General features: G+C 34.9%; 5 protein-coding genes and 1 pseudogene across 5 annotated transcripts; 5 read left to right on the top strand and 1 right to left on the bottom strand.

The window, feature by feature from the left end:
- The first annotated feature begins 20,993 nt into the window (after positions 1-20,993).
- On the top strand, positions 20,994-21,920 carry LOC124234948 (olfactory receptor 2AP1-like). The gene has a single exon (XM_046652633.1). The coding sequence runs from the start codon at positions 20,994-20,996 to the stop codon at positions 21,918-21,920; it is 927 nt and encodes a 308-aa protein (XP_046508589.1).
- Positions 21,921-34,063: 12,143 nt separating this feature from the next.
- Positions 34,064-34,995, top strand: LOC124252203 (olfactory receptor 12-like). Its single transcript, XM_046685477.1, is given in 2 exon segments — positions 34,064-34,826; positions 34,829-34,995. Coding segments are annotated over 2 exon segments (930 nt in total).
- Positions 34,996-36,705: 1,710 nt separating this feature from the next.
- On the bottom strand, positions 36,706-37,641 carry LOC124229010 (olfactory receptor 6C74-like). Its single transcript, XM_046644135.1, has one exon. The coding sequence runs from the start codon at positions 37,639-37,641 to the stop codon at positions 36,706-36,708; it is 936 nt and encodes a 311-aa protein (XP_046500091.1).
- A 10,319-nt stretch (positions 37,642-47,960) lies between these two features.
- On the top strand, positions 47,961-48,484 carry LOC124252171 (olfactory receptor 6C3-like; annotated as a pseudogene).
- Positions 48,485-56,983: 8,499 nt separating this feature from the next.
- LOC124252141 (olfactory receptor 6C74-like) lies at positions 56,984-58,801 on the top strand. The gene is given in 3 exon segments (XM_046685351.1): positions 56,984-57,016; positions 57,855-57,951; positions 57,954-58,801. Coding segments are annotated over 3 exon segments (978 nt in total).
- Positions 58,802-70,185: 11,384 nt separating this feature from the next.
- On the top strand, positions 70,186-71,136 carry LOC124236186 (olfactory receptor 10A7). Its single transcript, XM_046655023.1, has one exon. The coding sequence runs from the start codon at positions 70,186-70,188 to the stop codon at positions 71,134-71,136; it is 951 nt and encodes a 316-aa protein (XP_046510979.1).
- Positions 71,137-72,089: the final 953 nt, after the last annotated feature.

The raw sequence follows: 72,089 nt of genomic DNA, 5'->3' as shown, positions 1-72,089 counted from the left end.
AAATATATATATTATATTTATATTTATATATTACATTTATATATTATAATATATATACTACATATTATATTCATATATATTCAAGTATATATATGTGTGTGTATATATATATACACTTTAATAATTAACTACATGAATGACTAATGTAGGGAGCCAGTGTTTCACTGTTGGAGTGAGAGGTTATACATAAGCAAGAGAACAAAGTAGAATGAGCCATGTGGTCAAAGGTTAAAGTTGAAGACCTCAGTATGAACTCATGATTAGCTTAATCTAGATACAGATGGGTATGTAGACAAATATTTATAGTTGTGTGTAGAGGCGTGGATTAATACAAACATATATGATTTCATAGCTGTCACCTGAGGGACCCAGAAGCAAGGATACCCCAGAAAAACTCCAATAAAAGGAGATTCTAGAAATGGCTGACAAGTATTCCTCAAAATTGTCAAGGTCATCAAAAACATAAATACTTCAGAAAGAGTCCCATTCTACAGGAACTGAGGGGTACAAGTCTAATGCTTGCCATTCCATCTGCGTTACAAAGTGAGAGGAGTAAAGAGGCGGAGGAGGACAAACCCCCTTTTATCCAGGGATAATCATGCAAATTCCACAGATTATCTCCACTTACATCCTTTGGGCAGAAGTTAGTCACACGTCCACCACGAGTTTCAAGGAAGGCTAGCTATATACATAGATAAATGTTCTATTAATATTGAAGAAATGGAGAATGCTTAGTTATTATGAAATACCAGTTTAACATCCACTGGACAATATCATAAATATTATTTGGAGAAAAAGCAGCTTTCAAAATGGAAACTGAAGGACATACAGGACATGAAGTGTTGAGTGTGTCTGAGAAATGAATAATGATGCATTTAGACTGAGGTGCAATTTTTTCTACGACAGGCTAAATTCTCCATCTTATATTGTCACTTTTTGTTACCAACTAAAATAATCTTTCCTTTTTTTTTTTCTGCTTCCAAATACTTATCTATGTATATGGGATTTCAAAACATGAGTCTTTGGGAGGGCAAAGACACGCTAGGGAAATCTATACTGAATTCTCTAGAGACATCGTTAAAAGTGGTTTTGTAAATTACATTTTTATTTTTTAATATTTAGCACCTGAGGAGAACACTTAGATAACACAGAAATTTGTGATCCTTTGGGAGTGATGTTCTTTGATCTCAAATCCTCCTGAGAATTCTTCATACTTTCCTTTAGGGTGCAGAAAGCATAAATACTCCAGAGGATCAAGTATTGATTAATTTCATACGATATTATAGGTAATACTTACAAAAGTATTCAAAATATAAAAAAAATTGTACTAACGGAGAAATTTAATACTGTAGGGGAGGAAGACATTTCCTCTTCCCAAATGTGGGTTCTTCTGGCCGGAGAACGAATTAAATTCACATGAGACAGAATAGCAAGAGAAAATTAAACAAAGCTTTATGAGGAACCATGGCCCGGGGCCTTTCTTCCTGAAGGAAGAAAGGGCACCGAAGAAGTGGGGTACACATGGTGGTTATATACCCCCAAACAGGGTGTTTCACATGTGATTGAAATGTCCCTCCCACAATAGTCACAAGATTGCCCTGTCAGCACAGCGCTTGATGGACACAGCAGGTAGTGGTCTGCTGTCTCAGAGGGCGTAGCCAGAGGCAAGTCGATTGTTGGAGCTGGGCGGTCACAGGTGAGCGCAGCAATCAGTTCCTAGCCTAAGGAAAGATGCTTAATCCTTAAAGAAATGCCAAAGTTGGGAGGGGGAGGGAAGTCAGTTACAGGAGGTTACCAGACAAGCACAATAAAATGCAGATTTAAGTCCTTGCCTTTGGTATTGATTAAGAGGTTTTGGAGAGAAGGTCATCTCCTTTCTTCTTCCTGGTACAGAGAGGGAGGCACCTTTTACAGATAGAGATTTACCTTACAAATGCAAACGTGTCCTAAGAAAGGGCAAGTTCCATTCCTCAGAGCCTCCTTGCCTGTCCCAGTTTATCAAAGGCAATCAACCTCAAATAATCCTGATGCCAAAGAGACATATCTTGGGGTGGCCAATTCCAGGTCCCCATAATACACTAGTCTAAAAATAAACACTAGTCTGCAAAATAAAAATAGCTGCTCAAACCATTTACACAGTTGCCCCTTGTAGATAAGGAAAAACGATCACAGATTGTGGGGGAGAGTGAGATCCATTCAGAGAACAATGGAAGATCATTGTGCTCTGTTCAGCAGGAGAGTAAAAGAGTGAAATACTGAAGCAGAGATGATTTTGTCTGAACAAATTTATGTATGTATCTTCTTAAAAACAGCTATTTGAGTTTTTAAATGTTTTTGGTAGACTGCTTTAGGACTCAAAAAGTGAAAAGAATTGGTATGTCCAAAAGTTAAGGATCGTATTTTCTGTTAGATCCACTTTACTCCACTTCTGTTCTATTTGTACCATTAAAGTATTAACTTTATTTTTTCTAACTTTTTAAATTTTGATATAGGGAAAATGGTGAAAGAAAACAATGAAATATAATAAAAATTTAGTACTGAAAAATTTTTCCTTTTTAAAAGTTACGTGATATTCACAATATCTAACACAACCTAACATCATTGCCTTCATAGGCCTGACTTCATGGTTTGGTAATGTGAGTTTTGTTAATGTTTTTATAGTATGTGATGGAGACAGTTGGTGTGTGTAATTGTTGATGTTGGACAAAGAAATAATTTGACATGGTATGTTTCTGATGCAGATGTTTTAGATATACACATTCCTACAACTGTTGCCTTTGAGTAATTTGTGTCAATGAAGAAAAATTATGAGAAGTCACTTCACAGTTATGTGAATGTCAAAAGAATGTCCATGAAAAATGTCATTTCTTTTCACCCATATATGTCTACATTATTAACATTATTTTGATAGCAATTCTCATTTCTCTATCTTAGAATCCTCCTGTAAACTCCTCTAGATATTACTGGAAACAACTTGTATTTGTCCTTATATATTTATTTTTGTTTATGTATGAGCGTTTCTAATAATAATGTATCTTTTAGAGGTTGGAAGGAATTATCTTGATATCATCAAGATAGAAAACACTGTCTTGCAGAGTTCCCATCTTCAAACCTTAATCATTTTATTTGCTTGATGATGAAGATAGGAGGAAGGAAATTTTCCTTAGAGGTATCATTAATCTTTTTTTAAAAGAAATGCACCATATCTGGCCTATACTTATTTGTACAAAATGCCTTTTAGGAGGACAACTTTGGAAAATACACTTTTTCAAATTTAATCCTGATCTCCAATTTTCTAGCTGTGCAAACCTGAACTATATGATTTTCTCAGTTCACATATGCCACTTGTTGAGTTACCTATAGTTAATATTTCTTTAATTATGTGTTAGCCAAACATTTGAATATGCTTATGGTAAGGAAGTATATGCCTCCTAAAATTTGTGTCAACACTGTTCTGCGATTCATTACGTGTTGAAATTTACCAAACACTCAATCCTCATCTCTTTTAGACCATACTGATTTCAAGATTGTTCGTGTTTTCGGTCTGCAATAGAAAAACAATAAAATTTCATTAGGAAACATTTTTTCCTCATAATTTTTACTTGTTACATATTTTAACTTAGTAATTTACATATTTTTATTTTTCAAATTTTTACTTACTAACTTACATATATGTATATTTTTTTTTGCTTGAGGAAGATTCTCCCTGAGCTAGCATCCATGGGTTGCTGCCTCAGCATGGGTGATGAATGGTGTAGGTCCGTGCCCAGGAGCTGAACCTGGACCGCCGAAGTGGAGCATGGAACTTACCCACTATGCCACTGGGCCTGCCCCTAATTTATGTATTTTTAGTCTTTTTAAAATATTTTCCTCAAATTCACTACCCTATATCTAAAAGACCTTTCTTAGGTCTAGGGATTTCCACACAACTTTGTCTTTGTCTTTCTCTTCTCTTTTCTTCTCCCACCTCACTCAATTACATGAACCCATATTTATATATTTCTCTTTGCTTCCACATCCTTTTATCTCACTTTTTTCTTTTCTTTACCTGGTCCATTTTCAGAACCACGATCTGCAGAAGAAAATTGCAGTTTCTTGCCATTCATGCTGATATTGCTTGACTGTTCCAGCTGATTTTGTTTTGGGGAACAAATTGGGAAGTGTGGGGGTGATAGAGATTGAGAGAATGGAAATACTAATAAGAATGGAAAACAAAATTATTCCCAATGCCTCATATTCACTTATCTGAAATTGGATCTCATTAGCCATGAAAGTAAATGACACAGGAATCAGACATTTGAGTTTGATTAGTTGAGTAAACTGCTCTAGTTATACGAGCCCTGTGTATTGATCATGGCTGGCTGTATATGTGAGTGTGTGCTAAATGCAAAACATGGCCTGAAGTGCTTGTTATGACAGGTATCATTGTGGTTCTAGTGTGAAACTTCTTTAAATGAACAGGAAATGGCGTGCTATTCCAACTTTTGCACAGTATCAGAGAGAAGAAGCGTTCTTCTATACTTTAAAATCTCCCTATCTCTCTCAAATTTATTAACAGAAAAAAATCAACAATTACTATCATTATGTAGGTTATTGTCTGGTAGGACTGCAAACTAAATGTTGAATCCTCTGTTTAGATAGTCTAGAAATGAAACTATTGTTCTTCCTGACAGAGCAGTCTTTAAAAGATAAATGAGCATTGAGTTATTCTATCTGAAACATCACTTTGCTAACTTGACCTACCTACACACTAGTTATCACTGTCACTGTTCCATTGGGATCATCACTTTTTTTCTTTCTTTTTTTTCTATTTAGACCTGGAAAAGTGGAGGACAGTAATGGGAAACCATACAAAAGTGACTGTGTTTATCCTAACAGGTTTGACTGATGATCCAAAATTCAAAGTTGTATTATCTATCTTCCTGCTACTCATCTAATTGCTAAGCATCACTGGCAATCTGATCATTATCGCACGCACCCTGATGGATGCTCACCTCAAGACCCCCATGTATTTTTTCCTTTGAAATTTTTACTTCTTTGAAATTTTCTATACTGCTACGTGTATCCCTAAATTTCTGACTAGTATGGCAACTGAAGACACAACCATTTCCTATAACAGCTGTGTAGTTAAGTGTTTTTTCCCTTCCTTCTTGGAGCATCTGAATTTTGCCTGCTGGCGGCTATATTTGATGACCGCTATGTTGCCATCTGTAGGCCCCTGCATTACACCACCATCACGAACACTAAAATCTGCATACAGCTCATCCTCAGTTGTTGGCTTGCTGGGTTTTTTGTCATCTTTCCACCAATCAGTTTAGGCTTAGACCTTGACTTCAATGCCTCCAACATCGTTAATCATTTCTACTGTACTACGGCTCCCCTCATGCAGATCTCCTGCTCAGACACACAGCTTCTGGAGATGATGGAATTTGTCTCAGCTGTGGTGACACTTGTGGTAACATTGGTAATAGTGATAATATCCTATACCTATATTCCCTTGAACATTCTAAGAATCTCTTCAACTAGTCATAGGAAAAAGGCTTTTTCAACTTTTTCAGAACCAGACATCTGTGGAGAGAAGAAGAGGGCAGATAACTTAAAGGAATCCAGTTACCTATCATAGGCCTCTATGAAAACTCAGAAAAAGGAGCTTTCCTGGGATCAGTGGTCTGACATGAGAGCTGAGAACTTAGATTCCTTTTGCTAAATCTTTCTAAACAACTGCCCAATTAAAATGGATGTAATATTCCTTCATGATTTTGAGTTCTGGATCTTATGCTGTTTTCACAGAATTTTAGAGAAAACAATGGCTTAAGTTACATGATCCGATTTTTTGCATTTTTATCTTATTGATATTCTAATCATATACACAGGCTATAACATAAGTAATACAAGAAGGCATTCTAATTGTAAATGAGTGACATAAAACCTACACATATAGATTAAAATATAAGGGTACACTGCTCTGGTTTTTTTAATTCCATACACTTCCTTAAAAACACACTTAAAAGTTTGAAAGGGAGTATGTTTTCAGTCATTTATCTATTCATTTTGATACATAATTCTACTCACTTTGATTTGAAAAGAATAAGCCAATTATTAGGCAGCTAAAATCCATGGAAACCAAAAGAGTTAGAATCTCCTTTCCACAACCTCAGTGTAATTTTACAGGAAATTATGAATAGAAGAACATATCTAGAATCACAAAGCAAATTTTCTTTTCCTCGTTGGATTTCTAGACTTCTTATGATTCCACATTGATGGAATAGGCATTATTTCTATTCTGATTAGATACCATAGGGATTGCATCCACTGCACAGCTTAATTATATTTGTTCCAAGAGGAACTTTTTCAGAAACAACAGCAATCAATGTTCAACGTAAATTTGGCTTTCATTTTTTGAATACATTTTCCAGAGGTAATCTATTGCCATTAGTTCCATCCCTTAAGTTTCAATATGTAAAACTAAAAGTTTCTAATGGATTTCTATCACGCAATTGAGATATTTCTTGAACTTTGTGGGTGTTTGCCATAGTAATCTTCTTTAAGTTCTTCAAATGGCTCTAAATGCTCAGGTCTTTGTGATATCACCAGGCACAAAACAGTACAAAAATTAGGCACTTTAAACTCCACAGATAGCATTCATTTTATTCACTATCTATGATTAAATTGTTAGAAGAATACATAAATAGCCTGATCAGGGAAATTCCAAATTTCCAATGGAGTTAATTAAAATAATTAATAATTTTAAAAATGTGAAAAAGTGTTTCTTTGCAACGTCCTCAAGAAATGAAGAATTTGTTCCTTCTTAAAGATCCTCATTGCTTCAAGTACAACCAATTTTCTTTTTCTTTTATTTTTCCATTTCTAGCTTTGTTGAGGTATAATTGACAAAAATTTGCATATATTTAAAGTTTATGTTGTGTGATTTGATATACATTGGCAAGTGATTACCACAGTCAAGTTAATGAACATATCCATCACTTCACATAGTTGTCATTTTTTTGTATGTATGTGATGAGAATACTTAGGATCTACTCTCCTAGCGAATGTCAAACATGTGATAGAACTTTATTAACAATAGTCATTATGCTGTACATTAGATCCCTAGGACTTATTCATCTCGTAACTAGCTTGTATACCCTTTGATCAACATCTACCCATTTACCTCACTCCCAAACCATTCTACCCTCTGTGCCGTCTGTTTCTATAAGTTCAGCTTTTATTTTTAGACTCCACAAATAAGTGAGATGATATCATATTTCTCTTTCTTTCACTTTGCATAATGTCCTCTAGCGTCATCCACATCATTCCAATGGCAGGATTTCCTTCTTTTTTATGGCTGAATAATATTCCTCTTTGACGTTGGTCTTGGCAATGGGTTTTTTTGGATCTGACATCAAATATTCAAGCAACAAAAGCAAAAATAAACAAGTAGGACTACATCAAACAAGAAAGTTTCTGCACTGCAAAGGAAACAGTCAACAAATTGAAAAGGAAACATGCAGAATGAGAGAGAATATTTACAAACCATATATCTAAGAAGGGGTTATTATTCAAAATGTATAATGATTTCATGCAACTGAATAGCAAAAAGCAAATAATCCAATTCAAAAATGAGCAAAGAACCTGAATAGACATTTTTCAAAAGAAGACATCCAAATGACCAACAGGTACATGAAAAGGTGCTCAACATCACTAATCATTAGGGAAATGCAAACCAAAACCACTTTGAGGTATTGCCTTACACCCATTAGGATGGCTATTATGAAAAAGACATGAGATAAGGGTTGACAAGGATGTGGAGAAGAGGGCACTCTTGTACCCTGTTAGTGGGAATGTAAATTGGTACAGCTATTATGGGAAAGAGTATGCACATTCCTCGAAAATTGAAAATAGAGCTACCAAATAATCCAGCAATCCACTTCTGGGTATATATTTGAAGGAAACAATTGTATTTTAAGGAAACAGCTACACCTCCTCGTTCATTTCAGCATTATTCACAATAGTAAGATATGGAAACAAGTGTCCATCTTTGATGTATTTTTATACTAAAATATTAACAAAACAAAAGTTGATACTACGTTTCTCTAATTTAATCTCCACCTGCACTCTATGTTAGGTATCTCTCAGTCTAGTTTTGAAACCAGAGGATGGTGTCAAGAATTAATATGAGTATATTGTTGAATGTAACATATTTGTTAAGAGAAGAAAGTCAAGAGTTCTCACATGCCGCTTCACATCTGCTTTTGATCTGAATCGCTTGGTAAAGGGCCACAAAATTTGGTGAGACAATGAGCAGATGGGAATGAGTCTTACCAATAATAACAAAAAAATACTGTATGGACTTCAGATTCTATGACAGCTTCTCATATCCTTCTCTAATCCCATAGAACGTGAGTGGTCCTGAAAACAAAACTTAGGATGAAAAAGTGGCTCAACATGGTATTTTCCAAGACAAGGAAAGAGTATTTGAGGAAGGAGTGATTACGTGTGCCAAACATTTCTGAGAAGTTGAGAAAAAAATAGCTTTTAGTTATGTGTTGATTTATAGCCCTACACTGGCCATTGATGACTTCAGAAAAGAACAATTTTGAAAATGAGGTAAGAGCACAAACCAGACTGAAGCTGAGTAAAGAGAAGTTAAAAAAAGAAAGAAATCATTGGGATCAACACTTTGGAGACATTTGGCCATGAAGGGGAGGAGAAAGACTGATATTTAGAGAGAAAAAGAAAGGAGAGGACAAGCTTATTTATTATTGTTATTCACTATGCTTTTCAGATGGAGAACACTGAACTTGTGTAATAGCTAATGAGAAGGAGTCTTCTAGAAGAAAGCCCTTCCTCCCCCTATATTTTGAAAATAGAATAGTATAACCTTAATTTTAATTTTTGAATTAAAGTATAATTTAAAACCTATGAGCATTTCGTGGTAGAAAAATAAAAAAAAAACCTGTTTATCATATTAAGATCTATGCTTTATTACGTAACGATGTCTGATTTGAGACAAGGATTCACTGTAACGTCATTCTAAAACCTTGTTTGTGGGGCTTACATTCACCCATCACTTGCAACAGTGTTAAGATCATCTTTATAATAATAGCAATAGTAATAGTAATAATATATGGTTAATAATAAGAGCTAATATTTTTTAATGTTTATCAATGGCTAGATACACGTTTGACAATTTGTGTATTTTACCTCATTTAGTTTTTATGACAATTCTTTGAAAGAGTTATTATTGGTATCCCCATTATAGAGACCAGAAAACTTAAACACAGAGTTATTATATAATTTCGCAAGGTACTATAGACACGAAGATGTGGAGTTGGGATTTGAAGTCAGGCTGTCTCATTTAATACCAACATGTATAATATTTTCCTTCTTTTTAAGGCCCTCTGCTCTCTCTTCTATATAAATTTTGGTGAACTAGATGATAGAAGTTGTGTTAATAAACATTGAGAGTCTGGAGAAAAAAGGAAATGAAAGACCTATAAGAAAGAAAGAGTGTTCCCAATCATTCTGGTTATTCTCCTCACCTCAAAGAATTTACTTTAAAGAACATGAAGATACTTGTTTCTACATTCACTTTACAGTGTTGAGAATGCAGGGCAATCCTTGGGGATAAAAAGATAGTATAATTATAGATATAATACTGAAGCTCTTGATAAGTAATAGTGCAGTGATTTTTAAGACATCTTTAAAAGTCATATACATTCGTACTTATAGAAGAGTATTTATTATCAAAATAAATACTAAACAACCAACCAACCAAATAAGTAAACCAAGTTTTAAATGCATGCAACCAAAAGCAAATCAAGATTCTAATTATCTGTGTTAATAAGTAAATAATTGCACCACTACTTTGATTTTTCTCACTTAATTCTTTTTAGACACTTACTGTATTGGGTTCCAACCAACTGTGAAATTACCATCCACAAAGATATATACCAATCCTATGATACATATGATACTGTGTCATACGCCAATGGGTAGAACACAAGTTATTTGAAAGGCTAAAATAAAAAAATATTGAAAAACAAATGTTGAGGATGTGGAACACTGAAATTCTTATAAATTTACAACCAATTTTCAGAATAGTTTGTAGTTTTTTATAAGTTTAAGCATATTATGACCCTTTCACCCAGAAATTCCACTCTTAGATGTTTAGCCAAGAGGAATGAAAATAAACGTAAAATATACAACACATGTAGACATACAAGAATGTTTATAAATGCTATAGTCATCACAGCCTAAAGTAAAAGAAACACCAATGTCATCGACAGGGGAATAGAGAGAATTTTGTTATATTCATACAATACCACTAAAAGTAGAATGAATAACAGACTCACTCTACCTCATGGATGAACATTTAGCTGAATAAAAGAACACAGTCACAAAATACCATATACTTACTATATGATTGCATTTACCGGAATTCCTGGAGTACCAAAAACAAATCTATGGTGATAGAAATCAGAAAGCGATTGCTTTAGGGGAAGGGGAATTGACTGGAAGACTCATGAGGAACCTCTGTGGAATAATTTAATGTTTTTTTTTTTGTCTGGTTGTATAAAATTGTGAAACACCACTGAACTGGGCAGGCTCGGTGGCGTAATGGTTAAGTTTGCGCACTCCACTTTAGCGGCCTGGGGTTCATAGGTTCAGATCCCAGGCACGGACTTATGCACTGCTCATCAAGCCACACTGTGGCAGCATCCCAAATAAAATAGAGGAAGATTGGCACAGATGTTAGCTGAGGGCCAATCTCCCTCACAAACAACAACAAAAACCCAGGGAACTGAGAATCTGAGTTCTGTGTATTATATCGTTTTTAAATTATCTATATCTGTCACACATAGATACATATGTATCCATATCTCCATGGATAGAAATGATTAAAAAATAAAATATCTAGAATTATACATAAACTATTATTTGCAAATAGTATCCATTTTATTTCCTCTATTCTAATCTTTTCTATCTTTCAGTGCTTTTTAACTTACCTGAGCACATCATACAAGAGAATATTTCAATGTTGTAACATCAAGCCTTAGAATTGCCTTTGCTTTTATATTTAGGTACACTCTGTTAGATTAAGAAAGTTGCCTTTTGTAGTAATAAGCCTTTAAAACAGCCTCTAATAGTCTCCATCTCCTGGTATTCATGCCCTCTCATAGTCCCTTACTATGTTGGAGACATGTTGATGCGTGACCCCTAAGTTTACATTTTAAAGTATGTTGGTAACTATCCAAAGAGATGGATACGTTAATTAGCTTGAATGTGGTACTTACTTCACAATGTATCTGTATATCAAATCACCAAACTGTACACCTTAAATATATAAAATTCTTACTTGTCAAATATATCTCAATAAATAAAGCTCTTGTTAAAAAATACAAAAAATAAATTTAAAAAAAAAGGATATGGGTTCTTTCCTATTGCTCTTTTGAAGCACTGCTCTTGGAAAGGCCAGCTGACATGTCCTGAGGATCTCAGGCAGCTCTGTGGAGAACTCTACATGTCAAGGAACTAAGGCTTCTTGCCAATGGTCAGAACCAATTCAACAGCAATTTGAGTGAGCTATCTGGAAGCAGATCCTCCAGCCCCAGCCTAGTGTTCAGGTGGCTGCAGCCCTGGATTTATTGAGCTTTCTTTTTCCAGCTTTATTGAGGTATAATTGACATATTGTGTAAGTGTAAGATAGACAACATGATGATTTGATACATGTATATATTATAATATGATTACTACAATAGGGTTAGTTAACACTCCATCACCTCACATGATTACTGTTTTTATGTCCATGTGGTGAGAACATTTAAGATCTACTCTCTTAGAAACTTCGAGTATGTAATACTTGTATAACAAGTACAACAATACAAATAATACAAATATAACAATACAATATCTATTGTTAACTATAGTCACTATGCTATACATTAGAGCCCCAAAATTTATTTATCAAATAACTGAAAGTTTATACTCTTTAACCAACATCTCCATATTTCCCCCAATCCCTGGCTCTGGCAACCACCATTCTACTCCCTGTTCCTGTGAGTTCAGCTTTTTTAGATTCCACATATAAGTGTGACCATATCTTGACTGCAGCCTCATTAAAGACTCTGAGCCAACTGCCCCCAGATAAACGTTTCTGAGTGTGGTTTCTGAATTCCAGAACCACAGAAATTGCGAGGTAATCAATGTTTATCATTGTTCTAAGTATTGAGGTAATTTTGTTACATAAAAATAGATAATTACGACACCTTCAATAGATTGTTGAGAGTTTTTATAAAGAATGGCTGTAAAATGTAATCAAGAATTTTTTATGCAGCCAATGAAGACGTAATGTGATTTCCCATGTTTAATCTCTTAAAACGGCAAGCTGTCTTGACTGATTTTCTAATGTGAAGTTGGATCATTATTTATTAACATTTTTATACATTGCTGAATTAGTTTTCTAAACATCTAATTTTGGATCTTGATGTCGATGTTCCAGAATGAAAGTGATGTGTAATTTTCCTTTCTATTACAGAATTTATGGGTTTAAGTCTCAATAGTGATCCGGCTCAATAAAATAAGTGAGGAATACTAATATCTCTTCATTATTTAGACACAAAAAAACTGTTTGTGAAAGACTTGATTTTTTTCTTTTTTTGGGTCTTAGTTTGCTTGGTAGAACTTTCTAGTTATGACAAATGGGTGTATATTTTTTTGTGGAATTCTTTTTGACTACTGATTCATTTTTACAAATTGTTGTGTCACTAATCCAGTTTTTGATTTCTTCTTAAGTTAGCTTTGGTTAATTGTATTTTGTTCCTAACTTTTCAAAATTTTATTTATCTACACTGTTATATTTATTTGACCCATCCTTTTTTATCTGGAACATTTGAAGGGAAATACCTTTTACTTATTATTTATTTTGGTTATTTTCTCCTCACTTTATTTTTTTAGTATATCTTTCCAGAGCATTGTCAAACTTTAGTTATTTTCAAAGAATCACGATTGGCTCCACTGATGCTCTCTTCTGTATGTATGTTTTGTTTCATTAGTTTCCAAGGTTTTCTTTGTAATGTATTGCCTACCATTTTCTTTTTCCTTTTCAGGAAGATTAGCCCTGAGCTAACATCTGCTGCCAATCCTCCTCTTTTTGCTCAGAAAGACTGGCCCTGAGCTAACATCTGTGCCCATCTTCCTCTATTTCATATGTGGGATGCCACCACAGCATGGCTTGATAAGCAGTGTGTAGGTCATGCCTAGGATCTGAACCTGTGAACTCTGGGCTACTGAAACAGAAAGCACAAACTTAACCACTGTATCACTGGGCTGGCCCCTGAGGGGGATATTTGGATGTATATTCTGTGACACTATAAACCTCTGGTTCTCCAAAATTTTAGTGAATTTGAATGTGCCCATTCAAAGTAGAAAGTGTGCAACACTAATTGTCAAAAAAACCTGACAATTTTCTTGGATAGCTTTATTCATATTTCACAGTGGAGACCATGGATGGTGCGCTATAGAGATTGATCACTCAAAGACCAGCCGCTCAACCTAGTACTGCTAGTCACTCAGGATACAACCACGTATGAAATGCAAGCACTTGCCTCCACATTGCTATTTATTATGTTTCTCTTTTCTCTCATTTTGGTCTCCTACACTCACATTCTCACAACTATTTTGAGGATGCTCTCTGCTACTGGTCGCCAGAAGGCATGTTCCACTTGTTCATCAAACTTCGTTGTGGTATCCCTTTTCTATGGAACAGCCAGCTTGACCTACCTACGGCCCAAATCCAACCAGTCCCCTGAGAACAAGAAGACAGTGTTATTGTCCTACATCATCGTCACTCCCATGTTAAACCCCATCATATACAGCCTAAGGAACAAGGAAGTGAAGGGGGCAGTCAAGAGGACAATCACTTGAAGAGTCTTGCAGAAGTTAGATTTATTTTGAGTCCTATTGTGTAGAGTTTTCCTAAACAAAGTAGGGAGTGGAACCCATGAACAAAAGCTTAAGAGGAATAGAAGATTTGCTCTTATTTTGTCAGTGTCACTAACTATGATGGATGGATCTCAGTGTCTCACTGAGTCCCAGCAACAAGCATATGGTATTCTCAAATCGGAATAATTGAGAGAATCCTTATGAGGGGACTATTTACAACTTGGGGAGCAGGGTTAGATAATAATCACACAGCTCATATGATGGAAATTTTATATCTCTTCATCTGAAAGGGCAAGGTGAAGAAGTATTAACTGGAACCTGGAGAATACTAAACTATGAGGAAAAGCCACCCACCAGGAAATCTGTTCTTTAGTAGAGGATGGCTGCCATCCCAGCCTTATTCTGCTTTGACTTTCTCACATTTCTTGCTGGTGCCTGTTCTGGATCAAAGCAATTTTGAGACAGAGGACAAGAATGTCTGTTGATGCAGTATTTAAAGGCCAGTCTTCTAGGGCACAGACCAGGATGGAAAAAGTTATGAAGGATAAATGAAAATATCCACCACAAACCACAATATATCCTGCAGCTAATGTGATGCAATGATCAGTCATGTAATGTGTTTTAAGTGACTGTTTAAAAGGTCTATTGAAAGGTGGAGATTCCTTGTTGCCAAGAATTCATGGTGCAAACTCTTTAAATGACTTGCTGGTTTAAATGAGGTTATTTAATAAAATTAGTATTAATATTTGGTGATGTGATTCTAGACTTCTTTGATTATTGGCTAAATAAGCTCTTAGTTTTTTTTTTTTTTTCTTTTGAGGAAGATTAGCCCTGAGTTAACATCTGCCACCAATCCTCCTATTTTTTGCTGTGGAAGGCTGCTGCTGAGCTAACGTCTGTGCCCATCTTCCTCTACTTTATATGTGGGACGCCCACCACAGCATGGCTTGACAAGCATGCGTAGGTCCACACCTGAGATCCGAACCAGCGAACCCCAGGCCACTGAAGTAGAATGTGTGAACTCAACCACTGCGCCGCTGGGCCAGCCCTAAATAAGCTATTAGTTTATATGAATCAGCTATTACTTCTTAGAATTTATACAGCAATTTTCAGGTAGATGAAAGGAAAAAATTTATGAAAAAGGATGATTCATTGTGGAATGAAGCATATTGACTTGGCAGTCAAATAAGCACTAATTTGAATTCAGACCCTGATACTCAGAAACAATTTATTTATTCTCCATGAACCATGATTCATACATAGGTTTGTGGCAAAGTTATGTGAGTTTTCACTGTATTATTACAATGTAATATATTCAGAATAAAGAGAACAGTGATTATTTACGAACCGCTTAGCCCCTGGACCTATTTTGTGAGTCTTAGGGGAAGGCAGGAACCATTTTCCATGGAGGAGATGTGAGGGCCAGATACATATTTTACCATACTGCCTTGCAGCTCATTTGTAGACATTTAAGCTCAACGAATCAGATTTTGAATTGTGATTTAGTGGCACAAAAATGGAGACAGTGGAGATTCACATGAAGTCACATGGAGACTGTTATAGCAGTGGCAGCTCAGTGTATTTGAAATACTTGAAGTAAATCATATATTTATTTGGAGTGTGCTTAAACTGTTTTAGCTTGTGAATCATCTTTTTCTGTATTTAAGTATCTTTGGGTTGCTTTGAAGAACGAGTTTAAGATATACAGCATAATGTCTTGACATACATATTTTATGAAATGATTACCACAATAAATTTAGTTAACATCCATCACCTTATATAGTTACAAAAAAAATCTTTCTCCTTGTGATGAGAACTTTTAGGATTTACTCTCTTAGCAATTTTGAATACACCATACAGCAACGTTAACTATAGTCATCAGGTTGTACATTTCATCCTCAGTATTTATTTATCTTAAAACCAGAAGTTTATACCTTTTGACCATCTTCATCCAATTCTCCAGCTGTACCCTCTGCCTCTGGCAACCATACATCTGATCTCTTTTTCTATGAGTGTTTTTTTTTTTTTAAGATTTCACATGTAAGTGAGATCATACAGTATTCTATTATTATTATTTGGAAATAGGGCATTTATAGATGTATAATGCCCTCAAGGCCCATCCATGTCACAAATGTCAAGATTTCCTATAGGTCTGTGTACCTCTGTGTCTCTAAAATCTCTCTCGCTCTCCTTATATATTTATAGATGTAATCAGTTTAAGATGACGTTGTACTAGGTTAGAGTGGGCCTTAAATCCAATGAGTAGTGTCATTATATAAGGAGCCATATGAGGATGGAGGCAGAAGCTGGAAAGATGCAGCTACAAGCCAGGAACACCAAGGATTGTTGACAACCATCAGAGGCTAAGAGAAAGAAACGGAATAGATCCACTTTCTTTCAGCCACATGATTCTCATGAGAACAAGGCAAGGCTAGCCTGCTGGAAGCAGAGAGATCTATTGAAGGAGAGCTCATTCATCCCAGCTGAGGCTGTTCTAGCTCAGGTACACAGCCAACTGATTCCCCAAAATGTGGGATAACCCAGTCCAGATCAGCAGAAATGTCCAGCTGAACTATAGACTCATGAGCAGTAACAAATGCTTGTTGTTTTATAGGGGAGATTTGTTATGCAGAAATGGCAAAGTTACAAAAGATGCGTAACTAATTCCAGGTAATGAAATGGGGAATCACATCTATCAGATCCATCCTTGACTCTAAGTGAAATTGTTCACACTACAAAACATGGTACAGAGAAGGTGTGAATGTCGACCTTGCATTGTACCAGAGCTAGTTTCTTGTACTTGCCTTTATTATTGCCCACTTAATTTATTGAAATCTCCCTCCCTTCATTTGTCTGTCTCCCTGAATGTTAACTTGATCCTCAAGCTTCCAGTATATTTTTCTATCTTTTACTTAGACTGTTTTACACATGGATCTGAATACTACATTGATTACAGCACGAACTATAGGTTCAGTTAGGAGAGAATTCTAACAACCCCATTAGCCCTCAGATCCACTACTCTCAATATAGTTCCTATAATTTACCCTTTAGAAAATAAAACGGGAATAGTTCATTCAAAGACTTTTGATCCTTTATAAAAGATTAAAAAGGGAGATGATAAAATAGAAGAGCTCAAGCCTGGAGAAAATTGATATAAAATAAGAATTAGGTAAAAAACCAAGATTCAGTTAATATATATTTATAGGATTCCAAATATGTGCTAGTCACTTTCATAAGTCCCAGAGATCCAGCATTAAATAAAGTCCTTCACTTAGCGGAACTTACAATTTATTGAGGATGATAGACCAAAAACACATAAGCGAATAAAGAAATAATAAAATTTAAGAATGGTGTGAACAATAAAAAAAATCGACTATGTAGAAAATATCAAGCAAGTGAAGGTGTTAGACAGTGGTTGAGTAGTGGCTATGTTGGATAGCACGGGCAGGGAAACTTCCACTGGAGCATGCCCAATTCTGAGATCTGAATGACAAGAGATCTGAATGACGTGATGTCTAGAGAAAGAATATCACAGAAAGATGAAATAACAGATGCAGAAGGCTTGAGCTGGCAATGGGCTTGCGTGACAAAGGAATAGCAAGATATTCGCTCACATAGAGCAAAGTGAATAAGAAAAACAGTGATGGATACATTTTAAGAGCATTGGAATGGTAAAGAAGGCCATGCAGGGGATCGCAAGCTGCTTCCATGCTCTAAAGCAGGGCTACCTTTGTTTTCTTCTTCCCTGCTAACTTGACCCATCTTTGTTAGGATAGAAAGCAAGGCATTCCTGAACATTTTAAAGCAGACAAATTCTCAAGGCCTAGGGACTGTTTCCCAGTGGGTCCTGAGTCTTTATATGCTCCAGTTCAGCCTCAAAAGGAGCCGATTTGGACCTAAGGCAGAAGTGATTCACCGGCTTGAGGTAGGAGAGGGTTGATGATGGCTACATTTAACTAGAAACATATAGTCTCCTTATTTTGTTTGTGTACATTTCATGTTTGCTTGTTGATGCAACTGCACACACTTTTTAAAATAAAATTTGGAATGATTTAAGTACATACAGGTAACAAACTCAAAACATAACATTTTAGTACATATGTATTTTTTTTCAGGCAGTAAATATTACACCATACTCACAGAATTAAACTTAAAGTGGTAAAATAAATCAAATGACAAATATTCTGTTTTTCCACTATGCCCATTCTTCTTCTCACAGATTTGATTTTCTTAACTTTCCTCTTAAATGTAATCTAAAACAATGCTCCATAAACTAATAGATATTTCTTAAAGCTTTGGGGTCCACCACAGAAGGAAACAGAAGCTAAACATGAAAGTGACATATAATTCATCATGAGGATGAGTTGTCTTTGAGAGTGTGAATTCATAACTAAAGTTATCCATAAAAGAATTGGGTAAGTTCTTCCACGCCCTTTTAACTGCACATAAACCTTATCTTTTTTTTTTTCAGTGACCTAGGGGTAAATCTTTTGAAGACAATATGTTTTTTTGCCAAATAAATTCTCTTGGGATCAGGTATTAATTATATCACCATATACATACACGTATGATTTTATACATATATATATAAAATATATATAGCACTGATAGAACTAATCTTTACTATAAAGGAGTATCATCTTTTTTATGATGAAAGAAATATGTTTAATATAAATTTTACTTCTTATATAAAAATTATCATTTTGTTCATCTTTTATTTAATACATGATGAGACAACTTACTATTATAAAAATTTTGCTTTACTCTCGTTTTTGAACACTCATTTATTCATTCAGTAAAGTGGTTCTATCAAGCGGGAATTGACTGCAAAGTTTTGTTTTGTGAAAAAAATTACTATTTAAACAATGGAAATTTCAAAATATTAACATTCTTTAGTGAATGCAATTGCTTGATTATTCACTTTTTAAGTTAGAATTTTGTCTTAATATCTAGGATCTCAAAATAGAAGATTACATTGATATCTTCAAATTATCTGACACACTAGTTATTTTTATGTAGAAACAGAAAATTTTACCAATTGTTCCCATCCCTAATATTTATTTCAACTGACTGTGGCAATATTACAATTTAATGAACTATTTTGTTATAGGGCAAGTAGTGCCCTGATATTCCTCTAAATGTGAAACATTCTTATGAAATTCATTATTTGTACATAGTTTTTAATTTCCCGTACTTGTAAATGTGTACTCATTATAAATTAGTCAAGATAACGTATTCAGACATAGACAGCCAAAATTTCAATTGACACTTAAATTTACATTATTTGTACATTAATCTAACTGTTCATTAACATAACAGAATTCCTCCCCCCCCCCCAAGTCCCCCCAGTACATAGTTGTACATTTTAGTTGTAGGTCCTTCTAGTTGTGGCATGTGGGATGCTGCCTCAGCACGGCCTGACAAGCGGTGCCATTCCGTACCCAGGTTCCAAACCGGTGAAGCCCCGGGCCACCAAAGTGGAGCGCGAGAACTTAACGACTTGGCCATGGGGCCAAGCCCCAGAATTTCTAATATAACACTGCATAGCTGCATAGCATCTTATAGCCTTTAAATATACAACTTTCTACAAAAGTGCTAATTGGATACAGTTATAATATTAGTAACCCTGAAATTTTCCAGATATAATTTTACTAGATAATGTCTTCCTAAGTTGGCAAAACTGCCCTTTTTCTGTATTAAATATTTCTGGAATTTTTAACTTAAGATATAAAATGTGTGACTATTGCTAACTTATCATGGATTATAATATGAAAATACACTAGCCTATGTAGTGAAACAATTGATCAAATGAATAGAATTTTATGATTTTTTGAATAGGAAAAGGCATTCTGTTAGTAATATTTCTTCCTGTCTGATTATGGAAAATATTAAAAGAACATTCTGAAGGAACTGTATGCATAAACTTAATTGAAGCTTTATTTGCATAAAAACTCTATAGCATTCAATAAAATGGGGCTATGAGTCTAAAGATAAGTCAAAAATATATTTTGCATTAAAATGTTACTAAACTGTACAATTTTCCAGGCTCTGTATAAAAAATATAAAGGAATAGGAGCCAATTCTTCTGGTCAATTCATTTGTGTTAAAGTTGGACAGATAAAGAGTGCATAACGTGATATAACTGGAAAATAACTTGACCTTACGACTCAGTGTTATGTTATGGTAAAATTTTATAAAGAAGAGGAGAAACAATTGTTGATTGGAATGGTTAGATAAAATTGTACAGAGAATTGAGCTTGAACTGACTTTTTAAGGCACTATACTGTGTTGATAGATTCTGCGTGCACCAAGAAAGCACAGTGAGATTATTCTGATTTACTATTTCACCAAGGACTAATCCATATATCTATATTAAATGGTGATGGCATTTACTGAGCCCTGACATGAACAAGGAACTGTAAGCGATATGAATTCCAAACACTATTAAGAATTAAAAGAAAAATCTATACAGGCTTTGAGCTTCAGTAGGCGCACAGAATTATTATTCAAAATGAGAAAGTTGAAATAAGCAAAAAATACAAAGCAACGAGAAGAAAACAAGCAAGCTCAGTGTTGTTCCTATAGTTCATACCATGCATTATATTGATTTTGTTGACTAATAAACTGAAAGTTAAAAGGCTAATTTAAAAAATCTCAAATAAAACATACTCTCTAAATTTGCTTTAGTTTTGTCTATGCACATGTGATAGCATACAATAACAGAGAGGAAAATCAGTGTAGAAGGAATGAGAACAAAAATATAAACAAGTGGGAAAATGGTGAGAAATATTGATACTATTTAGAAGAAATGATTGAAAATGTCCCTAAGAAGCAGGATCTTTGTTATTTCTGAAATAAATTAGGAACATGTGTTAATTTTTTATTAAAAGATAGGTCATTTTAAAAATAAGGGGTAGAGGAAGAGTCAGCGTTTTGAATTTTACTTTTAATTATTTCTGACCTTCATTTTATATTTCAATAAAAGTCTGGAGGCTTTTGTTTTATTCCAACATTTATCATTATTATTTTCTGCCTTAATTTGTCTGAAGTTAATGATGGGAAACCAAACCTCAGTGAAAGAGTTCATTCTTCTTGGTTTGACAAATGACACCGAGCTTCGAGCTGTGCTTTTCCTGTTTCTGCTGCTCACTTATGTCTTCAGTGTCATGGGGAACTTGACCATCATCATTCTGACCCTGCTGGATTATCACCTCCAGACTCCTATGTATTTCTTCCTCCGGAATTTTTCCATTCTGGAAATATCTTTTACCTCTGTCTTTGTTCCCAAAATGCTGGTCAACATAGGGACTGGAGACAAGACTATCTCTTTTGCTGGTTGTTTCACTCAGTACTTTTTTGCCATCCTTCTGGGAGCAACTGAATTTTACCTTTTAGCTGCCATGTCCTATGATCGCTATGTTGCCATTTGCAAACCCCTACATTACACAATTATAATGAGCAGAAGACTCTGCATTCAACTTGTCCTGTGTTCTTGGTTTTCTGGTTTTTTAGTTGTCATTGTGCCACATACAATGACTCTGCAGCTGCCTTTCTGTTCATCCGACATCATCAACCATTATTGCTGTGACTATACTATCTTACTAAAATTATCTTGTTCAGACACACATTTCATAGAAGTGATTGCCTTTGTCGCCTCTGCGGTTCCCCTCATCTTCACGTTGATGCTGGTAATTCTTTCCTACACGTACGTCATCAAGACGATTCTGAGAATCCCCTCTGTTCAACAAAGAAAAAAAGGCTTTTCTACATGTTTCTCTCACATGATCGTGGTCTCACTTTCTTACGGAAGCTGTATCTTTATGTTTGTAAATCCCTCTGTTAAGGATGCAGCAACTTTTAATAAGGAAGTGGCTGTTTTAAATACTTCAGTTGCCCCTCTGTTGAACACCCTAAGGAACAAGCAAGTCAAAATAGCCTTCAAAGATATGGTCAGGAAGATAATTTTTTCAAGAAAGTGAAACTATCTGAGGTTCATTATTACAATAAATAATAAATGTTTGGATGTCCGTAGATGTGCATTATTATAATTTAAAAATATTTTCTATATGACATCATTAATATCCTATCTGAGCATGGAGACAGTAAAACTACTTATTTAAGTAAGCTGATTTTCTCATCACTTTATTGTTCATAAAAATTTAGAGGGGTGTGTGTAGGTATGTGTATGTGTGTCCTCTAAGAGTTTCATACTTTTTTCTTCATTTGTACTTTACTTCTAAAGAAAAGATTGGAGAGAAATTCATAATTGGAAAAATGACTTCTAATAATTTGCTTTTTTTACAACTGAAATTTTCTTATCTTATCCATTGCCATATGGTCTTCAATGTCTACACTTGTAACTGAATAATTAAATACAAATCCCAAAGAAATTTACTTTAGTTTGTTAATAACAGCTTAAGTAATATATTAGTGAATTGATGCAAAGTTGGTTCTTTTCAAATTATAATATTCATACTTAAACTTAGTCTTTCCACAACGATCACTTAATGAGAACATGGGCATATTCGGTTTTTAAGGGAAGAAGCTCTGAAGAAGAGAAAATGGATATGTCTTTGTTTCATTATTGATGGGAAAGTGCTTCAGGATGATTTGTACACAGATTAAACTCTTTGAATGAATCCAGGAAAGAGGTAAAGGGATGATTCGAATTTAAGCTAATTAGAAATAGGTCCTTATAGTAAATTACATATGATTTAGTGTCGTGCCTAGTGACTGTTCTGGCTCTCATTTACAAGAATATGAAGTAAAGCTACATTAAGATTGTCCACGGTGTTAATGATATTGTAGCCTTAAGTTATATCCTTTCTAAACTTCATACTAAACTTTAAGAGTTTATAATTTGATATCCTTGGGCGGGCTTTCCATCACAAGTAAAAGCTGACATTTTCTGAACGTTTCTTGTCCATATGAATTTTTCAAAATGAATGACACAGATTTCTAGCATAGTTAATTTTAAAATTTAAAGAGACTATAGATATTTCTACTCCAATACTTTCAAGATACAGATGAAGAAAACTGAGTCCTAAAGATGTTAACCAGCTTCTATTAAAGCACATAGTTAATTAGTGCCACATTTCTACTCTTGATTCTTTATTCATCTGTCTAATGATGGCGAATCTACTAAGTAGCAGAGATCCTGAAAGGGTACCCGGGAAACCATGAAGGAGAAAGATGATTGAAAATGTACAACTTGTCAGTTTCTATACACCTAGTTATAATTATATCAAAAAACACCTCAATGCCTAAAACATAATTGATGTTAACAAGTAAATGTTTGTTACTTTGTTAGTTATTTAGATCCACAGATCTTTGATTCATTAGTTCACTCGTTTGAACTAAAATAGCTGACAATCTGGAGCAGAGAGAAAAAAAAGTTAAAGTCTACTAAAGATCAAGGTCAGGGAATCCTAGGACATCCAAAGGAATAATAAGAGGGAATAATAATTCAGTCCTTCATTCAACTAGAGCACGAGTTGAGTTCAGGCTGGGTTGCAGGTTTACTGTTTTTTTTTTTTTTATTGTTTCTTTCTTTCTTTGTTTTACAGTTTTGTCGAGTTAAAATTCGTGCACAATAAAGCCCAACCAAAAAAGTTTATAATTTGAGGAGATTTCCATAGGTATCCACCTGTGAAATCACTGCAAAATTCAGGATAATAAACTCCAAAAGTTTCCTTAGGCACTCTGGCAATACATTTTTGGACACTTTGTAATGTTTCAACTTGGCTAGGCTGAACTATTTTTCTAGGATTTCCCTTCCATCTGTGTTTCCTGTAAGGGTGAACCACAGGGGAGGATATTTGGGATATTTGGAGGGTGGAGTGAAGTGGAAGTCATTTTGTAACTCACACATGTTGTTGCTTATCTGCTGGTTATTTTGTTGGTCTGAGGGAGCTGCCAGGCTTGTAATTATTCCATTTTTGCCTGGATCTTTTTTCAGCTTCTTCAACTCCAGATCCAGGTGTGTATATTGAGCTCCTTGACACAGTGCCCTGGCTTCCGTAGGATACCAGGAAACCTGAGTGCAGAGGCAGCAAGAGCTAACAGGTTTCAGTCCTTCCTCATGTGGATCTCCCTGTGCTAGACAGACATTACACTCACAAAACTGGACTCAAAATGGATCGTGGACCTAAATGTACACTGTGAAACTCTAAACCTCCTAAAAGATAACATAGGAGAAAAGCTAGATGACTTTGGGTTTGGCAATGATCTTTCAGAAACGACACCGAAGGCAGAATCCATTAAAGAAATAATGGATAAACCAGACTTAATTTAAAGTAAAAACTTCTGCTTTGCAAAAGACAATGGCAAGAGAATGAGAAGACAAACCACAGATTGGGAGAAAAATATTTGCAAAAGACACATCTGATAAATGACTGTTACCCCAGATACATTAAAAAAAAAATCAAAAACCTCTTAGAATTCGGCAATATGACAACAAACAACCTAGTTAAAAGATGGGCTAAAGATCTTAGACACTTCATTGAAGATGATATGCAGATGAAAAATAAGCACATCAAAAGATGACCCACGGCATATATCATCAGGGAAATCGAAATTAAAATAACAATGAGAAACGAATACACGCATATTGGAATGACCGAAATTCAGAACACTGACAACTCCAAATTCTGCTGAGGATGTGGAGCAACAGGACCGTTCATTTCTTGCTGGTAGAATGCAAAATAGTACAGCCACCTTGGAAGACAGTTTGATGGTTTCTTACAGAATTAAACACTCTCTCCATAAGATCCAGCAGTCACCCATCTTGGTATTTACCCAAACGGGTTGAAAGTTTATGTCCACACAAAAACCTGCACACAGATGTTTATAGCAGCTTTATTCTTAATTGGCAACATTTGAAGTCAACCAAGATTTCCTTCAGTAAGTGAAGGGATAAATTGTGGTACATCCAGACGATAGTGTTTCTCAGCATTAAAAAGAATTGAGCTATCAGCTGTGAAAAGACATGGAGGAACTGTAAATGCATGTTACTAAGTGAAGGAAGCCAATGTGAAAAGGCTACCTATAGTATCATTCCAACTACATGCCATACTGGAAAAGACAGAACTATGGAGAGAGGAAACAATTGGCAGTTGCCAGGGGTTGTGGGGTGGAGGAAGAGATGAATAGGCAGAGCACAGAGAAGTTTTAGGGTAGTGAAATTAACCCATGTGACACCACCATTATGGATACATGTCATTGTATATTTCTCTGCACCCATAGAATATACAACACGAAGAGTGAACCCTAAAGTGAACTGTGGATTTTGGGTGACAATGTTTTCTCAATGTAGGTATATCAACTGTAACAAATACACCAGTCTTGTGGTGGATGTTGATAATGGGAGAAGTCATGTAAGTATGGAGGTAGGGGGTATAAGGGAAATCTTTGTACCTTCCTCTCAATTTTGTTATGAACTTTAAACTTCTCTAAAAAATTAAAGTCTTAATTTTACAAAAACACAAAGAAAAAACAAGATGCTACTACACACCTATTAGAAAGGCCTTAATCTAAAAAAAGACCGCACCAAATGCGGGCAAAGATGCTGAGCAACAGGAATTCTCATTCATTGCTGGTATGAATGCAAAATGGTGCAGCTACTTTGGAAGACAGTTTGCTGGTTTCCTATAATATTAAATGTGCTTTTACTACATGATCCAGCAATTGTGCTCCTTCATATTTAAACAAAGGAGTTGAAAACTTATATCTACACTAAAGCCTGAATATTGATATTTAGTGCAACTTTATTCATACTCATCAAAACCTGAAGTAACCAAGATTTCCTTCAGTAGTTGAATGCATAAATAAAGTGTAGTACATCCAGACAATGGAATAATATTCACGACTAAAAAGAAATGAGCTATCAAGTTGTGAATAGAAATGGAGGAACTGTAAATAAGTATTATTAAGTGAAAGAAACCAATCCGAAAAGACTACATACTGTATGATTCCAACTGTATGACATTCTTTCAGGTAATGTACCTTTGAATAATAGAATAACTTTTAAAAATTATTTCTATATATTTTTTCTTGTTTGCTTTTTCATTTTTAGTGTCTTTGCTGGACTATTATTGAATTCTGTTTGCTCTGAGAAGCCACTGGTGTCACTTCTCTGAGGCACAGCCTGAGGCTTGTGTACAGTTACTCTTGTGCATAGTTACTGTTCGATGGCAGGGGTTTAATCAGGGCTGCCTTTGGCTGTGTCTTCTCTGATCATTTGTGCCTCTGTAAGTTTCCAACCCAGCAGATAGCCTCCACTACTTCTTCTTGTTCTGTGGTTTTGAAAACATCTGGGAAACATATTGCTGTATAGCCCGATCCAATTAGATTTGGTCCCCTTTACAAGGATAGTCTTTAAGACCAGTCTTTGAGGTTTGTTCCAGCTGCAGGATGGCCCTTGTTAGCTATTTTCTTCCCCAGTTCTCTCCAGTAATCTAGTTGATCGACAGTTAGCTTTTTGCTCTCATGGAGCTACCAACATCCTCTTAATTGCTTATCACTAAATACTTGTTATGTTTGAGAGTTTACTTATGCTTAAACATTCCCATATTTTGTTCCAAATAAATTCTATTCACTTGGGTAAAGCTTTGGAGCCTTCTCTTACTATGGCCTGCCTTTCATTCTGGGTAAAACCTATGTTCAACTTTTCTGGAACTGGAGCAGGAACAGTGGCCCAGGTCTTTCAGAGTGACACCCCTGCTTTATGAGCAGGTTTCTAGGTGAGGTCAGTAGCCTATGGCCTTTGAAGCTCGTCTCTCTTTGCATAGAACCTCTGACCTCTGAACTGGGGCAACTGAAATTGGGGCCCCATTATTCTTATCCTATCATGCCTGGGGTAAAACGTCTACCTATGAGTGGGGCCGAGTAGAAGAAGAGATCTCTAGACATTTTAGCTGCAGTTCCTTTGAATAGAGCTTCTGTGACATGGAACTGGAGAGGATAAGAAATGTGTGCAGCCTGCCACTCTCAAGGTGATATGGTAGACTTTGACTGGAATCTGGGTGAAGAGGAATCCCTCTATTCTTGTCTATAGTTGCCTGAACAATTGGACCTTCTATCGTGGTGGACTGAGAGAGGGGAGAGATGGAGTGGCCTCTGACTCGAATACAAATATGTGAATTTTCATACTGACTTTATTCAGAATAGCTAAGAACTGAAAGCACCTCAACTCTCCATCAATTTAAGACTGCAGAAACAAAGTCTGGTATGTGTGTACAATGGTAAACAGAATACTACTCGATACTATGCAATAAGAATAATGAATTATTTATACATATGACAAAATGAATGCATCTCAAAATCATTTTACTCAATGTAAGAAGACTGACAGAAAAGAGTACATACTGTGTGTATGTGTGTGCGTATCCGCAAAAAAAAAAAATTACCTAACTGGTTATCTGAGAATGGAGTTGGAAGGAGGCATGGACTAAAAAGGGTCAGGACAAATCTTTTGGAGGTGATGGAAATATTCTGTATCTTGATGTGGTGATGGTTTCACTGATGTATAAAACTGACAAGATACACAGAATTGTACACTGTGAATGAATACAGTTCTTTTCAGATAAGTTATTCATCAATAAAATACTTGAGAAAAAATAAAGAGCCAAGCTGCTTTTTTAGATCCAAAGACTTGCATTTGTCCATAAGGACTGCAGTAGTGTCAGATACAAGCAAATAGTCTAATAATAGCCCACATACAAAGAACATTTTCTTCTCTGGTTGTGTTTATCCTTGGGAAGTTTCTTTGCACTTTATTTTCTTTATAGACAAAGAAAAACTTTGCAGTATTTATCACAGCAGACATATTGATAGGCATGGAGAAACAGATTGAAAAGTTTGTACACTACGAGAGAAGTTTTAGATAAATGAATACTTTAAATTAATTATGTAGTAAATTACATTTGTTATGATTTTAAAAGGACAAAAATTTATTCCAAATCAGTTTACCTGTATTTCTTGAAGCACACATATTTTGTGATATGAAAAATGTCTTCTAAATCACAAACTCAGTCAGATAATGTTTTGCTAATTTTATGCTTTTCTATGTTTAAATACTAAACAATTAGAAAATATAGTGGAGGAAATGATGGCATTCCATAAAATTACTTTAAAAATCCTTAGTAAAAATATTTATGAGCAATCAGGACCTAAATTTAAAAATTCTTTAAAAACTACTGTGTGACTAAAAGACTATATTTAAACCAGAGACATAATACTATATTTGATGAGCCTAATATTATAGGGATGTCATTTTTTCTCAAATATTTGCAACAGCTAATTGTAATCTTATTTTTAAAAATTCCTCTTTTAATGAAAAATTATTTATAGAATTTTTCTGGAATTTTTTTTTGGAGTATAGATAGCAAAATGATATGAGGCCAGAGCTTCTCCTTCTTATAGTACAATATTAGTAAAAGTTTGGTCAGTGTTGGAAGGGGAAGCAGTTTAAATATTTTAAACAGGAAAATAGTAATTAAGGTAATATGAGGCTGATCAAATTTGGAAAGGCTGGAGGAACTTTTGGATGACAGCTTTGTAATGATGCTTAGAGTAATATAAGAGTAATTCACAAAGAGGGCTACCATTGGAGGTATGATTTAAAAACATAGCACTGTAACTCTGATCCAGGGATCAAATACATAGACTCCGAAAGATGTCACTACTTCCTCAGCCATCAAATAACTTCTCTAGGAAGTTTAGGACTCAACAGTGCTGCAGAAAAAGCACACATCTTTCCACAATCTTCCTAAATGATAGAAAAAGAAGAGAAAAATAATTCCCTTCTGAATTCTGTTTGTATGGATCTAACTGGTAGAATACAGTCTGTGTCAAGAACCCTAGTAGTAGGAGACATTTTAACTTTCTAACATCTCCAAGTAGAAAGCACATGGAGTGGAGCTTGGGTGTCTAATCTATAAAATGTACCAGATTCCAATATTCTGTTTCTCATGTTTGAACTTCTGACAATAACATCAGTAACAACAACATGCTACTGCTTATAAATATGTAAGAAACACTTTCTTGCATTCACAACAGATGGGACATAAAGAAACTCTCAACAAATTCAAAGATTGAAATCATTCTATGTATGTTCTTTGATCAAGTCAACTCAATATGGAAATCAATGACAATTAGATAACTACAAAAATCTATGGGTATGGACATTAAAAATTGCCTTCCTAAAAATCCATGGATAAAAAAGAAAGCAAATTGAATTACAATAAATTATGATAAATCTAAGCTTCTGGGATGCAGAAAAAGAAGTACTTTGAGGGATATACCAAGCTTTATAGGTAAATATTATAAAGGAGGAAAACAGCAACATCTAGATTGATCTTCTATCTTAGTAACGTGAAATAGAGAACAGCAAGTCAAAACAAAAAAGATAAAAGAATGTAAACAATTTAGATAAAAATTAGTTAAATAAAAAAATATGGATAATATAGAATATTCACCTTGGTTCTTTGAAAGGTTAGTAAGGTGTATAGAACTCTAGCCAACTCAACAAGGATAAATCAGCAACATTAAATCATAAGCATCAGCAATGAAAATGGGAGATCACTACAGATTCTCCTGATACTAAAAACAACATAGTAAACAATATTTTTACCAAATATTGGTAATTTTTAAATAAAAATATTTAAAATGGAACAAGATGTATAAAAAAAGAAATGTGAATTTTAAAATATCTATTAAAGTCATTAAATTTTTATTAATAATCTTATAAAGAATGATCTTTGCCTAAATGGCATCACCAGTGTTTACTTTCACATGTTTAATAAAAGAATAACACCATTCTTCCATAAACTCTTTCAGGAACAGTCATAAAGGAAACACTTCCTAACTGCCTTTATGAATCCATCATGAATCTCAAACAGACATTAAAATAAAAAGTTATAGGGGCCAGCCAAGTTGCGTAGGGCTTGAGTTTGCATGCTTTGCTTAGGCGGCCCGAGATTCACTGGTCCAGATCCTAGGCGTGGACCTATGCATTGCTTACCGAGGAATGCTGTGGTAGGTGTCCCACATATAAAGTAGAGGAAGATGGGCATGGATGTGAGCTCAGGGCCAGTCTTCCTCAGTAAAAAGAGGAGGATTGGTGGCAGATATTAGTTCAGAGCTAATCTTCTTAAATAAATAAAGATAATTTTCTAACTTCAAAAATCTTTAACAAAATATTAACAAACAAAATAGTCCAAATGTAAAGAATTATAAAATCTCACTGAAGCGTGTGTTTATACTACAAATATAAAGACCATTTAACCTTTAAAAAATAATGAAGTTAAGATAGTTTCATATCTTCTCATGAAAGAATAACTACTACAAGATTTCCCTTCCATAGCAAAAATCTAAACTCTGGAGAAAATATTTGAACCAACTATTTTTGGATGCCGTACAATAAGCAGTGAAAGACTGCAATTTCCAACAAAAAGGAAACAAATCCAGAAGAAAAGATTTTAAGCTTGAATCCATAGCAATAGAAACAAAGATAAGCACAGAGTTAAAAGGAAAAAAAATGAACATTCAATGAGAAGTGAGAAAATGTTGGAAATGGAAATGGAAGGAGAGGGGCCAGAAAAATATTCGAAACTAATGGGCCAAAATCTTTTCAGGGTTGGCGCCAACTATAAACACGCATGCAAGAAAATTCACGAAATCCCAAGCAGGATAAACAGATATAGAAAAGCACATGAAGGAATAGCAGAATAAGATTTCTGAATATGAGTCAAAAAGCAAACATTAGCCACATAGCCAGAGGGAAAAGGAGACGCTACACATAAGCAAATACAAGTTAGAACATAGATTTTTGTCAGAAACAATTCAAACCAGAAGACAATGGAATATCTTCGAAGTGCCTACAGACAAGAGGGGAGACCAAACCAAAATGTTATATCCGGGAAAAATGGACTTTAGAATAAAGGCAAAATAAGGAACTTTTCAGGATCAGCCCCGTGGTGTAGTGGTTAGTTTCAGTATGTTCCACATCAGTGGTCCAGGTTCGTAGGTTTGGATCCCAGGCCCAGACCCACACCATTTATCAGTCATGCTGTGGCAGTGACTAACGTGCAAAATAGAGGAAGATTGGCACAGATGTTGGCTCAGGGAAAATCTTCCTCAACGACAACATCAAAAAATAATAAGAAGAAGAGATGGAACTTTTCAGATAAAGAAAAATTAAAAGAATGCATTATGCCAAATTTGTACTCTACGAAATGCCAAAGACAGTTTTTCTAGCTAAAGGGAAATATTATCAGAATAAATTAGGGTCTCTAGGAACATTTTGAAATGCACAGAACATGACTGTGGAAAGCCTTGAAAATTTTCATGTAAGACTCTCTTTCCCAAAATGTTAGTTGAGGAACCTTTGCACATTCTAGAGTAGTGGTCATCAAACTATAGCCTGTGGGCCAAATCCAGTTTCCCTCACTCATTGACCTATTGTCTATGGTGCTTTCACAAGACAATGGCAGCACAGAAGATGTAAAAAGAGAGGGAATTTCTTTCTCTTTCAGTATGCTTCTTGTGATGTTTCTCTTTTTGGTTCCAGCACCTGGTAGGCACCACGGTTCTTACCATGGATCTCATTCTTGAAGAAACTCCCAGACCACTGGCATCTTTTAACACCACCTCTTCTTGTGCCTTGAAATCATAGATGGAGTATGACTGCCTCCTTTTACGAATCTCTATGTTACTTCAAACCCCCTCCCTTTTTTTTTTTACTCTTTCGTTGACTATTTAGATTATTCTCTATATTTATTTTCTTCTTGTGCAAGCATGATGTATTTACAGCAGAGACAAGAAATGAATTTCTAAAATTAAGGGTTGCAATCTATTCAAAGGAAATATCACAAATGTCCCTCAGTTTAAATCATGAAAATAAAATAGGAATCAAGTACTTCTCATCCAAATGTTTTTCTATTACATTGTTTTAAAGTAGAAGTTTAGTTCTCATGTCCTCTAGATAGCCCTTCTAACTTTCGAATGGTCTTGTGAGTTTACTAATTGATAACTTTTCTCATTTTTCTTTTTGCATTATGACACAAAATACATTACTAGTGAGAGAACCCTTGGTCCTGGTTAATAGCTTGCAGAAGAAATTCCAACCGCTCTGATGTCCCTCTCCATGAGAAGGTTTCTCTCAGTACTTATTCCAGGTCTCTTTCTTGGTTTAATCAATGAAAAAATAAAGTAAATTTTTAAAAAAAAGAGAGAGAGAGGGAGATAAGCTACAATTTTTGCTAGTACCTGTTCTCAGCAATTTGAGTCATGATACAAGCATGGAGGAAACGCAATCCATGTTGCAGAAAAACTTCACGCTAAAAAACGTTGTTCATTTCTTTTCATACTTTTATTTCTTCATGGGTGTATTCTTTTTCAAATATAGTGAGAGTGTATCAAGATAAGAAGTAGTATTTATCCTTGAGATTCTCTCTCATACTTAGTTTATTCTCAACACTCTTCTTTTATATAGTTTTGGTTACATCTTTCTTTTTTCTTCCGATTTTTCTGTTGAAACTAGAAACTCATTTAAAGCAAGGTAGCATTTTTTCAGTTAATGGGCCCTGTCAGAGATTATTTTGATCATTCCTATGCCTTCAAAAATCAGTCAACATTTCTGTAAACTTTTAATCTTTTCCAGAAAGTAGATATTGTAACTGAACCAAATTGATTCGAATGTACTTTCATAGCCCCAATCTATCTTAAAATAATCTCAAAATTATTGAAACAATAGCAATGAGAATAACAAAAATTAAATAGATATTATGAGACATTTTATAATTTATATCATATAATTTTATTTTAATTATCAAATTTGTATAAAAATTTATATATACAGAAATATAAATTTTTATAATTTTAAAAGACATGTCCTTCCTAAGTGAATTTTTGAATTTATTGTCTGTCATTTTTCTTTTATGGTAGATTATTGAACAGTAAAACACCATGCTGCTCAATCTCATGACTCTAAGTCTCTTATATCTGCTTTTGTCTCAATTTTCCCATTAATAAAATTAGAATAAAAATTTCTTCCTTTCTCTAACTCTCCACTCTGCATTTTATTTAAGAACATTTTATAGTCATAATAGTAAAAGCCTAAATAAATACAATGCAAACTTATTTAAACACATTTCTTTTTCTTCCCATTTGTAGCTGTCTTTAAATTGTCCTATGCACCTTCTATCATATGGACATTGTTCATATGGACAGGTCTTTGCATTTGCAATTAGATTTGTCTGTTTCTGAAAAGACAGAAAAATCTCTACTCAAGATTTTAGAATTCTCTACTTGCATTTCAATCTGCAAAATCCAAAGAGAATGAAAGAGAAAGAAGAAAAGAAGGAAGAAAGGAAGGACAGAAGGATGGAAAGAATGAAGGATGGAAGAAAACAAAGAGGGAAACAATAAAAGTCTGATTTTATTGTGTTTAGGAAATACAAGCAAGTGTCACTTTGGATTTTAGCAGATGAACTGTGCCACTAAGAGTGTATGTTGCCACAGGGACCAAAATAATGAGAAATAAGGATATGAGGTTAATATGTAAAAGGATGAAACTTTTGTCAGGATCTGAAGTCTTTCTCCAAATGTAAGAAAGACAGATACAATCTTTGCATATTATTTTTCTATAGTAGATAAAGAAAATAAATAATCATTTAAAAATAAAATAAGACCATCAATTGAATTGATTTTTACTCCAAATAAAATCTTAGATGAATTATAATGTCTGTGAGAAATTATTCCCACTAAAGTCGGCAACTTTCAATGTCAGTAAACAGATAATAAATAAAGAAAATTAATAAAAAAGCTTTTGTTTGTTTCTAGGCATTTTCCTAGAATCTCCATTTCTCCAAAACGCTTAGAGAGCAAACGTCATTATTTGCAAATAAGTATCTAAAAAGGCTGACCAAGCAGATTGAACTCTTCATTAGGAAGACTGTTTAACCATTCTTTATGGTCATTGGTATTTTGTAAAATTTTAGGTAATATGATATGAAATAATTTTTTTCCATGCTGGTTTCTAGTGGTTTTTACTAAAACAAGTATTCTAATCATTCATTTCTTTCATTTTTACCACCTCTCCGGTTCCACCTGTAGTTCAGCTATGAAGAGAAGGCCTATTAGGAACTACTCAGAGGTCACTGAATTTATTCTGCTGGGGTTCAGGACCCCTCCAAAGATACAGATCCTCTTATTTCTAGTGTTCTTGCTACTCCACGTGGTCACTGTGGTGCGAAATATCAGCATGACAACTGTCATTACAATGGACTCCAGACTTCAAATCCCTATCTATTTCTTCCTTAGAAATTTGCATTTATATCTCTGCTACTCCACAGTCATTGCTCCCAAAAGTTTAGACAACTTCTTGGCTAATGAAAAGAACATTTCTTACAATGGCTGTGCTACTCAATTTTTCTTCTTTGCCCTGTTTGTCATAACTGAAGGCTTTCCACTGGCTGTCATGGCATTTGATCGATTTTCGGCCATTTGCTCCCCTCTCCTTTATCCTGTGCACGTGTCCCAGAAAGTCTGTGTTCTTTTGGTAACTGGATCCTATATCTGTGGATGCATTGACTCCATGATACAAACAAGGTTCACCTTCAGTTTGCGTTTCTGTGGAGAAAATAGATTGGACCACTTTTTCTGTGATGTCCCAGCCCTGATCAAGATCTCATGTGCTGACACCTTTGTGAATGAGATCGTACTGTTTATTCTCTCTGCTCTCATCATCATCACCACCACAAATGTCATTCTTGCTTCTTATGCTTCTATCCTCTCCACTGTCCTGAAGATCCCTTCCACCCATGGCAGGAGTCAGACCTTCTCCACCTGTGGCTCCCATATAGCTGTGGTGAGTTTATTCTACGGACTGTGTTCTTCATGTATGCCCAGCCTGGGGCCATCTCCTCACCAGAGCAAAGCAAGATTGTAGCTGTGCTCTACACACTTGTAATACCAATGCTAAATCCTCTAATATATAGTCTGAGAAACAGAGATGTGAAAGATGCTGTGAAAAGAATATTACACAGGAAATGAATCTCTCACTATTATTTGTAAAACCATTATACAATGAACAAATTTTGTTTTCTATGAGTCCTAGTTATGTTCTTGTAAAATTATTATATCAAGATACTTATGTAAATAGCAGCAAATATTTTTCGAAGTTTACAAAATAGTATTTCTAAGAGTATAGGTATGTGCATCTTTATTTTATTTGCTTAGAATATATGTAAGCATATATGTTTCCAAATAATGATGTAGTAATAATATTTTCATTTTTACTTTGCCTTGACTAGAAGTAAATATTAATTTATTATTAAATTAATAATATTTTGTGTATTATATAATAATTAAAATAATATTATATTTGTGTGAAGTATTCTTTAATTTTTATCCTACAAAGCAAATAAACTGATATCTGTTCGGAAAAGATAACAGCCCCATTGTGAAGGTGGCTCTTAAGATGGGATGGTAATGGTTACACAGAACACTTTTGAATAAAGGTCTTATTCTTTCTCAAAGATCCAAGTCTGTATTCTGAGAAGAATCATCTTTAGAGTTATTGCTCCTATGAAAAGGGGGCCACAATGCATTATTTGAGAAGCAATTTTTCAGATAAAAAATGTGTGTCAATAACATTCTACTAATTTTTATTTTCCCATTTTCTTCTTAATATAAAATAATATGTTTTGTAATAATAAAAGCTGATACTTAAAGAATGATACATATACCATTATTATCACCGTTTTCAAATAAGGAAATTGAGGTACCAGGAGACTAGGTAGCTTGATGTCTCTCAAACTTGGTGCTTCATTAAAATTAAAAAAAAAAAAAACTTCTAGAGGCCGGCCCCGTGGATACCTTAAATATATGTAATAACATACACAGATTCATAATTAACATTACTCATTTATTTTTCACTTTCAAGTTAGTCTTAAAAACATCTCAGAATAATATAGCTGCTTATTATTATGTTATAGATGTAGAGTCTAAGGAACACAGTTTGTTCCAAGTTGAATAATGAATAGCTGGGAAAAGTATCAAATGTGATCTCTCTAGGCTGTATTTTATTTTTAACCAAAGTTACCTAGATTTAGTACACACATTTGATTCAATGTTTATTTACTTATACATAATAAAATATAGCATAAATATAATATACCTTATGATTTTTTTATTACACTATGATGGTGTGATTTTTTTTGTCTCAAGACAAAGAATGACATGGATATTTTAATCTCAAGTTCCTACTTTCAAATATCTTTATTTAAAAGCAACAGGGAATGTGTATAAGGGCATGAAAAGCCAGGGAAAAACAAAATCCCAAAGAAGCCACATCATTTAATTGTTTTGAATTTATTAAGATTTTACAGAAAATCAACTATAAGAGAAAAATTTACTGCACATATATGGATATAATTAACAGTCTTCATGAATTGATACATAAAGTTGATTAAAATAACCTTTCAAATATTTGGAACACTTAAATGAAAGGAGAAGAGAAGAAAGGGTCAAATTTAAAAATTCCTTATAATGGAACAGAAAAATAAAGTTTTGAGATTTTGAAAGGGAAGGCATTATTGAGAAACAATAGCTAATGTAAACATCATGACACTTCAGAAAGAAGTTAAAGGACAAAGAGGATTATCTACTAGATAGTGCAATAGGAAAGTTGGGACCTAATCCAAGCACTTCCCTTGCAAAATTCCTTAATAGTTAATTTCACTTATAGATCTCATTATGATTCTACTTGGATAAAGACAGGCCTTTTTGTACCAAGTTCTTAAATGCTTGCTTCACCTGCTGGTTCCTTAGAGTATAAATAAAGGGGTTCAAAAGTGGGGCAACGGAGGTGTTGAGAATTGCAACTCCTTTCATCAAGGATATCCTCTGTTTGACCGAGGGTTTAATGTACATAAAGATACAGCTACCATATGAGACAGAGATGACAATCATGTGAGAAGAACAAGTGGAAAAAGCCTTTTTTCTCTGGTTGGAAGAAGGAATTTTTAAAATTGTGAGCGCAATATATGTGTATGATAGAATCACTAATACCAGAGTGACCAAGAGAGTCACCAAAGCTAAGATGAAGCTCATCGTTTCCAGCGAACGTGTGTCTGTGCAGGAGATTTTCAAGAGAGGAGCAATGTCACAGTAGAAATGATCAATGATATTGGAGTCACAGAAATCCAGGCTTAAGCCTAAGATGAGTCCTGGAAAAATGATGAAGAAACCAGCCATCCAAGAGCTAAGGACCAGCTGGATACAGATTTTGCTGCTCATGATGGTTGTATAACGCAGGGGCTTGCAGATGGCAACATAACGATCATAAGACATGACGGCCAGGAGGTAAAATTCAGATGCACCAAGAAGGAAGGCAAAAAATAACTGAGCTGCACAACAGTTATAGGAAATGGTTTTGTCACCAGTTGCCATGCTCACAAGCAATTTGGGGATACAAACTGTTGTATAAGAAATTTCTAAGAAGGAAAAATTTCGAAGAAAGAAATACATAGGGGTCTTCAGATGAGAATCCAGCAAAGTGAGGGTAATGATAATCAAGTTGCCTGAGATGCTTAGCAAGTAGGTGAGAAGCAGGAAAATAAATAGCACGATCTTCAATTTTGGGTCCTCTGTCAATCCTACTAAGATAAACACTGTCACTGTTGTACGGTTTTCCATTGTTGCCTCCTGATCTGCTTCCACTCTGGTAAAAATATTAAGAAAAAAGTTAAGAAGAGGTACTGAAGGTAAAATATGAAAATAACAATGTTAAATATTAGTAATTGCTATTGATTATATATACCGATGAGGCACTTTTTTCAAATGATTAAAGTAAGATAAACTCTAGCCAAAATTGTTACTTTGTACACACTGAGAAAAATATTTTCTAAAAATCTGATGAAATAAAAGAATATCTTATAAATCATCTTTATATTCTGGTTTAGTTATATTTGTGGCAATGAGGTGAAGAGATGAACATGTGTGCAAAAAATTAATTTCCTCTTTTCTCAATATGTAACAGCTAAAATGTCACATTAAATACACTCAGCCTGATTGATGACCATGTAAATATCATTGACTCAAGGAGCTGACTGTCAGTGCAATCGACAAGAAAGATGATTTATAAATGTTCTTGATGGTTGAAAACAGAAATCCAGCTTTAGGCTTAAGATAAATACTTGAATTCAATATAATCATGACCATAGCTCTTCAGTTGTCTGGCCTTTTGTCACATCTCCCATAGCTAATCACCACTCTTTGTCTCAGTCCTTCTGAGTTATTATTTCTATAAATAAGCATGATGTGTTTTGTCCCTATTGCAGTCTCTTCATATCTTCTGCCACTCTTCACTTTTACCACCTCTTATTCCAGTATTAAATCGACCTGATTGCATAGTAAACCGGACCTGAACAGAGTTAAACAGATTCAGTGTTTCTTCTGGTTATTGCTCTGAAAATGGGAAGGGAATAATAAAATTAAATGCAAAATAAAGTGAAGAAGGAGTCAGAAAAAGGGAAAAATAGAATAGGGAAGAAGAAAAGAAAAGACAAAAGTAGAAAACAGTTAAAACAGTAAGGGAAGACGCTGAAGACGAAAATCTACCATTAAGGCTGGACTCTTCTTCAGAGAGAATCACTTCTATTTAGCCCTTTGCTTCTTCACTGATGTATTGACAGGATTACAGCAACACTGTAATTTACTGCCACCTGGGAGAATACAGAGGAGAAACCCTAGTAAATTCTACTTGGATGATCAATCACTGGGCAAGTGTTCAGACACTTGCAGGTAATACTGATGGCTCTAAAATAGTAGAGTAAGTTAAAAGCCAGGCTAATTCAAATGAAGTTAATTGTGGAGATGAGAATTTTATAAACTCCCACAGAACTAATGTTGTGAAAACTCCTAGGTGTAAACATTTCATCCCTTGAGGGAAGATTTCTTCTCTGATGAATAACAAACATTTATTAAACAATTTTCATAAGTCCAGGGAGACTGCATTGTTATACACCAAGGAATCAAATAAGTATAAGATAACTCCCTGACTACTGCAGATTACCAACATATTGAGGAGACAGGATGCATGCCTGAATGTAACAATGTCCAGTGTGCCATAATCTCAAGGGTAATGAGACTCAGTTTTACTACGTGGCATGGGAAATGAGGAGAGGAGATTACTCTGGAGCTTGGGGCAGTGGGGGAAAATTTATATGAGAGGATGTTATAACTGAGGATATATCTTCAGCTAGACATTGGCGATAGATTAAGAACTAGAATAAGGCATTTTAGGAAGGAAAAACAGTGTGAACAAATGTATATAAGAATGAAAATTCATGAACTGATTAAAAATTCATCACAGAGAATATGGAAAGTGTTTTAAAAATAAAAAAAGAATAAAAGTTTTCTCCAGAGAATATTTAAGGCTCTGGAGATTCTGACTGTTAGTCCCAAAGTGTAATAACACCTTCCTAGTATTTAAAGACACTCTCCCAAAACCTAGGGGCAATTTCTGAGGAAATGAATTGTATTATAATAGCCAGAGTCACTTCTGTCAGTAATAGACCTCTGCTCGCCACAAATCAGAATTTTATCAAGTCAGACTTACCTTTCCTCCTCCTCCCCAACCCCCTGCATATACACTGGAACAGTGTTGCAATATGTATAGAGAGCTTATTACTTTTATTTGTATTTACATTAAAAACTGAAAGGAAATTTTCCTCCCAATTGTGGGAAGCATTCCCCCAATCTAGCTGCCATTGTATTGTGACAAGGTCTGGCAATGGAAGGAGAATCGTTCAGGGCACTTCTCCAGGGAACATAAATCTTTAAGCAGAATCCTTTGTCCTCCTTTCTAAAGCCTATTACTGATTAACGTCTTCCCTCTGTCCTGGAAGCCTTGTAAAAAAGGCAGAACTAGCAATAAACATATCTCAAAGAACAAACAGCAGCCCCCGAGGATGCGGGGGTCTATATTCCGTTCACTATGTACTCGCTGCCCTCCTAACTTCTTTGAAGACCCTGAAACTATGTAACCTCTTCCTAAACAATCGATATGTATGCTGCACATCTGGTATGTAGATAACCACCTTTAATGATTACCTTTAGTCACGCACTGCCCCTCACCTATTGTTCCCATGACGACAATAGTTAGACCACCTCGTGTGATTGTTTCCTATATAAGTGTACCCTGTCCCCGAAATAATCGGACTTGCTTGCAACTGCGTCGAGTCTCACGTCTAGCACTTACACTTTCGCCGACGCCGTCTCTCCTGTGGGAACCTGGACTCTGCCGAGGCTGGACCCCGGCACCCAATGTCATGAACAAATTTTTACTCAAAAATGGTGACATTTAGTGAATCAGTTTCAGATCTTCCACAATTAATATCAAATCACTGTAATTAAATTTAAATCTATTAACATAAATGAAGTTCTCAGAATTTTAGGGAGATTTACTTTCAGTCATATGTGGATTTATAAATCAGTCTGCAAAATACACTAAAACTTCCAGACTGTTACTCTTAAAGTTATAGACACAGAATTATTCAGGCAAAGGATTTTGTTTGTTGATGTTCACATTCTTTGTATTCCTCTTGCAGGATGAAGAAATCAGACTTTTTTTTTCCTTCCCAGGAGTCACACGGAGATGTATAATTATTTAAAACTTTTAATACTTGTAGACATGTTGTGTTTAGCTATTTCAATCTCAGATCAGCAATTTGGACTATCCAACTATCTCCTTTATTCCTCATATTCAAGAGTTTTTAAGTTAACACAATAATACTAAAATGAGACAACTATTTACTCCATTAAGTGATGACGATTTGCTTATTTCCAAGGAATCCCTTAAACAGTGTACGAATCTCTCCAAGGAATGCCAGTCCAAAGCACACATTGCCCTGAAGATCTTTGCTTTTATTACTTTATGAGAGATGCCAAAATGCACAGAGACTTTTCTCTGTTTCCTTCAACTATGTTCTCAGGAGATTCTATACAAACTATACTATGTTCAAGTCACCGTGTACTCCTTTTACCCTCATTTATTTATTAATTCGTTCATTCATTCCTTGAAACCTAGTTATTGTGTGCTTGAAATGTGTCGTCTATGTGTCAAGTTCTCTGTCCTGGACATAAAAGTGAAATCAAGACGCATGAATATGCACGTGAAATTGAGAATATAAAGGGCTAAGAAATAAGTTCAGAGCACATCTGGAGGACTTCTGTCTTCTGCTCCAATATGTAAAGATCTGGATCGTCACTCCTGTACGGACAATAAGAAAAAGCAGGAAAAGAAAATGAATGACCTTCTTGTACTCAGCAGAGAGATGATGTTGCAAGGCAAATCACCACACCAGAATCTGGAGAGACAGGTTCATCCAGAGAGACTCAGCCAAGATCTGCCCACCTGTAGCAAAAGCGGCTGAAACCATAAACTGGTGGCAACACTTCAGTGGTGACTTTGATGAATTGCTAGATGCTGAGTGTGGGGTAATGTGAGAGTGAGAAACTCTTGGAGGCTGAATTCTCAAAGGGGTCCCTACATTTTCATGGGTTTTGCTTCCAACATTCCACCAAGTTCTCAGAGTGAAGAGCCAAGAAAGATCCCCTTTTGTGGAAGAAGAAGGAGAAGAGTAATCATGAAGAATGACCAGAGCATTCTCCATACAAAGGCTAGTTTCCAAGGGATAAGACTTTACCAGAACATTATTGCACTTGATGGAAGGGCATTTCTCACAGTCCAGCCCCCAGTCCCCTTCTTGTCTCACCCGAAATTGGAAAAAATTTATACCACTGGAGAAATACTGTGAAGATCACAGCCCTGAGACATAGGCCCACCAGAGCTGGAGGTTTAATCATAAAATTACAGACTGCTTCCTCTACACCACAGATTGATACAGCATCAACAGAGCTCCAGTATAATAAGTGAATTACAGCTGAAAGAGCTGTAAGATGCAGACTCCCTCTGAAGAGGAGCGCTTAGGGGAACCTAACATCAATAAGAGAGCCACAAAAAGGACACAAGAGGAATTTGAAGCCACTGGCTCCAATAGCTACAGAAAACATCAAGCACAACTCATCTCTTAGGGAGATTAACATAAAACCTCACATTAAAGGCCTATTCATCTCAGGTCCTATTGCTTGATACATCATTTCCAGCTTTCAACCAAAAAGTACAAAGTATGCCAAAGGGCAAGAAAAGTCACAGGTTGAAGAGAGAAAGTAAGCATCAAAATCAGAATCAAATATGATATAGATGTTATAATATGTTAAAGGCTATAACAGAAAACATAGATAACATGAGGAACAGAAGGAAAATGTAACCAGAGAGAAGGAATCAAAAGGAAATGTGAAAATTAAAAAAAAAATAAAACTGTAGCTGAAATAAAGAATGCCTTGGATGGGCTCAATAGTAGACTGCACACCGCCATGGAAAGAATCGGCAAGCTTGAAGATGGATCAATACAACATTCTCAAACTAAAATGCAAAGGGAAAAAAGATGAAGAACACAAAATAGCATTCAAGACGTAGGGGATAATTTCAAAAGATACAACGCATGCTTAATTCGAAAACTAGAACTAGGAAAAAAAGAGGGAACAGAGCTGAAGAACTGTTTGAAGCAATAATGACTGAGAATGTTCCAAAGTTAGTCTCAGACACTAAGTCACAGATCAGGAGTCTAAGACAACACCAAACAGGATAAACACTTCCCCACTCCACCTAAAAATCCTACACCTAATCATACCATATACAAGTTGCAGAAAAATATAGCCAAAAAGAAAATTATTTTGGAAAAAGTCAGAAAAAAATTATCTCCAGATAAAAAGGGATAAAAATTATATCAAACTTCTTGTCAGAAACCATGCAAGTGGGAAAAGTCCAGTGAAATATTTAAAATAGTGAAAGAAAAAAATCCTACCAACTTAGCATTTTATACTCACCAATATATCCTTCAAATGTGAAGGAAAAATGAAAACATGCTGAGAGCAACTGCCATAGATGGAATGTCTGTGTTACCTCAAAATGCATATGTTGAAACATAATCCCTAATGGGATGATATTTGAAGGTGGGTCGTTTGGGAGCTGATTAGACCATAGCAGTGGAGCCCTCCTGAATGGCATTAGTGTCCTTTTAAAGAGGTCCCAGAGAGTTCCCTTGTCCCTTTCTGCCAAGTGAGTGTATAGTGAAAAGACTATGAAGTCTATGAAGGAGATTCTCACCAGACACTTAATTGGCCGACACCCAGATCTTAGATTTTCTGGCCTCTAAAACTGTGAGAAATAAATGCTTGTTGTTCAAGCAACAAAGTTTATGGTATTTTGTTACAGCAGTCCAAATAAAGATAGAAATTAAAACAGAGTATTCATGCCAACAGACTTGTCATGCAAAGAATGTTAAATTTCTTTAGGAAGAAGGCAAATGATCCAGGTGAGAAATTCAGATCTACATCAAGAAAAGAAGAGTTTTGAAGAAAGAATAAAATGGATAGGTATATTCAACTGGATTTTCCACTGAACTGACTGAGTTTTTCTAAGTAGCACCGACTCTCTATTAATTACCATTTATTAAAATTAATTACAACTCCAATGTTATTAGTGTGGTTCTGTCTTTAATAGATGGCAATATTATGAGCCCTAAATTAGATTATCTCAGAATGCCTGCCTGCTGTATTGCTCTCTCTCCCTCCTTCACTCCTTATTTTCTTCCACTTTACTTCCATCATTCCTTCTTCTGTGTTCCTTTCCGTCTTTCTTTTCCCTTCTTTATTATTTCTTCTTTTCTTGCAATAAAAGAGTAGAGGTGTAATGTCCAAAAGAGTCAGAAGCCAACTTGAAGAGTTTCCTTCTGGCTAAAACACTCCAAAGGGGTAGAGATGTCAATTTAAATCTCCCCTGAAATATTTGTGTAATCACTAGTGTGACCTACAACAAATAAAACATTTATAAATCCATATAATCATAAAGATACTAAGAAAAAGATACTATAGAACACTGAACACTGAGAAAAGAATAAAGAAGGCATTCATCTGGGCTCTCCTGTATAAACTATAACGATGAATAAGCAATTGGTAAATGACAGACTAAGAATATAACCATTTTGCAGCACATAATGAATGAATGGATCCAACCATAGATCAACAATGGAAAAAAATAAACTAAACATGTATCTCCTGTCAGAAATTTAAAATTCCATTTCTGGAGAAGTCTTGCCAAAAAAAAAAAAACGTTTCCAAACCTGTATTAAGACTCTAAATAGCGATTACGAGAAACCATGAGGATGAGGACGCAATGAAGGGTAGCAACACTGCACACTTGCCTCCATTAATAATGACAGTTTCTTGTGGTTTATTAATTGGGCTTTTAGAATAAAAGCATAACACCATTTCCCTATTACCACGAAACTGATCGATAAGAATAAGATATTATATACCTTATGGGGAGTTGCTTAGCGAGTAGATCTTAAATGTTCTCACCACAAAAAAGAAATTGTAACTATGTCAGTGACAGATGTATTAACTAATCCCACTGTAGCAATCACTTCACAATATATAAGTGTATAAAATCAACATGCTGTATTCTTTAAAGATACACAATATTATATGTCAATTATGTGTCAATAAAGCTGGAAAAAACATGAATGAAGTGGACAAGGGTCTCACTCCCTCTGATATAAAGCCATGTACGCCAAAAAACTCCTTTACTGAGTTAAATAAACCCAGTATAAGCACTGACATAGATTTGAGTTATGCCTACCTTTTTCTTCCATTTTTTTCCACACTCTCTTCTAATTTCTCTCTTCCAGTAAGTAATTCCCAAACAGACTAGGATTCCAGCTGTGGTTTAGTTCTACATTGGTGACTGTATCATTATTCGATTACATAAATTTATTATTTTATTTTTTATGTTAAATGTACGTTTTGTTATTGCATTTAAACATATAACACTTAGCTAATATTAAGTAGTAATATAACATATCATTAGTTTAGATAATTATACAACAAATATGTAGCTTATTATTTACTAATTACATTTAATATAATTTTTTCTTATCATAATACTTGGACACATAAAGAACAACAATAAAAAAGTGATTAACAATTCACTAACCAGAATCTGAAATAAACAAAAGACTAGTATTTTGTGATATTTTTCATTAGAACGTTGAAGATATCACTTTTTTTGTTAGTGCTATTGAGTCAGTTCTGAGTCCTAGCAATCGTGCAACAACAGAGTGGAACCCTGCCCAGTCTTGTGTCTTCTTCTCACCTTCCAGCACTATGTCAGACAATGCTCCTGTGCTATTCACTGGGCTTTCATGGCTTATTTTTCAGAAGTGAGTGGCCAAGTCCTTCTTCCTAGTCTGTCCTACTCTGGAAGGTCCCATGAAACATGTCCACCACGGGTAAACCCTACTGGTATTTGAAATATCAATGGCATAGCTTTCAGCATCCCAGTGACATGCAGCCTCCACAGTATGACAACTGACAGATGATAGATGGGTGCTGTGGTTGTCTGACTGGGACAAGAACCCAGGCTGCAGCAGGAAGACAACTGAATCTTGACTGCTAGACCACCAGGGCTGGTGAGGACATGATAAATAAATGTAAAAGCCAAGATGAAAAAATAAGATGGACAAATTTACCACTGCAGTTAAATATTGCTCTTGGTAATGAGGATAAAACTAGTTAACCTATGTAATAGCATTTTTAAAAATTATGAGTACCACATGTGCCTTACAACAGTTATAATTTAACAGAATAATCTTGCTTCTTGATGCTCCAGAACTAACAAGGCTTATTGATAAGCAACGAAAGAGTCTATGTAGAAAACTTTTATACTTCAAGAAGGTGATTAAATATAAATTAGATGGAGTCCTATTTTTGTCAGGAAGTAGATTTCACAACTATTTTTATTACTTCTTAAATATTAAGCAATTGTGATTAATGGAAGTAATTAGTTTTTAGAAGTCAACATTTTATGTCCTCTGTGGGATACAAAGATGCACATAACTGTTCTGAAGGGAGGTTCACCATGAGGAAGAGTTAGGCGGCTACTGAGAAATCCAAGGATGGCTTTCAGAAATCCCTCATGGTCTGTGATCAAGCAGAGATGTAATTCTCTCTTTAAATATTGCTTTCTTAAACTTCTAGATCAACATTATGGAAGAGGACTATGGTATATTTCCACATCTTCTCAAGGTTTCTGACATCCCATTTTTATTTCTTGAACTATTTCCCTGGAGTCATCATAAGATACAGAAAAAATAAAATCTAATTTGATTAGTGTGAATTTTCTGAGTGTCTGGCAGAGAATCAATAATTTTGCCCTCTACCCTTCACAATAAAAATTTGACTCTCTAGGGGCCGGCTTCATGGCCGAGTGGTTAAGTTCGTGCCCTCCGCCGCAGGCGGCCCAGTGTTTCATTGGTTCGAATACTGGGAGCCGACACGGCACCACTCATCAAGCCACGCTGAGGCGGCGTCCCACATGCCACAACTAGAAGGACCCACAACTAAGAATATACAACTATGTAGCGGGGGGCTTTGGGGAGAAAAAGGAAAAAATTAAAATCTTAAAAAAAAAATTTGACTCTCTAAATTATGGTGGAGCTAACTGTCATAATTTTAGCAAATGAAATCTACAAGTTAGTGTATCACGCACAGCTGGGAATTAGCTGAATAGTTTAGGATGAATGGGAGAGGTTTTCCGTACATTCTGAAATATCCTTATGGATCAGTAGTCTCATGTAAAAGATAAATGTGGAAATGTGGGGCAGAATTACAAGGCAATAAACATTTTTTTCATAAAGCTTAATAGCTCAGAAAGAAGAAAGTTCAAATGGAAAATGCAGTGGGCTACATTCTTGGTGACAGAGCTGCTAAGATCTGAGGCAAGTAATTACTTTTCCAATTTGTGCTTCAGTGCAAAATGAAAAACGTAAATACTGAATGTCCCTTTAAGCTCAGAAAAAAAATGTTTCTATATATACATTTCTAGCAAGTCATGGAAGATGTCAAACATGAATGGTTTTGATGGAATTATAAAACAAACCAATCAGTAAGTGAATATGTTCTCTATGCATTAAAAATTAACTAATTTATTCTATCTTACAGTAAATGTGTATATTACTATATAATATGTATATACTGTTATACTATTTTGAAAATTACATCAATAAATATTGATATTAAAACAATATTAATAATTATGTAATTAATAATTAAAAATAAAGCCTATTTCATTTGCTAAGAAAATCACTAGCTGATTCTTATAAAAAAGAAATAAATACACTGAGAAATATACTTTCCATAAAAAGTGTAATGGGTTATTACTTTAGTCTCCTGAGTTTCACTTTTACCTTTTTATGTAGTTAAGATCATGCATTTCTGTTTTTAGATGGTAGCATCCTCCAATAAATACATTACAGAAAAGAAAGAAAAATGAATATTATATATGATTGTTTCAACAAAAATATATTTATTTGCATAAATTGGAAAGAGCAAAGATTATTGATTTTAATTACCATTTCTCCATGATGTGACATTGGATGAAGATTTCCTAACTTCTCCTGCTAGATTTAAAATAAGAGAACTAATAAAAACACCAGGACACACAAACGTGTATTAAATCATAATGCAAACGAGATTGTCAAAAGGAAATAAAATTGGCATGGATTACATAAAATGTTTTAGAATTGTATTAATGATGATGATATTCATCTTGATGAAATACATCTTTCCTCTCCTTCCTTTAGCACTCTTCTTTTCTTTCAAAGAAGTAAAAATGAGAGAGAGAGAGAAATAAACCACACAATTTGTCCTCCTAGGCCTTTCTGATGATCCTGACCTTCAGATTCTGATTTTCCTCTCTTTATTGATCATATATGTATTAAGTGTCACTGAACATAATCACTATGGATAAGACTATTTCCTATAACAACTGTGCAGCCTGACAATTTTTATTTATTTTCATGGTGGTGACTGAATTTTACATCCTAACCGCCATGTCCTATGACCGCTACGTTGCCATCTGCAAGCCCCTTCACTACACAACCATCATGAACAGGAAACTCTGCAGCCTGCTTGTGCTCTGCACGTGGCTGGGATGGTTTCTGACCATTTTCCCACCTCTTATGCTTCTCCTCCAGCTGGATTACTGTGCTTCTCCCAATGTCATTGATCACTTTGCATGTGACTATGTTCCCCTTTTACAACTATCTTTCTCAGACACCTGGCTTTTAGAAGTAATTGGGTTTTACTTTGCTTTGGTGAATTTGCCATTCACTTTGGCATTAGTGATTTCATCTTATAGGTACATTATCAGAACTATTTTTTGAATCCCACCTGCCTGTCAGACAAAAAAGGTTTTCTCCACTTGTTCCTCTCATATGGTTGTCATTTCCATTTCTTATGGAAGCTGTTTATTCACGTATGCTAATCCCACTGCAAAGTAAAGGCAACATTGCCCAAAGGAATAGCTACTCTCAATACTTCTGTTACCCTCATGCTCAATCCCTTCATTTTCTGAGGATGTTTCTTCTCAGACTTGTGTTTGGAGATTCCTAATTAGAAAATTTTGTCCAATTTTTTTTAAATGAAGCTCGTAATCTCTTTCTCCCTCTGTTTCTGTCTGCTGCAACTCAGCACAGCAAAATCAGTACTAAGAGGGAGGTTTATAGTAATAAACATATAGTAATAAGTCATTTTAACACAATATATTCCAAAATTATCATTCCAAAATCTAATACATATATATATATATTTTTTTTTTTTGAGGAATATTAGCCCTGAGCTAACTACTGCCAATTCTCCTCTTTTTTCTAAGGAAGACTGGCCCTGAGCTAACATCCATGCCCATCTTCCTCTACTTTATAGGTGGGATGCCTACCACAGCATGGCTTTCTGCCAAGTGGTGCCATGTCTGCACCTGGGATCCAAACTGTCGAACCCGGGCAGCCAAAGCAGAACATGCAAACTTAACTGCTGTGCCACCAGGCCAGCCCCTAATACATATTATTAGTGTGATCATTTCCCCTTTTTTCTGTACTAAGTCTTTGAAATATGATGTGCATTTATATTAACACCACTGCTCAGTTAGGACTAGCCACATTTCGAGTTTTAGTGGCTACCATATTGGACAATGTAAACATAGTTAGACAAAGTAAACTGTTTCTGGTCTACTTCTTCATTTTAGCTTTTCAGGAACTTCAGAGGCGATTTATAATAAGTATAAGAAAATGTGGAAATTAAATAACACACTCATAAACTACCTATGGGTCAAAAAAGAAATCATAAAGGAAATTAAAAAACACTTTCAGAGAAATGAGAACAAACACACAAGATACCAAAACTTATGGAACACCGTGAAAGCTATGTTCAGGGGGAAACTTATAGCTTTAAACATCTGCCTTAAAAAACAAAGATACATCTCATATCAATAATCTAACTTCATACCTTAAAGATCTAGACAAAAAGAGAGCAAAATGCCCAAAATCAGAGGAAAGAAGTAAACAATAAATATTAGAGTGGAGATAAACAAAATAGAGAAAAAGAAATACAGAAAATCAACAAAACCAAAAGTTGGTTCTTTCAAAAGATCAACAAAAACTTGTAAACTTTTACTAGATTGAACAAGAAAGAAAGAGAGAAGGCTCAAACTGCTAAAATCAGTAATGAAAATTGGTTCGCTACTATTGACCTGACAGAAACAGAAAGTAGTATAAAAATATACTATGAGCAATTGTGCACCAAAAAATTAATGTAGCTAAAAAGTACAAATTTGTAGAAATCCACACATGACCACTTAGTTAAGGTGAAATATAACAAGACCAATAACTATTAAGGAAATTGAATCGTTAATCCAAAACCTCTGAACAAAGAAAATTCAGGACCAGATGAATTCTTCCAACGCTTTAAAGAAGGAGTAATGCTAATCCTTCTCAAACTCTTCTAAAAATTGAAGATTACAAAATTCTTACTTGATTGTATGAGGGCAGCAATACTCTGATACTAAAGCCAGATAAAAACATCACAAAAAAGGAATAATACAGATCTATACACCTCATGAGTAGAGATGCAAAAATTCTCAACAAAATACTAGGAAACTGAATGTAGTAGCATATAAAATATTATACATCACAACAAAGTAAGATTTATGCCAGAACGTAAGGATGATTCAAGTTTCAAAAATTAATGAATGCAATATACCACATTAACAAAATGAAGGGAAATTAAAGAAAACAACACAATTATTGCCACTGATGCAGGATGAGCTTTTGGCAAAATTCAAAACCCTTTCATGATGAAAATACAGCAAACTAGGAATGGAATAGGACTTCCTCAACCTGCTAAAAAGCATTTATGAAAAACTCACGGCTAGCATCATACTCACTGGGGAAAGAAAGTGTTTCCCCAAAGATCAGGAACACAACAAGGATGTCTACTTTCTCAACTGCTATTCGTCATTCTAGTGGAAGTTCTAGCCAGAACAATTAGGCAAAAATAAACAAATAAAAGACATTTGATTTGGAAAGGACTTTCAATTCTACGTAAAACAACGGAATAGAATTGAAAGTCCAGAAATAATCTGATACATCTATGGTCAATTAATTTTCGACTAGGGTACCAAGATCATTCAATGGGCAAAACAATATTCTCTTCAACAACTGGTACTGGGACAACTGGATAGCCACATGCTAAGAATGAAGTTAGAGCCCTAGCTCACACTGTCCACAAATTTACTCAAAGTATATGACTGACCTAGATGCAAAAGCCAAAACTGTAAGATTCATAGCAGAAAATACAGAGGTATAGCTTAATGACCTTTGATTTGGATTTAGCAATGCGTTCTTGTAAATGATACCAAAAGCATGAGCAACAAAAGAAAACAATTAATTTGGGCTTCACCAAAATTAAAAATTTTTGTGCATCAGGAGACATTATTATGAAAGCATAGGGAAAACCTACAAATGGTAAAAAATATTTTCAAATCACATATTTGATAAGATTCTAGGGTCCAGAGTATAGAAAGAACTATTACAAATCATCAGCAAGAGCAACACACAAAAAACCCACAAATAACACAATTAAAAAAATATGTCCAAAGGATTTGAACAGACATTTCTCCAAATGGCCAGCAGGTACATGCAACGATGCTCCACATTCTTAGTCATTATGAGGATGCAAACTAAAACCACAGTGAGTTAGGCTTCGAACGGCCTAGGATGGCTATAACAAAGAAAAAGTGCGTGTGGAGAAATTGAAACCTAGTATACTGTTGGTTGGAATGCAAAATTATTTTCCTGCTGTGGAAAAAGTTTGGCAGCTCCATTAAAAAGTTAAACATAAAATTACCTATGATTCAGTAACTCCATTCCTAGGTATTTACTCAAGTAACTGAAAACAGGCCATCAAATATTTATACACTATCCTGTTGTTCATAGCAGCATTATTCACAACAGCCAAAAGGTGGAAACAAGTCAAATGTCCATCAAAAGATAAATGGATAAACAAAATGTGATATATGTGTCTAACGGAATATTATCCAACCAGAAAAAATGAGGCATTAATAAATGCTTCAACGTGGATGAACCTTGGTATCATTATGCTAAGTGAAAGAAGCTAGACGTCAGAGGTCATATATTGTAAGATTCTACTTATATGAAATATCCAATATAGGTAAATCCACAGAAACAGAAAACCAATTGGTGTTTACCACAGGCTAAGGGGAGAAGAGATAGAAAATCACCACGAGATGGATGCAGTTTTCTTTTGGTGTGATCAAATGTTTTGGAACTTAATCTAAGGGGTGGCAGCAGAACATTGTGAATGTACCAAATGCCACTGAATTGTACCCTTAAAAATGGTTAATTAAGAGAAAAACTATGGATATATCATCAAAAAATAGAAAAAAATAAGTAAAAAGAATATTAAAGAATTATATCATGCAAATTTATTTTCTGCCTTTTATGATTTTAAAAGCTTAATTAAATTTGTGGTTTGTTATGGTTTTCCTCACTCAAAATAGCATTCATACTGATTCCTAATTCCATATTTATAAATTTTGTGTTCATAATTTTGTAAAATGTTTTCTAAAAAGAGGGCACTGTGATGTGAGGGAACTTAAATATGCTCAAAACATATTCATGCTTGATAGCAGGTATAGGATAAAACTAATCTCCCTGAAAATAAGGAACAGACATCCCAATACAATAGTGGAGCATCGGACCTAGAAAGCAACTAGTTCTGACACTGCTGGGAGGAAAAAGAGTTCCAGGACTGATAGTGCTGAGAAAGAAGAAAATGAAAGAGAGAATTTGCCTAATATATTTGAATCTCTTGAGGGTTAGCTGCACTTCTGGAGGCCAGCCTGGGGAGGGAAGACTGAAGAGTATGTAAATAGCGATGCAGCTATTTTCACGAGAAAATTAACCTCAATGGAAATAAAATCATTGTTAAGGAAAGAAACAGAATACAGGCAAAGATGAGGCTCAGATAGAAAAAAAAATTTACACTGTCAAAATAATGTAATTTAGAATAAAAATCTAACCAATAATTGTAATAAAATTATTTTAGAAACATAATTAAAAAAGGAAAAAGAAATGTGTGTAGGAGAGATGGGAGATATACGAAAATCAATGCTCATCTTCCATATCATAAAGCCAGTAACTGGTGTACAACTGAATATGTTATTTAAGAAATGAAAATATATATATAATCGGGGAAACAAACCCTACGAAGGGTGGAAGTCTCTGGAGAACAGGAGTTAGGATGGAAGAGGTTTGGAGCAGTAGGCTGCTAATTTTCATTAACAGAGTTCTAGAATTGATGACATTCTGAACTTTGTATATGTATACTTTTAATAGAAACTAGCACATTTACTGAAATAATATTTTGGGGAGGAGGAATAACACAATAATTAAGTCATGTTGTACACACAAAATTCCTTAGACAGTCATAATGATGGTAATTTGTATTCAGTTTCTCAGAGATAAGGAACGGAACTAAAGAGAAATTGAAGATAATTTTATTCAGTTCAAAGTGAACCCTGCTTTGTGATATAAAACTTGGATGTTTTCCTCATATTTGTTTCATTTATTAACTAAAACTTTATTATTATTATTATTTTAGAGTAGGTTTAAGTTCATAATAAAATTGAGAGGAAGGTACAGAGATGTCCCATAACTTTTGCACCCACACATGCAGAGTCTCCTCCATCATTGACATATCCCGTTACAGTGACACACTTATTAGAGTTGATGAACATACATTAAGACATCATAATCACCCGAAGTCCATAGTTTACATTACAGTTCACTGGTTGTACACTCTTTGGGTTTGAACAAATGCATGACATATATCCATCATTAGGGTATTATACAGAGTATTTTCACTGCTCTAAAAATCCTGTCTACACTTATTCATCCCTCCCCCTCCACCCACTCTGGCAATCATTGATCTTTTTACTGTCACCATAGTTTTACCTTTTCCAGAATGTCATATAGAGTCATACAGTATGTAGCCTTCCAGATTGGCTACTTTGACTTAGTAATACACATTTAAGATTCTTCCATATCTTTTCATAGCTTGGTAGCTCATTTCTCTTAAGATTTACCTTTCTCCTTTTAAAACATTTTATCTTAAAGTTATTTTCAAATGCTTCCAGAGTTGTAAAAGTTTGAATTATTAGTTTTCAGTGTAGATTATTTTACTTGAAAATTGAGAAGTATATCAGAGACTTTTATATAGATGACATCCTGAACTGAATATTAAAAATTTCGCTCATTAGTACTCTCTGTGTCCTCCAAATTTCCTCCATGCTCAATGCCCAGGCTTCCTCCTGTCATGCTCTCTGTCTTAGTTAGTGACAATGCCTTATTTCTTATTCCATCTTGTTTGGAATTTCAGAATAACTTTCAATGGCTCTCCTATCCAAAAAATTTAACTTTTTTGTTCTTTAACACGTATTTATTCAATTTCTAATTAGTGTCAGAGATATTCCAGATCCTACGTGTTGATCAATTCAATAATTGAAGTCTCAGATAGGGTTCTCCTCACATAGGGTCTACTCTCAAAATGACTTTTTGTGGAAATGATATTTAATCTGAAGTCTGGAATTTGGTGGAAGAGTGAGAGCAGACATAGGGATAGAGATGACAAAAACTTTGAGGAATGGACAGAAACTGTGTTACAATTGATAATGGAGTAAATAAAGAAAGAATGCAATGGAAGGATGTGAAGATAGTCTAGGTAGTGGAGAGCTATACCAAGGCTTCTTTGCCGGCCGTGCATTACCTGCAATTCAACTAGTTTTCATGATATAATTTTAGCAAAGATGTAGAGAATTTTGAACTAAATTTTAGAGAACATAACTTTATCTTCTCTATAGAAAATAGATTGGATGAGGGAAGGAAGCAAAGATTATTTGGAAGGCTACTACAAGCTACTGTTAAGACCAGATGGGTTGGACTAGAATGATAGCAGTTGTAGCAGACACTGGTCACCTAATCACAAAATATTTCCTGTTTGACACCCTCTAGACAACCTCTGGACAGCCTCTAGATATCCCCAACTTTTTTGCATTCTACTATATCTGTATAACTGTGTTCTTATCAATGGAAAATGAATGGAAGTTACAAAAGCCACTTCCATGCCTAACAATATAAATCTCCCATGCAACTCACTACTGTCTTTTTTCCTTCATCTGCTGGTTGACTCTAGATATATGCTGAAGATGGCAGAGCCTTAATCAGCTTGAATCTCTGAATGATGCATAAAGTAGACAGCTCACCCCACCCTCTTAACAAACAAATAAAACCCCTGCCATCCATGTTGCTTGCTTAACGTTAAATTTTAAGGAAATAACTTCCCATTGCCATTGTGTCACAACTGACAAAACTGATCTGATCCACTGGAAGAAAGGATAAAGACTAAGCCTTGAGAGGGATAATGATCAGAAGAGGTTAAGAGCAAAGACTCTGGCGTACTGGTAACATTCTCTTTCTTCATCTGAGTGCTACTTATGAGGAAATGTTGAGTTTGTGAAAAGGGATCAAGCTATATAATATGGTAATTGCATATTCTATATGTATTTTTTACTTCACTACAATATTTTGAACTATCAAATGTGTAGTGTTGCCATGATTTTAAAGTTTATCTGTTATAATAGATAATATTAGTTTCAGTACTTAGCAGTGGAAATGGAGAAAGGTAAAAGGAATCGAAATAAAATTTTATGGAGAATCCATCAAATATCCTGCAGATTGGATATAGACACTTAAGAAAGTAAATGCAAGCATGTTAGACTCTCATTTGTCTGTCTCAAGAAACTCAGGAATCTTCAGTCCAGATCTCCACGATTTAGATCCTTAAATGGTAATCTCACACCAGTTAATACTTTCTTTGTCAATGATGACATGTCTTTGCTTTCTACATCCTAAACCTGATTGAATCTCTAAATCTGCCGCTCAAGAGGATGGCCTTCAGAGGCTTAATTGAGGTAGGTATAATATAAACCACTGATTGAATCAAAGGTCAAAATTTTACTAATCCCCTTAAGATCTTCTCACAGTATAGATGAGTGAGTTTCATTTTTCTTGTTTGGGATGTATATTTGTCATGGATATGAAAGCTAAGTTAAAGTTCCTAAAACTCCTTGTGGCTCACAGCATATATCTACCTCAAAAAGAAGTTTTTGTATACTTAATATTTTGGATTATATACATTTTTCCTTGAATAATTGTTCATAAAATATTTTTAACATCCTTGTACAATAGTCTCCAGGGAAATTTTTTCTTTTTTAAAAAAATTGTTTAATTAATCCTCTTGATACTAATAGCACAGTGTACAAAAAGGGTTACTCTTCTTGTAATTTTCAAAACTAGAAAACAAACAATTTTGCTTCTCATGTGGGCCAGAAGCATCTCTAAGTAAAAAATGAGTCTAAACTCTTGTCTTTTTACCAATCAATTCTAAATTTTTTAAAAAGGGAATACATTTATTTTGTATGTAATGCAAAAAATGTGGTACAAATTTAATACAACATTAATTGGAAAAAATTGTCTTTGTAAAAAATGTAAGAAAAATTGAAACTAGATAATTTTCTTGTCGTGATAAAATTTTTGAGCTTACACGGCTTGAGTGTGAGGTGCCGGTGCTAATGTACTTAAGGATGAGAATGGAAGATGGAAGTAGACTGAAGCAATGCAAAAAGCATAACGTTTATGCTACATTCTGAAATTGCCTCTGTTCTGGTACTCATATCAAAATGAAATTGCTACTAAAGACATTAAGGTTTGGAAAAGCATTTTCATTTTTATTTTAACCATTTTAATTTTATTATATGAAACTGAACAAAAAAATGATTCATTTGTAAACCATTGAAATATGTTGCATGAAATTAGAACTATATCTTTTACAAAGCAAGCAATTAGCCAACCGTTTTGAATTCATGTATCAATTCATATATGAATTCACTCTTAACTTTATAAGCTGGCAACCTATATAATTCATCCTTTGTTGACTGAAGTTTTCTTATCTTTTGATCTTTAAGAATAGACTAATCTTGGGTTTCAAAAATCTCATTAATGAGTATGAAATTCTTAAATGTGCAGAATACAGACATTTTCAGAAATCTGGCAAAGGACAGAAAAGAAAAGAAAAAATGAAAGTAGTAAAAGAGGGAAGCAAAAGAAATCTTAGTTGTATCATAAATATTTAAATCATTGGGAATGTTTGTGCATTTTTTAACCCCTGAACTGGCATATAAGAAGTGTAATAAGTTTAAAATACAATTTAACATATAGCATAATATTCTTCTTAGGGAAAGTATTGTCATTCTTTATATATTTTTGGTGACAGACTTTTGGGCTGATAAACATGAGAATGTAGGTGTTGTCTGAAAGAAGATGGATAAACAAGAGAAAAAAAGAAAAAGTTAATATAATTTTGAATTGTGTGCTGAAACAGAAGGAGAGGTTTGTCTTTAATAAGAGAGAAGAGGCGAGGGTACCAAGGCAACGGGGCAAGCATGAAGACCAATGACACTAATGTGAGCTACCAGGTATGTCTAGCTAACATTTTATTTTTAAATACCATTTTTTCTAGACTCCCTCTTCAGTCACTGCAATTAATAAGTAAATTCACGCTACATAACCAATGCAGATATTATTCATGAGGATACACTTTTTATCTGCTTGGGTAAATATCAGAGAAGAGGAAACAATCAGAGTGAGTGAGCAGAAAGAAAATTCAAGTCTTCGGCAAAGAGGGGAAAACAGAAACAAATGTGGTCATGAGGATTTAAATCTTAAAGAGTTTTCAGAAGTTTGGTGAAAGCATTAAATTCTCACTGTAAGTGGGTTAGAGATGTTTAGGTGTAGTTTATGTTATTTTAAAAGGCAGAGTCCTCAGCTACAATCTCATTTACTGAATAACATAGTCTGAAATAAGGAGGAATACGTAGAAAAAGAGAGATGTTTACCAAAGGAGAATGAGTCACCTGATGCTGTAAAACAAGTAAATATGAACTAAATAGATCGGAAAAAACTGTAAATATGGAAGATACGAGTTAAAATATTATGATAGTTTTTCTGTTTCTTTCTTTGTTTCTATTTTTATATGACATTATCAATGCAATATTTTATCCTTTTGGAAAGCCTGTATTTATGACACTTGAGAAAATAAAAACTCAGAGAGCGTCACTGAGTTAGTGAAATTTTGAGTAAAAATTATGAATGAAGTTTTATAAGCTGTTACTGCTGACTTGCAGAATATTGATAGAGGTTGGGTGTGCGTAGCAACATGTTTATGGAGGCTCTCAAGACAATAGGTATTTCATGCAGCCTTTTCCTCTTTAGTTCTCATTTTTTCTTATTCTTTATTGTAATATTTTTTTATAGAAGTCAACCGAGAGAAATCACACAACAGTGACAACCTTTATTCTTCTTGGACTGACTGATGATCCAAAATTACAGGTGGTCATTTTTCTTCTCCTTTTTTCACATACATGTTGAGTGTCATTGGGAATCTAACCATCATCACCCTTACCCAACTGGATTCTCATCTAAAGACACCCATGTATTTCTTTCTCCGAAATTTCTCATTTTTAGAAATCTTGTTCACAATTGTCTGCATCCCCAAATTCCTTGTCAATATGGCAATAGGTGATAAGACCATTTCTTACAATAGTTGCGCAGCACAGCTGTTTTTTACTATTCTCTTGGGTGCGACTGAATTTTTTCTGCTGGCTGCCATGTCCTATGACTGCTATGTGGCCATTTGCAAACCCCTGCATTACAACACCATCATGAGTGGCAGAGTCTGCAGCTTGTTGGTCTTTGCTTCATGGTTGGCTGGTTTCATAATAATTCTTCCATCACTCCCTGTGGCTCTCCAGCTAGATTTCTGTGCAGCCAACACTATAGATCATTTCTTCTGTGATCTTTCTCCTACACTGCAGCTCTCTTGCACAGACACAGATTTAATAGAACTAATGGCGCTTCTCTCAGCCATTTTGACGCTCCTGGTTACACTGATGTCAGTGATTCTCTCCTACATAAACATCATCAAGACTATTCTGAAGATTCCTTCCTCTCAACAGAGGAAGAAAGCCTTTTCTACGTGTTCTTCTCACATGGTTGTTCTGTCCATTTCTTATGGCAGCTGCATCTTCATATATGTAAAACCCTCTGCAAAAGAAAGAGTGTCTTTAAATAAAGGGGTAGCTCTGCTCAATACTTCTTTTGCCCCCATGTTGAATCCCTTCATTTATACACTGAGAAACAAGCAAGTGAAAGATGCTTTTATGCACATGATCGAAAGAATGGAATTTTTCTCGCTGAAGTGAATCACTTTATTAGTGTCATTATGAGTAAAGTAAAACAAAAAGCGTGGGCATGTATCCCAGAGTGCTTCAATATTTGTATTCAAAATTATATTACCTATCTTTTTCTACATAATTTTCATTGTGGCTTGCTTAATTTCAAAAGCCTAATCCTCTCCTCTATTTTTCCTTCATGTAAGAGCGCATGTAAAAATCTTCCTTGTTTTGGGCCAAAATCCTTTGCCTTTTTGTTTGGTGTTTTTATTGATTTCCTCTCAAAATTGTCAGGGGGAGACAAAGTTGGACTTCAATTTCCCCATGTTCCTTTCCATCGTTCTGGAATTCAGACATTCAATTTGACATATGTTCTACCTAGAGTTAATATACTACCTAGATTTTTAAAACTTAGCTGAAAAGGACTTATGTACAGAAGCCCACAAATTATCATTGACTGAAGGCAAATTACAAAATGGGGACAGACCTATAACTGTTAAAGAAATTGAGTCACTTATCACTATGCCCTTAAGTATTATAAATTTGTTTTCTGTCTGTAAATAGAGATCCTCAACTGATGTTTATCATGGTCTATCAGTAAAAACCAACACAGAACACATTTAAAAAACTATGTTTTCACATTATATGAATATATATTGGTTTATAAGTTATATATTTACCAGAGTATAGAATATTTTGAATATTTTTATAGAATAATAGAAATTAAGGGAGAAAATTAGGCAAAAGACTCAACATATTTTATAATAAAACTTCCAATTTCATTTATTAATTGTGCAAATAGAGATTCAATTTGATCAAACATAATTACTATATTTGCAAATATTGATTTAATTCTGTGATAAATCATCTGAAGGTCTTATTCCAAGTTTATTTTATGCTGGTACTAAGTTAGCAGGGCTGCCAAATGCAAATTCAGTGCTTCACAGTAACATGCTGATCACATCCATGAAGTGGAAATCACACTAATTATTCTTCTGTCCCATTCAAATTTGTTTTTGATATTGAGCTACTATATTTGGCTCCTCTGATGTTAATTAGCTATCTAAGTTTTTATAATTACATAAATATTTTTGAAGTACACAGAAAGTTTATATTTGGAATATTTTAACAAAGTGTGAAACAGTTTTGCCTGAAGTCTTCCAGTGGGGGAGGAACATTTTCATAATTAATAACACTATACTTTTCAGTAACAATAACCATATCAATAATTTCAAACAATCAACTTCTAAATTTATTTTTCTTATTACAGCTTTCCTTTGAAAACCGGTTACTTTTTCATTTATTGTTAAAATACCGTCTATTTCAGAACAGAATGATAGGGAGATATCTTCTTGAAAGCAGACCGTTAACAGGTAGTTGTTATGGTAGACACGGGAAAATTGGATCCGTCTATTTGTAAAATAAAACTACATATTTCACTTTAATTTGTCTTTTAAAAATATTTTTTCTGAAAAGTTCTGATTCTCTATATGATACATTTTTAAAAATGACTTCCTAGCATATCGCCACACGCTTCCTCCATCCTTCTCTCGTCCTTCTCCGTTCCTCCTTCCCTCCTCTCCCTCCTTCTTCTTCTGATAACCCTCTAAATGTACAAACTACTTCTAGATGGAAGGCTGTACGAAAACAAGCCGTGTGCTGCTTTTGCCCTGTGGGCTGTGGTTTGCTTGCCCGTGGTCTTACTTATATCAAAAGGCCAGAGATAGCCCTAAAGCGAGTATCAGGGTCTACTATTTTACCTGACAGACAATGCAAACTACTTGCGTTATTATCTATTAATCCATACAAGTGCACTCACAAATTGATAATTCGAGATTTAGTGCCAGGACTGTTTTGACTTAAACCAAAAAATGGGACATAACTGAAAAGCCAGTTGCAATTGAAGTTACCACCTGATTCAGTCTATGAAGTCACTGTTACCCTGTAAGATTCACCTGTGTTAGGACAGGTAAGCAGTTTAATTGAATGGCCATGTGGAATGGATCGCGACTACTGCATTGTTTTTTAAAATATTTGAAAGTAACACAAAATACTGGAGCTCCCCCTAGGAAACATGCTTTAGTGTTACTATGTGTTACTCAGAGAGAACTCCATGATTTTCTACTTAGCCTTGAGTTTCTCTCTTCTAACAATATATTCAGGATGATTTTTCACATGCAGTGGGATCACTGTAAATGAGACTAGAACATGACGGCCACTGATCAATAAACCTTCCTCTGTTCCCATTATCCTCCACTCTAATAAGTGTATATAGTGGCATTCCATAGTCATTGGAATTAAGATTAGCTCAGAAACGAGGTCAAACAATCCCTGAAAGTTCCAGGTTTCACTCTCTTTAGTGGACAGTTTTCCTGGCAAAGCAACATTTATCCTTTCAGGAAGACTGGAGGGATATTTAGATATTAGTATCAATCATCGCCCTTCCTCAAGGATAACTTCCTTAAATCGATTCTGGCTCCATGAACTCACTGAAGTCTTTAATTGGATAGGGAACTCCAAGTGCATTATGATGGATGAATCATTCCTCTCCCCTCCCCCCCACCTGGAGGACTTTCAATTATATAGACCAATTAAGAACTTAATGGATTACCTACTTATTTCAGTCTTAGGACCGCCGTGATCTGTTATCCACTACTAGGGTGCATCATGTAATTTGGATCACACTAACTCTACTGACTAGAAAGTAACCACACCCATATGCCAATGTCAATTAAGCCCTATGATGTAGTCTTTGCCTTTGCATGATGCCATCATGTCCACTAGAATCAGGGAGGTCATTTTAATGAAAGCATGTCCCCCCTTCATTTCAGGCCAGCAGTTATAATACTTTTGAAAGCTGTTAGTACCCCCTTGTGAATACATCAAAACCTTGAAGAAAGAATTCTCCTCTGGTTCTTCCCCAGCAACATAGTTGAGTGATATGTAGGTGGATTGCACATGATAAAACTGTTCCATATCACTATCATTCTACATTGGATTTACTTTTATTCATTGAAATGATTTCTAGTATTTCAAATTTAATCAAGAAAAATCATTCAAGTCCAAGTTATTATCCAATAGAACGAGAAATTACAGCCACCATCAGAAGCTTGAACTGTTCCATTAAATCCACAATAACTAAAAATACATCAATAAATTTACTCCAATGTTAAATTATATTTACTTTTGCTCTGGAATACTACCCTTAGAATCTATTCCCACATATATTCCCCAGGATGTTGTCAATGAAAATTGATGAATTACTACTATTGTCTGAATGTGTCCCCCAAAATTCATATTTTGAAATTCTAACTCCCAAAGATGATGGTATTAGTTGATGGGGACTTTGGGAGGTGCTTAGATCATGAAGGTGGACCCTCATGAATGGGATTAGTGTCCTTATAAAAGAGGATCCAAAGAGATCTCTTTTGCCTTCTACCATGCCAAAATATAGAACAAGAAATCTGAAACCCAAAAGAGGTCCCTCATAGTACCATGATGACACTCTTATGTCCGGTTCCAACCTCCAGAACTGTAAGAAATGAATTTCTTTGTATATAAGCCATGCAGTCTCTGGTCTTTTGTTATAGAGGCCCAAAGGAACTAAACACTCCCTACAATACTTTTAGCATACAGGTCTTCTCCTTTGAGATTTGATTTTCATTTGACCCTCTCTATCATGCTGGGCATGACTATTTTTTAAGATGGGGACAATGAATTTTGGTAGGCACAGGTCAAGAAGACACATGGAGTCCACTTTAAAGTTAGCTACCTCCTTTCTGGTCATTATTATTTTAAACGAAGTACCACCAATGTTATAAGACATGAGGGGAGAGAAGAGCATAGCTTGTGCTGTAAATGAATTACTGTCTGATTTTTCCTTAGGAAAATTAGAAATATATGAAATGTCCCAAACATATCTATTTTGATTTTCTCCTAACCCCTCTCTATTTCCAATCTATGAACTTTCTCAAGAGAAATCTGGTAAGGATGTAATTTCAACTGAAGTTGCTATTTAGCAACCTGAAAGATCAGAGTCTACCTTTGTTTTCAGCAACAACTGACACAAAGCTATAAAGAGAGAAATTTATTTCAGGCAGTCATGAGAACTTCATAGTTTGCTGATGATAAATCAAACTAAGAATTTAAAGCCACAAGCTTGTCATTTTCTTCCTTTAACTCTTCAACGTCCTGTATAGTGCTACAGTGATTGTATTTCACACACTTACCATATTTCTCTGTATCCCCTACATTCAGTGTGAGAAAGGTCACCCTTTAATAAAAACTTCTTTCTAAGCGATGATCTAGGTAACTCTGTCAATACTTGATGCCATGGACTTCTAATATCCCATCTTCTTACAGTCCCAGCACTGTCTTCAAACTCTTCAAAGTCAGAAAACTAATTCCAAAAATCCTCCTTAAGTGTCAATTTATGCAACTACCTGTGCACTCATGACTGTTGGGTGACAATTCTCCGTGGTCTTTCTACATATCTTGTATTAGCTCTTGTTCTGGATTATTTTTACACGATGTTTTTATATCATTCAGCCATGAAGAGTGAGATAATATCTCTTTCCATTTAAGAAGGCAGATTTCTTTTTCCTGATTAGGATTGTAAAGATAAGGTAACCCCGTTAGGCAAGTTGGACAGATCTGCCAGCAGCTTCTTTAAAATATTGAGGGTTTTCTAAGCTCAACCTCTCTGTGTCGTTTTGTGGGGATTGGGAGGCAAGGGGAACTGATGCAAACACGGAACTCACGCCATCTGCTATACTATGAGTAATAATGTCTGTTATCTCTGACTTAGGAGTCTTACACGTTCTTCCAGAATCTATGAAACTGTTGGCTGACCTATTGTACCCCTCCCAGTCTGGACAGTTTTCTTGAAGGGGGTGAATTGCTGGAAGAGATAAATTTTTCTGGAAGAGGAAGGCACAGTCCTTCCGTATGCAAAGTTAGGGATCTTTTACTCCTCATATTCAGTTGTGGATCCTCCTGCTGAAGTGCTGAGTGAGGGAATATGAGTTCCCAACCCTCCCACCTGTTAATGAGCCTGAGGCCCAGGATGTAGGATTTAAACTAGCCACCCACGCTTTTGGTTGCTGCCCACTCTTCTAGGTAGAAGAAGGAGGAAGGGTCAAGGATTCCTCAAACCTGGCTTTGGGTGTAATGCAATAATGGGTGTTTCTTTGAGTGACCCTAAGCGGATATCTGGCTGCTTGTAATGATAAGTTAATGTGTCAGTGACTTCCAGTTTTAATTCAAACATATAAAGTGCTTGAAACCTGTCACTTAGATCCTCATGACAAGAAAAGGCTTCACAAATGTAAGCAAACAAAAGTTATAAGAGGTTGCTCATGATTAAGTGAATGTAAAAAATAAGTTCATGAAAAATAACAGTACTTTCTTTTCACGAATATATGCCTATATTATTAACATGATTTTCATGGTTGATCTTATTACTTTATCTTAGAGTTCCTGTAAATTGTTCTAGATATTACTGAAAACAGCTTTTATTTGTCGTTATATGTTTATTTTTATTTATTTATATATGCTTTTCTAATAATAATGAATCTATTAGAGGTTGGAAATAATGATATGGATATCATCAAGACAGAAAACATTGTCTGATCTAGGGATCACCAAAACTTAATCATTTCATTTTCTTGATGATGAAGATACTGAAGAAGGAAATTTTCCTTATAGATACCATTAATCTTTTTTTCTTTTTTAAAAATGTACTATAAAATGTCCTATAATTATTTGTACAAAAATGTTGTACTTTTAAGAGGACAACTTTGGAAAATACACTCTTTCAAACTTAATCCTAATTTCCAATACACTAACTGTACAAATCTGAGGAATATGACTGTCTCGATGTATGCTAGGTGTTGAGAATAGTGTTCTAGAATCAGTATTTCTTTAATTATGAGTTAGCCAATCATTTGAATATCCTTACGGTAGGGAAATGTATGCCTCCTAAAACTTGTGTCACCACTGCTATGAGATTCATTATGTGTTGAAATTTACCAAATACTCACCCTCATATCTTTTAGGACATGCTGATCTCAAAACTGTTTTTGTTTCCATTCTGTATTTTAGACAAAGAATAAAATGGTAAGTGCAAGGAATAGAAGTCGATGGAGAGAAATTTCATTGTTAAACAATTTTTCTCCATAATTTTTATTTACTAATTTTTACTTACTAAGTTACATGGTTTTACTTACTAATTTACACACTTTTAATTTTTAAAATTTTTAGTTACCAATTTACAGCTTTTAAATATTCTTTTGATTTTTTCTACAAACTCACCATCCATTTACTAAAAAGCCCTTCTTCCCTTTCCAGGTTACCATAGGCTTAATTTATTTTTCTCTTCTCTTCTCCTCACAACTCGTACAATTTCCTGATTATGTTTATATATTTCTATCTGCTTCTGTATCCTTTATTCTCTATTTTCATTTTATTTTACCTCGTCCATTCTCAGAATCCTAACATGCATAGGAAAACTGAAATTTCTTGTTACACACATTGAAATCACAAACTGTTTCTGCTGATTGATTTTGCTTCAGGGTACAAAGTGGAAAGTGTCCGGTGATAACAGAGATTGAGGCGATGGAAAAATCTCAGTGATAAATTAGTGGCTTAACTTGGATAGAATGTTTTAAGCAAACTCATCCTGGTTGACACATAACAGAATCAAAATGAAAATAAATACTGAGAGAGTCTTGGGTTTTACATTTATTAGGTTGTCTCAATAGATTCTTTTTTTTTATTTTCTGTGTTCTTAAAATTTCTAAAAGTTAAATAATCCTCCAGGATTATTAGATCTATTTTCTCAAAATGGGAAAAGTATATACATAAATGATCAGGGAAAAAACGTAATCAATTGTTTAAATAACCATAGTTCATGAAATCATAATGAAGACAATGTAAATGCAAAGTGTCATAGAGAAGCACATATACAATGTTTGTGCAACAATCTAAAATTAATTGGAAATTACATGACCTATGAAATGCTTACTCTGTTAATACATATACTTCCATGCTTGTCTACTGTTTCCCCCCAATTTGGACGACTAGGCAAATAAATGAGATAAAAGCCTAGCACCAAGGGACATAATGGACCAAGGGCAGGCAGCAACCACCCTGGCGCCGAGGGACAATATTTTGATCATCAATGCTTTCTATCGAAAGATTATAGATCAAAAAGGGAAAATGACAAATAAAAATGGCAAATAATAGGATATATTGGAGTACATGAGGAAGCCATTTGGTATAAACCTAATTCGGCCTGACCTTGTCTTTCCAAAAGGGCCTGACCATGGCTGTTGAGCATGCATTGTATATCTGCTTTAGATATTCCCTATGGCAAGAACGAAGGCCCTTGAGATAAAGGTGCAACTTCCCTCCCCCTCCCAATGTTGGCATTACTTAAGGATTAAGCATCTTTCCTTAGGCTAGGAACTGATTGCTGCGCTCACCTGTCGCCACCCAACTCGAGACAATGGACTTGCCTCCTGCTGAACCCTCCAAGACAGCAGACCCACTACCTGCTGTGTCCGTCAAGTGCTGTGCCGACAGGGCGATCTTGTGACTATTGTGGGAGGGACATTTCAATCATATGTAAAGCACCCTCTTTGGGAGTATATAACCACTCTGTACACCTCATTTCTTTGGTATCCTTTCTTCCTTTGGAAGAAAGGCCCCGGGCTATGGTCCTCAGATTTTAGCTCAGAATAAACTCACCCAAATTTTCATTTATAGATTGGTTATGGATTATTTTCGTCGACAGGCCTTTTCAAGGCTTTATGCCCTCCAAAGATTTCATTAGAATATTTTGGAATCATTCCCACTTTGCTAATTTGTAACTATTTTAAGTTTGCATTTATTTATGAATTGCTTCTACAGCTAATATATTACAATAAAATAAAGTGATTTCCACAGTTTTCTTAGCTCATTCCAAAACACTTCAAAGAATAATGTTATGTCTCCGCCTTCTCAATTAAAATAGTCTCAGAAAATCCAAGGATAAAACTTTCTAAGGATTAAAAAAAAAGAAAAATCACTTACTGCTTTATGGCATTGACCATGTTGGGCATAAGGTACTGCTTCCGCGAAACAACATATGAATCTTGGTGCTTTTTACAATGTTCTCATAGTAAAACAAATCAATAGCCAAAATATTTAAGTATAAGACAACAATAAAATACAACTAATTATCAGCGTAACTTGATGTGGTTAATCATTTAAAAAATATTATTATTAGGAAAATATGTTTAAAATTTTAAAAATAAGATTTAAAATCATGTAAGTTTCAAAAACACGATACACATTTCTCTTATCTATATAGGACCAAAACTACCCCACAAATAAACAAATTTTCAGGAGAAAACTAAATTTTATATTCCTCACATAGTTTTGGTATCTTAATAGTTATAATCCCAAGGGACTTCACCAGTGTGCCCAATAGACCCACCAAAGAATATCTATTATTGAGAAATACTTATTGAATTGCAGTCATCATGACTTAAAGAAAATATAACCAGTTTCGTGAAAATTCTATATTTTCCCCTATGAGATTAAAAGATTTGTTTAATTAACAGTAGTCCCTTCTAATGTCCTAGGGATCATTTCCCCTAGGCCAGTCATACTTTTTTATATTGTTACTAAAATATACCAACCATTTAGTGCCAATGCAAAGCAGGTTAGTCTGCCTAAGGTGTTTGCTTAATTCTGAAGATTTGAGATAATCAACGGATTTCAAGATCAGTTAACACTTCTCTCAAAGTATTCCTTCTCTTTTAAGAAAATCATTAAACTTTTAATTAAAAAAGAAATATGAGGATGTATTTGGTAAGACATATTAAGATATTTCTTTATGATTTATTTTGTTCCTCAATTTTTAAAAAAGCAGTTTTATCTGTGTATCTATATATGACAAAAGCATTTTAAGAAATATATATAGGACCTTGTTTATGGAAAAGGGAATAACTTTATGCTTTATTAAAATAGAAGAAAGCAAAAACAATAGGACCCTGCTCTGGCTAGAAAGTTATAGAATGCTAAGGAAAAGAGTATTAAGAAAACAATGGTTGTGTATTTAAGAAATGCTGTGGAGTATAACCATACAGAATACTTTCAATTCAGCTACTGAGATTAAGTGCTCTCCAATTTTTACCAATTTATATTTCTGGTTGTTAGAAGTGCTGTTCCAGTGAGAGAAATTTAATGATGATCTCAGCTTCAGGTTGTGCTCCAAATATGATGCTGTAATTGCCTTGACCCATAATCATTTTTATGAGAAACCATATATTTGTGAGAAAGCTGGCAGAATGAGAGATAAAGTCTATTTTCTCAGAAAAGGTTGAAGTTGCCTTGCTGAATGGGAAGTGAAAAATCTCTTCGGCCTCATCAAGACATAGCCAATTAAATTATTGAACTTAAGTAAATGTCATTAAATTACCAAATGCCATACTACAAGTAAAATAGTACATTCTCTAGAGCTATGTAGTAATCATGGCAACTCAACCACAGTTTGCAACTTTTTAAAAAAGACATCAGTGTAAATCTGTGGTAGTGATTGCATGTCACTGCTGGTGAATCTCTTTTTTAGAGAATACATGCAATGTAATCTGTAGTTCTTTGAGGATATGGAAAGACTGAGAGGGATGTTTTTTATTTTGGTGAGGAAGATTGGTCCTGAGATAACATTTGCTGCCAGTCTTCCTCTTTTTGCTGAGGAAGATTGGCCCTGAACTAACGTCTGTGCCCACCTTCCTCTATTTTGTGTGTGAGATGCTGCCACAGAATGGTTTGGTGGAGCAGTATGTAGGTCCATGCCTGGGATCTGAACCTGAGAACACCAGGCTACCAATGCCTGGGAGCAGGTGAACTTAACCGCTTCGCCACAGGACCAGCCCTTGAGAGGGATATTTGCAGGTACATCCTGTGACACTGTTAACCCCGAGTTCTCCAAAATTTTACTAAATTTAAATGTGCCCATTCAAAGTAGAAAGTGTGCAACACTAATTATCAAAAAACTGGTAATTTTCTTGGGTAGCTTTATTCATATTTCACAGTGGAGACCATGGATGGTGCGCTATAGAGATTGATCACTCAAAGACCAGCCGCTCAACCTAGTACTGCTTTCTGCCGTGGCAACATCAGAATTCTGAGAGGTGGTTATGGTTGAGCCACTTTAAGGGTACACAAAAAATTGTTAGTCTATTATAAAATCTTGATACCTTTGTCAACTCTCACGTTGTTCTTTTTTTCTCAAGACAGAACTACAGCAAGTTTAGAATTTTTGCAAAATGCTGGTGAGCATAATAATGCATATGAAGCTTTTTATAAACTTTTGCTAAATGTGCAGGAATAATGTTTTTGCTGTTACTGATGATGGGAATGGTATTGAAGCAGGTTTTGCAACAGTGATGAGAAGGTAATGGTCACAATCACTGTCACACCTATAACCTATAGGGGGACGTCGAGGGACACAGACTGCCTGGGATCGCCAGAATTCCTTTCGTTATGCTATTGACAATATTGATTTGAGAACTTACGGTAAGCAAAATAGACAGGTGAGATATTACCAAAGTATGTATCTTTAGAGTTACAATTAAAACATAGAACTCTTCAAATGGGCTACTTATCTCATGTTAAATCAATAGGCTGTGAGTTTTCAGCTCCTTACTTTCAGAGGGTAAGTCTATTTTAAATAAGAAACAGGAGCCCAGTGAAGTGAAATTATGGTTCAACGGACAATATCAAAAATCACATAAATTAGCAGTCTCATGAAGACTACAGAAAAGCGCCAAAATCATAAACATTTATTATGCTTATATCTTTGTTTACTCATGTTTATTTACTGAGTTTCTCTCATATATACATATATTTGTGTGTGAATGTTTATGTATATGTAAATGTATATATGTATGTACATAGTGGATGGGATGGTGTAAAATGCACTCCATTCAGTAGAAACATGTCATTTATATAATCAAAGATTAGAAAAGTCCAACTAGTTCATAATTTATCTTTTGGCACCCTGAATTTATTTTTAAAAATTAGCAAATGGTTCTATTTTAATGATTATCTTTCTATACTATCTACTTAACCTGGAAAAATACCATGCCTCAGATGAAGAATGTGAGCCTCAGACTGTGACCTCTGAAGAGAAAAAAGCTTCACCTGGATGATCAGCAATTACTAGGATTCATGCAAAATATTTCTTTTCCCTTGATTTTATCTCATTGTAAACATTCTTTCTGGTTCAGAGAAATAGAATGGTAAGACAACTGAGAATAGAGACGTGTTTATGGATTTTTTTGAGAATTTTGAGCTTATATCTATATTTAAAGACTATCCTTTGATGCACATACTTGGATTCTTAGAGAGAACTAGTCTCAGACATGATTTGTGAAAACAACACCAGAGTCACTGAATTTGTTCTTCTCGGTTTTACAAACAACCCTGAGATGCAAGTTTCTCTTTTCGTTTTGTTCCTGCTCATCTACACAGTCACCTTGTTTGGCAACTTCCTTATTGTCACAGTTACCAGTGTGGATCCTGCCCTGCACACACCCATGTACTTCTTTCTCCGAAACCTATCACTTCTTGAAGTCTGTTTCACCTTGGTCATGGTGCCGAAGATGCTGGTAGATCTAGTGTCCCCAAGGAAAATCATCTCTTTTGTAGCCTGTGGTACCCAGATGTACTTCTTCTTCTTCTTTGGCAGCTCTGAATGTTTCCTTCTCTCTATGATGGCTTATGATCGCTTCGTGGCGATCTGTAACCCTCTCCAATATTCAGTCATAATGAATAGGTCCCTATGCTGGTGGATGGCCATAGTCTCTTGGATGTCTGGCATTCCTGTCTCTATGCTACAGACAGCTTGGATGATGGCCCTTCCTTTCTGTGGACCAAACACCATAGACCACTTTTTTTGTGATGGTCCCCCAGTACTGAAACTAGTCACTAAGGATACAACCACGTATGAAATGCAAGCACTTGCCTCCACACTACTATTTATTATGTTTCCCTTCTCTCTCATTTTGGTCTCCTACACTCGCATTATCACAACTATTTTGAGGATGCCCTCTGCTACTGGTCGCCAGAAGGCATTTTCCACTTGTTCATCACACCTCATTGTGGTATCCCTTTTCTATGGAACAGCCAGCTTGACCTACCTACGGCCCAAATCCAACCAGTCTCCTGAAAGCAAGAAGCTAGTGTCATTGTCCTACACTGTCATCACTCCTATGTTAAACCCCATCATATACAGCCTAAGGAACAATGAAGTGAAGGGAGCAGTCAAGAGGACAATCAGTCGAAAAGTCTTGCAGAAGTTAGATTTATTTTGAGTCCTATTGTGTAGAGTTTTTCTAAACAAAGTAGGGAGTTGAACCCATGAACAAAAGCTTAAGAGGAGTAGAAGATTTGCTCTTATTTTGTCAGTGTCACTTACTATGATGGATGGATCTCAGTGTCTCAGTCAGAGTCCGGGCAAGAAAGTGATGGTACTCTCAAATTGGAATAATTCAGAGGATCTTTATGAAGAGAGTATTTAAAGATTGGGGGGCGGGGTTAGATAATTGTCACACAGCTCATATGATGGAAATTCTATATCGCTTGACTGGAAAGTGCAAGGAGAAGTATTAACTGGACCCTGGAGAATACTAAACTATGAGAAAAAGCCACCCACCAGGAGTTCTGTTCTGGGAAGAGGAAGGCTGCCATCCCAGCCTTATTCTGCTCTGACTTTCTCACATTTACTGCTGGTGCCTCTTCTTGATCGAGCCAATTCTGTGGCAGATGACAAGAATGTCTGTTGATGCAGTATATAAAGGCCAGCCTTCTGGGGCACTGATCAGGATGGAAAAATTCATGAGGGGGAAATGAAAATATCCGACACAAACCGCTATATATTCTGCAGCTAATGTGATGCAAAGATCAATCATTTAATGTGTTTTAAGTGACTTTTTAAAAGATCTATTGAAAGGCGGGGATTTGTAATTGCCAAGAATTCGTGGTGCAAATTCTTTATATGAGTTGCTGGTTTAAATGAGGTTATTTAATAAAATTACCTTAGTATTAATATTTGGTGACATGATTCTAGATTTCTTTGATTATTGGCTAAATAAGATATTAATTTTTATTAATCAGTTGTTACTTCTTAGAATTTATACAGCAGTTTTCAGGCAGTTGAGAGTAAAAAAATTATGCAAAATGATGATTCCTTGTGGAACGAAACATACACGCTTGGCAGTGAGATGATCACTAACTTGAATTCAGACCCCAATACTCAGTAACAATT

The sequence above is a fragment of the Equus quagga genome, chromosome 1 (genome assembly GCF_021613505.1).
Source record: "Equus quagga isolate Etosha38 chromosome 1, UCLA_HA_Equagga_1.0, whole genome shotgun sequence".
Lineage (NCBI taxonomy): Eukaryota > Metazoa > Chordata > Mammalia > Perissodactyla > Equidae > Equus > Equus quagga.
The sequence above is the reverse complement of the archived record's forward strand: the minus strand, read 5'-3'. Positions and strand labels throughout refer to the sequence as shown.

Coding starts and splice junctions, on each gene's coding strand:
- LOC124234948 (XM_046652633.1), top strand. CDS start 20,994: ATGATGGGAAACCAAACCTCAGTGAAAGAGTTCATTCTTCTTGGTTTG.
- LOC124229010 (XM_046644135.1), bottom strand. CDS start 37,641: ATGGAAAACCGTACAACAGTGACAGTGTTTATCTTAGTAGGATTGACA.
- LOC124236186 (XM_046655023.1), top strand. CDS start 70,186: ATGATTTGTGAAAACAACACCAGAGTCACTGAATTTGTTCTTCTCGGT.